Here is a 72089-nt window from a genome sequence, read left to right as displayed (position 1 = left end):
CCCACAAACTGAAAATTTCATCAAATAATTAAGACCTAAAAGGGCCCCTACAGCCATTATTTAAGTATACTATGTGATTGCCTAAAAACCCATTGTAATGACCCAAAACACCACCAGACATTGGCATCTACTTTTGAAGGCATACTATCAGATAATTTAACAATACACCTTACACTATACAGCATTTACTCTTATCTGACAATTATCCTTAACTCCTCTCAGCTCAGACCATGCCCAAGAATTGTCAGATTTGAGGATAGATTTTATCAGTAAGCAAAGACACTCAATCCTGCTTCATAACTATGCCTCAATAAATTCTACAAAACTATGACTTAGAATTCAAGTTGTAAGAGTGGCTCAGTTCTGCTGAACAAAAACAAACTGATCAGAGTGTATTTTTTGATGGTTTATAAACCCATGAATAACTGAATCTGGCAACACTGAACATGTTAACAGTGGGGAGCAATGCACAAAGCACCAATCACACAGAGCTTTGGTAAAATTTTCACTCTACACTGTCTTGCATTCATTTTGTTTCAGAATGGTAGTTTTAATGTTTCTATATGCTATAATTCTGACCAAATGCAATGTTCACAGACTTGAATCATACAAGTACAGTACTGCTTCAAAGAATGTAAGTTGGTTTCTTACCCTTAATTGTTCTGTACTCTGACAGGGGTAACATGAGAGTAACATTTACCATTATTTTTACTGTTGCAGGCCATTTACTCTTCTCATATTCCATTCAGGCAGGCATTACCAACAAACTGCTTTCATTACTGCTTTGACAGTATAAAATATCAGTCTAAATAATATAACTCATCCATAAAAGCACAGAGAAACCACAGTTCATTCTCACTTGTGCATCAAATGTTAACTGTACGCTAAAACTGTACAGTATTTAACAACCATTACCATATATACTGTACATAATATGTCTAAGATAACAATACAGGAATACTTTGTCTAGAGAACCATAATTACCTAACCCTTATTAGCTATAATTTGTATTTATATTCATGACTTTCAATTTTGATTGTGAAGTTCCAATAACGTAGTTCTATATTTTACATTGTTGCAACTCCCAACCTCTGCATCTCAACTCTGCTGCAGTTACTGATTTAACTTCTCATGTTTCTCTCACACACGCAAAACATTCCTTGATACATACTGCAGTCTTTCACATATACTATACTTGGCTCTTGCTCCCTTATTTACATAAACATCCCTCAATTACAGTAAGGCATAATTCCCACATTTTACTTATTCATTCTCCAATTTCTACCCCAAATCTGTTTTTCAAAGCCACATAAGATGGAGAGAAGGAAGCCCAAATTCTACAGTAATTACAATAGATGTCAAATGTCACTGTAAACTTTCTGTAGTCGTTTCACAATATACAGTAAGTACTTATACAGTAAACCTCTGCTATTTGCAAGAATAATCTAAAACATTAGTGCACATGCACACATAAAACTGCCAAATTGTGAATGGCTGCAAACTCTGTGAGAACTGGTGGTTAAGATATCACATTAGAAGTGGAACACAGGGAATGTTTAATTATAAATAGAATAAAGAAGTCATTATCACACACAAATAACAATTTTCTATGACATAAAATCTAAACCTGTTCACTGTTGTGCTTTCCAGCATATAATTTACTCTCATATTTCAACTGTGGACATAGAGAGCAATACTAACACATAATATGAAAACACAACACTTAAACTGCAACAAACTCATCACCTCATGAGTGGCAATAAATTAATTGTGCAGATGCATCAAATCAAACTTGTCTGATCAATCCAGTTATAGACTTTTTGCACTTGATTCACTGACATCACTGGCATCTGACTAAAGGACATAAAAACAAAGGATGTCTATCAACTGTGGTACAGATTCATGTACATACTGTAATCAATGCAAACTCAACAGCCTTCAAACCAAACCTGATCAGTCATTTCAAAATAATTCCTGTGCCTGTGTGGATTTTCATATACTGTACTGGCAATGCTCATATTCTAAATGCAGGACATAATACTGTGCTGCTAATGTACACAGCAGACTGAAAGAATACGAAAGTCAAAAAGCATTTATGAACAGAAGAGCTTTGGGTAGTTCCCAGAAGGTAGCAAGGGCCTGCATATGTGATGATATGACAATAACATAATAACAGCTAAACCAACTGTATTACTAACCATTCTGCTACTGTTAGTACACATGGATACAGTATTTTAGTCAGGCCAACACAAAACAGTCTGATTCAGCTGAGATAAATCCTTGCAGTTAAAGCCTTAAATAATAGCCCTTTCAATACTGATGATGTATGCAGTAATTTATTAAAGAAAGTACCAGACGACTGTGTTTCAGCCACAAGAAACCCTACCAGCAATCTAAAATACATCAAGACCATAACTGCCTCATATAAACAAAATGTAGGACCACAAAATACATTACTGTCAAATGGCCACATTTATGGGGTCCATGCAAGGGAGAGCACTTGGATGATAAAAAAGTTTGGGCTGAGATACACACACACTTACTATCCATTTCCAGTTGTAATTCATAATTTGATCTGAAGGAAGAAGAAGATACATGGGGAGATACCATGCTTTCCTCTTCTTCCTGCAAAACAGGATTACTTACAATTAGTTTTCTCTTGTAACTCATATCTGTTTTTGTAAGAATGAGCCATAGGAAGATTCTGTAATCCTGTCCTTCTTAGGAAAACAGATGATACTGCAGCTATGACTGAGATTTTGTTATAAATTTGTGAGTGAATTTGGACCCTGGTATACACCTTTCCATAATGGTAAAATCAGACAGTCCTCTTTGCAAGGAACATTTTTTTTTTTTTTTTTTTTTTTTTTGTTATTAAGTCCTTAATGGTATAAAGAAAAATTGCCTGGTTAAGTTAAAAACTTACTAGTAAAGTTCCACCTCTACCTGTGATGCTGATCTGCTACTTTTTGCCAATTTACAGTAGCAGTTGTATGTAAAATGATGTGACTGCTAAAACACATCCCTTCTATACAAAAATTACTGGCTGTATCCACTGTTCAGTAAATCCTCATTGTAATAACTGACGTGTAACATAAAGTATCATTTTTCTCAAGACAGATGGTACTATAAGCTGATGGAAGCTGACAGATCAGCCTTACAGGCAGCAACTGAACTTTAATAGGATACTATGAGTTTCACAGCAAAATCAGAATGCAAAAAATGATGACACGCAATAACTACTTCCTGTACAGTTATTCTGACATTTTGATGAACATGCAAAAAAGCAGGGCTTTACTGTAATGTGTTCTCACTCTGATATGACCTCTTCCTGCTTCAAATTCTTTTTATTTACGATGTTCTGGCTGGAGGTTTCTTGATGCTGCTAAACTTTTCTCTCGTTTCTAACATTATCAGTCTTTCTTCTCTTGCTCCACTTTACTCTGCCTAATTCCCAGTCCTTATCCATCTATCTACTGTATCTATCTATCTAGCTATTAACCATATCAGTCTGAAAATGAGTTTTTCATATAATTCTTGCCATCTCTGTACAATAATTCATCTTAGGAAAGACCTCTTGTACTAAAGGGGTTAATGAATGCTATACCTACTGAACTTTGTCAAGGCTTAAAAAGTCTTTCATAAGCTTAATAATATCGGCTTGAGGTAGCAAGATTATATATATAAAAAAAAAGATACTGTACATCACCAGATTCAATGAGCTGACATTTCTCCTGACTTTCTTAACCTCTTCAAGCCTGTGATTTATTATTATATTTTGTTTTTGCCACCATCAAATGATTTAATTCACTTTAAGACAGACCATTAGTATTGAACGGTTTAATGGAGGCTATGGTGCATGTAGTGTTCCAATTGGAAAATTCTCTCCTAAGTTGAATAAAAAATCTCAAGGAAGCAAAATCAAAATGATAAATGTCACTGAAGTGAAATGGTTAAATCCTAATGTTTGTCAGTACCATATAAATCACCTTCTGCATACCATACCAACAGAAATAGGTTACTTCACATATCCTTCCTGACTTCATCAGTTCTCTTCTGATCCCAAAACTTTTTGCAACACAATCAATTATCATGCCTTATTTCTCTTATTTTATTATTAATTCACTTTTACATCAGCATTTTTCCTCATGTAAGTTTGCTACTCCTGCTCTTTAGTACCCAAAATTTCCACAGTCCTATTAATTTTCATTCTTAAGTTACTTTCTCCAAAACCCTCTCACAGTCAGAACAACTCTAGTATTCTATTCCAGCTAACACCAGATGATTTTGTTCAGCTGTGAGTGAATCATAGGTGCCTAAGAGTTAATAACCTACTGTCACCATTAACTCTCTCATGGCTGGAACAACTCCAGCATTCTATTCCAGCTGAAGCCAGATTATTCAACTAAGGATGAGTCAGGAGCCTGAGAGCATTACCTAAACTCCCCTTCACCCTATGAAATCTTAGTTGCAATCTTTGCGGATGACAGCTTGTTCGTGTGGGTCCCCATTCGTGCAGCCTCCCTCTCTGCTTTGCGTCTCATTTTCTCAGCCTTTCTCCTTTCCCTCTCTGCTTGCCGTGTTTCCTTTAGTGCTGCATCAAGATCAGCCTCCTCTTCTGCTTCTCCTTCCCACCCTGCGTCCTCCTCCATCCAATCTCCTAACTCTGATGACTACACAGAAAAATGTCATCAACTTGGAGATAAGCTTAATAAGAATATACAAAAGTTTGTGAAGTGTACAGGCAAACCTCTCACATAAAATACTAGCATAATTTGACCAACACACCTTGCAACATTTAAGTTTTCATGAAGTACCTGTAAAAGAGGATCTGCCAGAGAGAAGGACAGCCTGTTGGACACTTGCTGTTCCTCCTCCGGTCGCTCCAGGATCACCACCTGCGGTTTCTTCTCTATCGTTGGGGCCAAATCCTAAGGAGGAGAAATGTGACTTTATCATGTACTATGTCATTATTTTTATATGATAAAATTCATACTGCTGAAAGTTTAACTGGTGGAAAGCCTGATGGAATACTATTGTTTGTTTAATGGTCATAATTATGACTGGTGGACAAATTATGACACACACATCCAACAGTCACAAAACAAGTGAATGATTATGAAAACATCCAACAATGTCAAAGAACAAGTGGACAATTATCACACAACCAACAAACAGTTATACAACAAGTGGGCATTTATAACACATCAAATAAAGTCATACAAAAAATGGACAATTATGATATCAGTCATACATGTGAACAGTTACAGTCTTATAAATGGTAAATTATGACACATTCAACACAAGTCATATAAAAAGCAGGAAATTCTGACATAACAAACAAACAGTTTAAATTTTTATACAAGCAAACTGTTTGTCACTCAGACTGTTCCTCGCTCCAACAGGGGATCAGTTTAGACCTGTGGTCCTTCTTTACCACTTGACCACCATTTCCCTCTTGCTCACAACAGGTCTGTTAAGCACTAGGTTTGCCATGTCCCTATCCCAATACAAATTAGAAAGGGGGTTTATATTTCCCACTTCACTCCTGTTACCATTTGGAGAGAATACTCATATGTGAGTACTACTGTATCTCTGGTATCCAAGGTTATCCTACACTATCTAAATTTAAGCTTCAGTATATCTATCTATCTACAGCATCAGCACTGCTGTGCCTATAGCCAGATGCCCTAGTCTTGCGGTGGGTGGCCATAAACGAAAAGTCTCCATGTCAACCTATCATCCATCACCAGGAATTCCTTTTCCAGCTCACAGCTCACACCACACTCAACTATATATATATCCACCTCATCCTTGGTCAACCGTTACCTCTCACTGACATTCAGTACAGAGCGTCAACATCACCACTTACCTCAAAATAGTTTGGTTCAGGTTCTGGCTGTGGTTCAGGTTTGCGCATTTTCCTCTGTTGAGTGAGTCTGTACTGGTTAATCTGCTGCTGCATGAGTGACGTGTGGGGAGGCAGCTGTGACGATGAGGAGGCAGTGCGACCATCACTCACCACAGAGGAAGGAACATCCCAAGTGTCCCACCCTCCCATTGTGTCATCGTTTACCTGTGGATAACAATTCTGATTAGGCAAAATTAACAGTGCTTTGGCATGACTGACAGAGCTTCTGGGAAGAGAGTATGTTTTACCCCACCACAGGTCAAATCCAAGAAATGAACATTTTTTGTGTCACCAAAATGCTGCCAAGGACATAGGGTGACCTACGGCTTAAATAATCATGGTTACAATAGTACAATATATCCTTGGGTCCTTCAACACCCTAGGCCCTCTGAGGCCCCCTAAGAGGCAACAAAGGATTGGCTGTTACCTTGTTTCTTAGCTTATCCTTTTATCCTTATATTAGGCTACTATAATTTCAGCTATGAATTTTCCCACTGTACTCATTATCAATGAAAAGATGTTCTGACTGGCACAGTCTTTTATTGCATAACCTGCTGTACATTTTGGTATATGTTCTGTACTATGTTTTGTTCTGCAGCTATGTAGTTTCCCACTCTACTTATTATCAGTGAAAAAATATTCTGCTTGGCCTAGTCTTTTATTGCATGGCCTGCTGTCCATTTTATGTCATCTGTTCTGTACTATGTTTTGGTCTGCTGCGTCTTGTATAAGCTATTACATTCATAACAATAACAATGAGTTGTAGTAGTGGAGTATTATAACTCTTTTACTGAGCATTTAATTTTGGTTGCCCACCATTCGTACCAACCAAAGTCTGAGAATTCAGTACCATTAATCGTGATCAGAACCAGGTAGGTATGGTAGGCCTACAGCAGAATATCCATTAATAAAACTATAATGTGCACAAGTCTGAAGACTGTCCCCTACTATCACTGTGCCCTGTCTTCTGTATATCATATGCCTCCTCAAATTCAGAGATTATACAGTACTTTCTTTTCGTATCCTTTTGTTGTGTGCGTCATACTGCTACCACAGGGAAGTGTCAGTAAACATTTGATTGTGACAACAAAGAGTATACTGTATTTCTATGCTGAGGAGCTTACTGTGTCTGTTGGGTGTGGCTGTATTGAGTAAGAGCCGTCACCAACTGAAACCGCAATAGGAAGGTGGGTTTCTGAATGCCGTCGCCGTCGAAAGCAACAAAAGCAGCGCCTCAGAAGAGTCAACAGGAGCAGCAACAGTGACTTGGCCTTCCTCAGTGCTACCATTACAATCATCCTGCTGGAGACACGTCAGTTTGAAGGAACTGGGCATTTATCCTTAAGTACCATAAGACTGAAAAATAACAGTTCATCATAAGTGGCTTCAGATTCATGTAATTTTCATGGAAATAACCAGAACATATTTTACCACAGTTATTCTGGTTCCACTACAAGACACATGCTATGGTACTGTACTGTTCATACCTGATACCTGTATATAATGTATTTATAATGGCTACATGAGCACATACAATGAAACTGGTGGGTGCTGTTACACTCTTTCCTTTACTCTGTACCTGTTGTTATAAAAGGGGAAAAAAAAAAAAAACTTTTAATATGAACGACAATGTTAGTTAGGGTCCTGATGGACCCAGGTTCGAATCCTGGCTGGGGCAGGGGACAGTTTAAGGATTTGAATTTCATTAAAAGCAGACTTTCCTGATCTACCAGATGACCCGCCGACATGTTGTAAAAATACCCCCGCTAATACCAATACACCAGTCCTGTATGAGACAGCCCTAGCATGTATTCAATATGGACGGTGGGTGTTAGCGCCGAAGTGGTGACATGTGGAGGTGTAGGAGGACTACTGGGCCTTGGGATAGGCTACTGCCCCCAAGATATAGGCCCTGAAGCCTTTGCCCAGAGTCGGACACATAAAAAAAAAAAAAAAAAAAAAAAAAAAAAAAAACTAGTGTTGGTTAAGTGGCAGAACTGCTTAGTGACAATAATCCCTTAAATCCAGTTAGCATTTCCTAATCATCTTCAAAAGATAGCCACAAAAATATAAACAATACAGTACATAATCAGACTGAAATGGTTAGATATTTGCATACTGGTCAGGGACTGTTATTGACCTGCTTTATGGCAGTTTATCTTGGGACAGATGTCTTTTACCATAAATATCAGATCCACTACCTTTCTTCCTGGATCACAGAACATCACTCTTTTGGGTACAAGCTTTACAAATTGCCATTTTCAGAACTGCTGCAAGCATAAATGGGATGGATTGTCTAAGTCACTGAAAAATTTATGAGTAGCCTGAAATGGAAAGAAAGGGCAATATGGGTAGGATGTGGAATTACAGTACTGACTGGATAAAAAGATATATGGTGAGATGGTTTGGATATATGTGTGGAATTACAGTACAGACTGGACAAAAAGAAATATGATGAGATGGTATGGATAAAGAATGAACATCGGCTGAATGCCATGGAAAACTGAAAGTGAGACTGTGGGTAATGTTGGAGAAGGCAGGCCAAATGTGGTGGTGGTAGAAGAGGTAGGGGAGGGTGGGGCAGCATATCAGTGAAAGAGATGGAGGAGAAGTGTTTAAGAGAGTGAAAGAGGTACAGCACGTGAGGACAGAGCAGTCCGATAGCAATTCTGTCATGGCGATCCCCTGTTGGGGAGGTGCAGGTGTTGGAGATGATGATGCTGACAATTTTGAATAAGATGTCATCTTCATCAGTAACAACTACTATGCTATACTTTATGATGATTGCCATGTCTATCCTTCTTTTCCTCAATTTATTTCTCCATCTTCCAAGTGGGATCAGTGCTATTCTGAAGCTGTCTGCATGGGCTTCAAAGCCCATAGTTACGAGGTCTGTTCAGAAAGTATCTGACCTTAGGCTCTAAAAAAATAAATAGCTAACCTGTTGAACTAGGACACTAATCCCTCTCAAAGCACGTCCCTTCTGCCTTGATGCACACATAATCCAGCGTTCTTTCCACTGTCTGAAACAATTTTAAAAGTCAGTTTCCAGTATCTCATGCAGGTGCTTCGTGGCATTCGTCATGATCTCTTCTCTCGGATGAATGTTGCTCAGACTTGCTGAAGACTTATCACTGGAGATGAGATTTGGGTGTATGGGTACAACACAGAAACCAAAGCACAGCCATCCCGGTGGAAGCATGCAGGGTTGCCTCGGCCAAAAAGCGCATGACGGGTCCGCAGCAAGGTGAAATGCACTTGCATGTTGACAGTTTTTTTTTTTTTGTATTACCGTGGTTGTGCAATGTGCATCACAAATATGCACCAGAAGGTCAGACTGTCAACAAACATTACTACCTCAAAGTTATCTGTCGTCTTCATGACACAGTTTGGTGGAAGAGACCAGACCTTTGGAAAGCAGCAAGTTGACAGCTGTACCATGACAATACCCCTGCCCATTCTTCTCAACTGATTTAGAAATTTTCTGCCTGGCACAACATCCTTAATCATCAGACATGGCTCCGTGCGACTTCTGGCTATTCCCCAAGCTCAAAACTCCACTGAAGGGTTCCCGATCTGAGACAAGAGAAGGGATCATGATGAATGCAATGAAACACCAACTGACACTGAAAAATGTTTCAGGCAGTGGAAAGAACTCTGGGCTATGTGTGTCAAGTCAGAAGGGGCCTACTTTGAGGGGGATTAGTGTCCTAGATCAAGGGGTTATCTATTTATTTTTTTAGAGCCTAAGGTCAGATACTTTCTGAACAACCTAATAGTACTACTGAATTTACATGAGCTACTGGTACCCTTGTAAGAATGTGCATTGGCAGTGCATCTCAGCTTTACTGAAAATGGTGCTATGAAACCACGTGCATATTTGAACACCAAAAATTGTGGCTTTACTTCTAATACAACATACTGCATGGCTGACTGATGGAAACTGTCAGCTGCTGGAAGAAGAGATGCACTGATAGCAACACTGCTGGGATACTATACCATAACTGCTGTGTACACTTTCTAGCTCAGAGACAGGTACTGGTATATGTAAAGTACAGGACATGTTGTCTTGTTGGCAGATCTGGTCTGCTATTTACAACAGTTAGGTATGACACCCTCCAAGTGTCAACTGGTGAGAGTGGACGAAGGTACCTTGGGAATGAAACCACATTGGGAGATATCCTGATGTGACTGTTTCTTGACATTCCAATCCAAGACCGTACAAATTCTCGGCCAAATGAAAGCACCCACCAAACCCTCTGATATTTTTGGGCTCAAGTTGCTGCAAGGACCCAAGGACATCCACTAAGATATTCCAACTGCACTGGGAATGAGATACATAAGGAGAGTCTTCTCAGACAGAGTAATCAGTCTCTGGAATGGTTTACCATTTGCAGTCATGTTTTCTCTGTCATGTTTTCTCTGCGATTAGCTGAACATCTAGCCTGGAGATTTTATGAATTCAAACTTGGACAAAAGCTAATTTGGTAAACTTGCTGACCTCTAATTTGTCTGCTTTAAAACCTGCTTGCATTAAGGGCTTGGGTGATGTCCAAACCACAAGATTTGTGTATGCCACAGCAATTATCATCATATGTGCAATAACACACTTTCCAGCAGTTGTTTTATAACTTTTCTTCATGATTAATGTCATACTGCTGATGTGTTGGCATGTTTGGCATTCCCTCAAAGTGGAACCCATCCTGGCAAGCAGACATACCAGTAATGAGGTACTTGATCATCATGTTCACTCAGGCTCCTAGTAAAGGTGACACTGTTTACATTAATATGAGATAAGATCTATGGATGACAGGCCCATGGATGGCAAAAGACAGGGTTGGAAAAAATCAGAGATAAAAAAAAAAAAAAAACAATTTTTTATTTAAATTGGATTTTTTTAATTTAAATAAGATTTTTTTTTTAAATCTGTGATTTTCTTTCCCAACCCTGTTTGTCTATCTATCTATCTATCTATTGCCAGATGCCTCAATCCCATTTGGGGTGGCCACAAACAAATCGCCTCCAAGTCGCCCTGTCCCCCGCCATTTCACTCCCCTGCTCCCAGCTCACACCCCCCTCTCTCATATACCTCTCCACCCCATCCCTCCATCTCATCCTCGGCCTCCCCCTCCCTCTTTCCCCCTCCACCTCACTCACATACACTCTCTTCGTCAGTCTTTCACCCTCCATCCTCTCCACATGGCCAAACCACCTCAGTGTGTTCCTCATAACGCTTCCTATCACATCCACATCAACACCACAACGCTCCTTTATATCCTCATTCGTCAGCCTGTCTCTCCATGTGACTCCACAGGCTCCTCTTAAATAACTCATTTCCACTGCTCTCACTCATGACTTGTGTCCTTCCAACAACGTCCAAGCTTCACTTCCGTACGTTAGAGTTGGTATCACAATACTGTCATGTAGTAACTTTTTCACTTCCATGCTCACTTCCCTGTTTCTTATCACTGCTTTCAAGGAACCAGCAACCTTTCTTCCCTGCTGTACCCTTTCAAGCACTTCACCCTCCAAACCTCCATCCTTACTCATCACACTACCCAAGTACTTAAACGTACTCACACTTTCCAATTCCTCACCATTCAACCTCGCTGTACATTCACTGACTTCACCTCTCTCAAAGACCATCACTTTACTCTTCCCTACATTCACCTTTAGATTCCGTTTCTTACACACTCTCCCAAACTCATCCACCAAGCCTTGCAGCTCTCCTTCGTCTACACTCAACAACACAGTATCATCTGCAAACAACAGTACAGGGAGTTTCCAAACACTATCCTCTCTCACCATGGCCACTCCAACATCCACTACCCTACCTTGTACCTCTTTTATTACCCCATCCATGTACAGATTGAACAACCATGGAGACATGACACATCCCTGTTTCAACCCAACCTTCAAAGAGAAAAATTCACTTAGATCACCATCCACACGCACTGCAGCCTTCGCACCATCGTACATACTCTTCACAGCATTCAACAACTTTCCATCTACTCCATATATTCTTAACACTTTCCACAATCCTTGTCTATCCACCCTGTCATATGCTTTCTCCAAATCCATGAATGCCGCATACAACTTCTTTCCCTTCTCTAGAAACTTTTCCACTAAAGATCTGAGAATGAATATCTGATCTACACAACCTCTTCCCTTCCTAAAGCCTCCCTGTTCTTCTCCAACTAATTTCCCTGTTTGTGCCTTTGGGAATTCTGTCAAAAGAGTACCATACTGGGTCTTTTTTCCTCCTACTTGCTGCAATGCATCCATTAGGCATGATTAAATATCACTGTTCAAATAAACAGACTTACAAAATTGAAAATAATAAAGTGAAAGGGAAGTGAGAGTAAGGCAGTGCACCACAGGCTAGCACTTCTTGGTATGGGGGAAGTTATTCACACAGTCAGATATTGAAGAAAGTTGCCAACTTGTCTTTTATATTTTGTCAAATTAGGATCATAATCATTAGACTGATCATGTTACTGTGTATTCAAAGAAGAGTTTAGTTCATATGTTAACACAGTATAATCACATTTATTGTTATTGTCAAAGCGCCTTTTTACCTCTGTTTTTTAATATTTGCCTTGTAACAAAAAGCAATCACTGGTGCCTGACTTGAGCATGATCAGTACAGGAAGAGGCCAAGCAGACTTGATGTATCTGTACAATACACATCCATCACATTCTCTGTCTTTTCATTTTTACTGTATATATATATATATATATATATATATATATATATATATATATATAAAATCCATTTTTATTTCAATCATGATTTTTTCACTGATTTAAATATGATTTAAATCATAGCCCTGAAGAGGCATCAGACTATTACCGGCTCAGTGCTATATCTACGAGATCATGACCAGTAGGGATCTGCAGAAAACCGACAAGATCCAGTTATGACCGAAGAAGGTCGAAAGGGGCAATGGGAAGTGTCAGGACTCCTAACGAGGTAAGGAACTGACTAACTACAGTAGGTAAGAGATTTGACAGAATCATCTAAAGTATTCTCGCAGATACCGATGTACGGCGGAACCTACAGGACCCAGACAACCAATCCTGGGTTGGAGAAATGAAACAGTAAGGACTAAGTGTTGGAATAAGAAAAAAACAAAGTCGTGTTGACAAGTTACCCACCTCCCTCAGGCTTGGCCTGCTGGCCATGTAAACAATGTTGATGTCCGACTGACAATATCTGATAGTGACCTCTGCTTTGAGGTTTTATGTAAATATTTAAAGAACATAAACTGATGGAGTTATTAATCTCATCGACGGTTAATTAAGTCAAGGCAAACATGTATATATATTAACAATTAGATTTTTTAATTGATAATTCATTCACTTAGATTTTCCATCCTACTTTACATTTTATCATGTTGAGTAGGTGGTATTATAGATTGAACGTAATACGTCGGTTATTTTTTCAGTGCATTTGTAAATAACCCAGCACCAGCTCATAGGCGTTTCCCGCCATCTTTGGAGCTGTGTTGACGTTTTGGTGTTTGTGTTTTGGGGATTGGTTGAGGTGCCTTCGATCGTCGTTATCGTTTGTGGCACTGAGCTCCAACATTTATTTAATATCGGATTGTCAAGTACATAGACGGAGGTATGCCTGGGGCTCGCCAGGAGTCACATAGAACCAGTCCAATTCAGCAGGCAAAACTGGTGAGGCGCCCAGGAAACTTTCAAAAAGTTATACTAAATTATATCCTCCTATATACATATTTCAAGATCGGACGGGTATGCCTTATGCAGACTAATCACAGTTTAGGTTTCTCGTATGATATGAATTCATGTATATCAGAAAACAGGTGTTTTGAACCGGTGAATTATTTTTCCTATTGGGCGACTGTTTGGCCGCAGCAGTATGTAATGAGCGAGGGAGGGAGGAATGGCAGGCTAAATATAATATTTACGATAGTTTTCCTCTTGTGTCTTTCCTAAGCTTGGTGTGTATATTTTCTTTCTCTTTTCCATCCACTAAAACGTGTATATAGGGTCTACCATGGTCTGTGTTAACTTCATCTCAAAATACAGTACTGCTGTAGTACCGTATTTGCTGTTTCTCTAACTTGGGCTGAATGGTGGTTGTGGCAGTGGTAATTGCACAGAATTGTACTTTATGTCTTAAATCATTTTTCTTGTCAGTTTTGGTTTCCTGTTTGCATTATCCAGGTTTTTGTGCAGAAATCTAATAACTACCATAATGGAGATCATTTGTTCCACCCTTATATTATGATAAATAATTTATAATCCATGGGAAGTTGGGGTTTTGAATGGGTGGACACGTAATTTGTGATCAAATTAAGGTGGAACTGACCTACTGTAGATTTCACCTACAAAAACAAGAACCTGACAAAAGGTAATATGAAATACATTGTATCACTTCTTTAGGCAGGAGAAAATCATCTCTGATATCTTACATCCTGTCCCAAAATCCTTCCTACTTTTTATCTTCCCAAAGACATGACAATGCAAGGGTTATATATAAGCTGTTTTATTGGGAGGGTGGAAATTCAAAGTAAAACAATAAAAAAGTTATTACCGGTAGGTAAAAAATTATTAATTTACATGATGTACGGTAGCTCAAATAACCATGATATAGCTAAAATAACCAGTGCAATTTTTTGCAATCTCTTGGTAACATATAGAGGAGAATAAAAAGAAGTGCTGAATGGTTAAAGTTCAAGTTGTTCATGGTAATTTTCCAGAAATGTGATTATTTAGCATATGAAAATAGTAAAGTGGTTTTATATATATATATATATATATATATAAACACCCACTGCAAATTGACTTAGGACCTACACGCAGAATTGCTATGGGAGAGTTGTCTGTCTTTGCTTTGTGTTTCCACCTCTACCAAGTGAATTTTTTGGGCAAGAAGCAACTGGCAACTCCTCTGGTGTTGGCGGGAGGTGGTGAAACACTCAGCACGTCAGTGCTTGCCCAGAAGTAAGTGTGGGAGTATATGTTCCTGTCACTCCAAGCTTGCAGCTCCCTCTTTTTTCGTATGCATTGCTGTTTGCCCTGTTATTTTTCTAGAGTTGAGTTGTCATGCCTGGAAAATACTGCTCTAGGGATGAGAGGGTCCGTATCGTTGCATGGAGGCAGGATAATGTCCCTATCAACATGATTTGTGAACGTACTGGACGCGCAAAGTCGACTGTCATGAAGATTATTGCTGCAGTGTGCAGCCTGCCACCTGATGTCGTACCAGAGCACAACCATGGCGGTGGAAAGAAAAGAATGACTTCTAGAAACACAGTTACACTTCTGAAGAGGGAAGTAATCAAGAATCCTCGACTGACAGCAGCAGAATTGAAGAGAATGCATCCCCAGCTGTTACAAGACGTCTCAATTCGAACTATCCAACACCGCTTGCAGAAGGAGCTGGGTTTGCCAAGCTGCACCGCAGCCAAGAAATCGCTTCTCACTGACCGCATGAAGAAGCAGAGCATTCAGTTTGTCAAGAAGTATGCACACTGGACATCTGATGAGTGGGGAAAAGTTATGTTTTCTGATGAAAGCACATTTCATGTGTTCCAGGTGCGTTCTGCCAAGGTTCGTCGCCCTGCTTCCCGTAGTCGATATGACCCTGCTTACACGGTGCCGACTGTTAAGCACCCATAATCAGTAATGGTATGGGGGTGTTTCTCAGGTGAAATGGGAAGGGGAGGCCTCTACTTTTGTCCTAGAACTTGATGATGAATGGTGGCCGGTACATTCAAGTTGTGAAAGATCATTTGTTAAACTTGTTTGCTATTCATGGGTTTGACTTTTTCATGCACAATTTATCTCCATGTCACAAGTCAAGAAAGGTGACAAAATGGCTTCAGGATAATCAGATTGAGGTCCTCAGCTGGCCTGGCAACAGTTCAGATCTAAATCCGATAGATCTCTGCTGGGCAGAGATGAAGAAAATCATGGCAGAGACGAAGACACCCAATCTGGACAACCTCAAGACTGAACTGACAAATGTTTGGTGCAAAGAAATATCCCTTTTTTACTTTAGAGATCTAAGTGATTCCATGCCAAAATGCATCCAACTTGTCCTGAAAAACAAGGGAAACATGATTTCATATTAATGAATGGCATTTCATGAACAAACATTGTGATATACTATGATTTCTGTGTTTTTTAACACCTTATGGGGGTAGGTCGTAAGTCAATTTGTGGTAGCTATATATATATATATATACCGGTATATATATGTGTGTGTGTGTGTGTGTAGGGTGCCTATACTGTACATCAGTTTATTATATACCATACATACTGGTCTATACAGTATATAAAAATAAATATACATATACCATATATGGTATATAAAATAGTGAAGTGGTTCATATTTGCCTGTATAGCCTACAATAGTAAAGTGGTTAACATATATAAAACAGTAAAGCGGCTGATATACGGTAAATATACCGGTATATGACACTTCAGCAAAGATGTAAACTTACTGCAGTGGTGAGAGTCCAGTTTGGATAGCTACATTTTATAAATTTGCTGACATGTCATATCAGATGTAATCAATCAAATGACACCATGGTACAATTGATGTTTTTTGTGGACATGAAGCAGAGCTAAGTATCAAATCCACCTAATTAGCCACTTTCAGACTTAAAACCACTTTTCACAGATTGCAGCATTAGGCAGTAGACTGGTGTCACTTTCACAATACTGTGAAGGTATGCCATTTGTTGCAGAATTCGCTGGGGAATCTGGATGCATCCTACAAAGAGCTTGATGACGTGTTCAAGAGAACTAAACAGGCCTTTCAAGCCTTCAGGTCGAAGAGTTTCTTTTTACCCGAGCCAGAGTTCATTAAGTCATTTACTGAATCGGTTAAACAGGTAAGTTTATTGTTTGTAAGTTTGTATGTTCATAAGTTTTATGCTGATAAAGAAAGGTGGTATAGTATTACTCCTAGTGAAACGGATTGCAAATACAGGCATTGTTACCAGTGAGATTTTGCATTTGATATTATCAGTTACACTTTTGCACAATTAAATGATCACAACATTCATTAGCTTTGTACTGTACAGCAAGATTTTAACCTGTATTTTGGGTAAAGACTAGAATATTGGGTGTTATTTTGGAATTATATGCCCAAGTACCTACTTCCAGCGACTGAAATTGATAAGTTCATTTAGTTTATCTAATTTTAAGCAATTTCTTTGTTAGAGTAAAACGGGTTATTTTTACCGTGAATGGTGGTTTTTGCTAAGAACAGACCACCACATATGGAATATTGACATTTTTATTGTTTAATCTACACATTATGCCCTGCTAAGATACTTATAATCATTTTTGTAAAAAAAAAAAAAAAAAAGCCCATGCCACAGATTTTTGAAAAGAAAGAAGTCTTGTGACGAAATTACCCTGCCCAGCGGGGTAATTTCGCCGTGCCCTATGAAAAAAAAAATCTTCCTGTCGTTAAACTGAAAAAAGAAATGTTTAATGGCCTTTATTGTTATAATGCCACACTACATGTAATACACAATTGATTAAAACTAGGATTAGGTAGCCTAGGCTACTATACAATAGGGCCTATGCCTTGTATTGGGCGAACTTTATGTCAATGGCATCCATCACTGATGGAGAAGTGGCTGGCACAGGTGGAATTTGGTCGGGGGGTCTCCTTTAGGACACTAATAACGTCCGACATTACTACACTTCACTCATCCACTCTCATTGGCCATTGGAGAGGTCAGCCACCTAAATTACTGGGACTGTCTAAAACACCTTGGCCTACAGCCTAACCTAGGCAACTGACAACAAAGGAGGGAAGAGAGATACACAGTATTATAGGCCAACACATGGAAATTTTTTGAGAAACTTGTAGCCTACCCAACCCCACAAACCAAGAAATCCTCTCCCACACAATTTATTGAACATGTGAAAGAAGAACACTTTCAACCTAAGCACCTGAAAGGATAAAAGCACTCTAACACAAGTAGGCCTGGCTAAAATAATTAGGCTACCATAATGGCAGCAGCAAGGCTGTCCTTGGTGCAGGACTTCACTTTCTTGCAAACATATTTACGCGGCATTTTCTTCTGCTTGCTGGGTGACTCGGGGTAGGCTACCATTCGAATTCACCTCAAAATATCAAATCATTTTTTACTGATTTGAAGCAGAGAGGAGAATGTTAAAATGGCCTGAAACAAGTAAATAATGGGTAACTAGATTTTTTTTTTTTTTTTCCTAGCTTTTATTGATACAATAAATGCTGAAAATTTTTGCTAAACAGTTTCATTTGTCAAACACCAGTTTTTCACACAATGGATCAAAACTTCACATGACCTTGTTAGGTCGGCATTTCTCTAAAACCTAAATCCAACAGAAGCCGAATCTGTGCAATAGTTTCGGAGTATAGGCCTTCTAATTGGAATTACCGGCATCATGGCAAAATTACCCCATTTTACCCTATACTATACATATCCATTGCAAATGCACTTTTTAATACAGTACTGTGTGCTTAGTAAATAAGGAGAGGGTGAGTTGTCCAGCTCATAATTCCTTAAGGATACTTTTTCTTTTTTATGATTAGGCTGCTGTTTCCATTTACTGTACTTAGTCTTATTGGGTCCTACAGGTGGAGGGTAAACTACAGGAGATGGGAAGCATCCTTAGTGCATTTGTGTCCCAGCACCCAGTCAGTACAAGTGTGGATGAAGCAACCCCAGATACAGCTGCTGCCTCTCACATACCAGGAACAGATGGAAAGGGTGAGGGGGAAATCGCATATATAGGTGATCATACACCACAGCAGACAGGTAAAAACAGAGATCATTTTCTTTGTAGACATCTGAATCCTGTGATTGTCCATAGGTAAGCAGTTTAAAAATTCAGTTGTTTTCTGTGTAGAAATCTAAGTCCTGTGGTTGTCCATTGGTGAACAGTGCAAAAACAGAATAGACCATTATCTGTGTTGACATCTGAGTCCCATAGTAGTAAGCAAATCAGAGATCATTTTCTGACTCCTGTGATAATCCTGTGGTAAGTAGTGGATTAATGTGTTCCAGCTGGGGCCTCTTAACCCAGTAGACCATCATTCATCTATCTGTTGATTGCCTTATCACCCAGTCATTGTAAATAGTTTTACAGCTAACTCCTCCATATAAGTGCTATGTTCCATTATTTTCTTTTGTTGTATAGGGGTTTTGTGTGTGTGTGTAGGCAAAAGCTCTGTGTCCTCCACTGAGGAAGATTTGTTGTTAAACAGTGTTTTGCTTGATTTTGTGCATTTAGGAATTAAATATTGTGGAGTATTTATCAGCATAATGAATATATATAGTTTAAAAAGGAAGACAGTAAGAAGATATTCATCCTAGGTAAGGTTTCTCAGACCTCTAGAACTATAGTTTCTTTGGTCCATAACTATGCCATAGTGCATACACTATTGTGCTGTATTTCACATGTACACACCATATATCCGTAGTACATCTCATAACCTATGGGACACACTAGTACACATTTATTACTTGTCGTACCCAGGTATAGTCTAGCAAAATAGGAATATACTGGTGCATATTTTTTCTTACCCATTCGCACCCCTTAATTCGTGCACACTGACACTTCATTGTAAGTGTTAGGCACTAAGGGTGGTTGAACACCACTTCATTGTTTCTTTTTCCTGAAGTAAAAGCATTGTATCCGTACATGCAAGTTTGTTGAGTATGCATGTTTTACAGTCTAACTATCCATCACACATTGGATAACAGCAGAGAGAGAGAAATGGTAGGGCACATCATATATGGATCACTGTGAGTCTGGTTAGCCCTCTCTGCCCAATTAGTGTACATTTGTGATTTTTTTTTCTTATTACCAACAGTTCACCTTATTCAAAATACCAGTATTTCTGGTTATGAAAAGATTAATGAAGGCTATATGTGGTTCCTGTGATTTGAAAAAAATATCCAAACATAAATAGCTAAAATCTTTGGTTTGTAGTAATAATGATATAAAATACATAACCGTAGTAAAGGTGTTGAGGAAGAGTAGGTAAGATGTGTTAGGTTACATATTACCAGCTGTGCATGCAACTCCTCTGTTATCCCATGCCATACACTGTTTTGTCTAGTGTAAAGTTTGCATACAACCCTTCTGTTCTCCCAGGCTTCACACTGTTTTGTCTGCTGAAACATGTAGTTCTGTGTGTGTGTGTGAGAGAGAGAGAGAGAGAGAGAGAGTCTTTGGTTGGTTGGAGAGTGGGATGTTTAGGAGAATTAAGATGGTGTGATGTCTGCATTGTGAAGCAGACTATATGATCTCATGTATTACTGTATAATAATTGCATATTTGTATCCTTGATAATTAGCGGTCAGTTATTGTAAAAAGTAATTAATTTATTGATGAAGCCATGCAGAGTACAAAATAATGTATTATATTTAAAAAAAAATAGGTAAGTAAATAAAGTTTACTACAATTTTTTTTTTTTTTTTTTTTTTTTTTTTTTTTTTTTTTTTTTCCCCAGTGTATTCTGTCATGAGGTCATGATCCTGAGTATACCTGTTGCATATGCTTTTGCATGTCTGTGGCATTTTTCTTTTATTATACAGATGTTGGTGTTCTGACTCTAGTTACCTGGGTGTGAACCTGATGGACTGCACACTGAAGTTGCCTTTCCCCTGCAGTCCTCTAGTTTGGGGAGATAAGATGTTGAAGGATGCTCATATGACTGGGCATCACAGCCTCTTGCAAAATCACTTTCCTCATCTCACCTTTATCACCTCTACAGTCCTGAAGAACAGTGGAGCAATCAGCAGCATCACCCCTCCGGCATCAGAGGCAGGAAATGACGATGATTGCAGCAGTACAGATAATGGATGGGTACGGAGCTCAGGGAATGGGACAGTGCAAGTTGATATAAGGAAACGAGGTAATAGTGGCCTACCATGCCCACCACAACCACAGAAGAGGTCTCGGAGGAATCTAATTGATGACTACCTGAAGAAAGATGTTAGTGAAAAGACAAAATCAGCCAAGGAAGAAGAGGAAGATGAGGAGTTTGAGGTGGAAAGCATTGTTGGTATGAAGAAAACACAGGTTGGTTTTTTTCCTTTCAATTGTGATGTATTTTTTACAGGTACCATTTGACAGGTATCTTAACCCCTTCGTACACGATGACGCATTAGTCGTCATTAGGGTCAGGCTGCCAAAATACGCTTTGACGCTTTTGGCATCATTAAAGCAAAAAAAATCTTCACCAGAAAATAAGTTTTTGGCCGATCTGCGTCATTTTTAGAGGCGTCATAGCTTGCCCAGCACTCGTCAAAAGTAATGAGTTGGCAACTGTGGATCCCGATACCGGTGAGGGAGTGGACAGGTTTTTCAGTACCAAATGAGCTGTGAGTAGGGAAGGTACTGTGCGGTTTTGTCCCTTTAAATTTTCATTCTTACCCCCATCCCGGCCATGCAACATATTTCACTATACCAATAGTGCTTATGTATGGTTTTTGGGCACTGTTGTGATTAGATTTGGTGTTTGCAATAGGAATTTGGTGTTTGTGAAGCATTTCTGGTCGTTATCAGCCGTTGGCCCAACGAAGATAGTGCTACTGTTTCTAATCAAATGTGAGTATTCAACTATAAAAATAGTGATGGTGAATCATGTGACTCTAGTGTACAAGGAATTGGTGAAATACGTGCAGTAGCTTAGAGGGAGGCAGGAAACTGCCCTATAGTCACGACACAGTGTGGGTACACTGTAGTTTTTTGCATTTTCCTTGAAAACTATGAGGCATAGGAGAACCATGGTGGTCTCAATGAAATTCTGCATAGGATGATAAAGTATAAACATAACACTGCTTAGAAAAGTTTTTCACCAGAGCTCTCCAAATAAAAAATCTGTTGTCTGTTGGAAATGGGTTTTATTTTTTTGCTTATTACTCGAACATCATAACTTGTATCAAAATGCAACCTCCCCCATTCAAAAGCTAATAAAATTGTCTTTCCAGTGATGTATAACATGTTGATATTGATTAGTAAACATTCGAGTTATGATGTTGGGAAGTGAGATGTATGTTCCCGAATGTTTATTCACACGGCCCCAATTTACGTATAGTGTGTTTTTGTGTGTGTGTGTGTTTTTTTTTTTTTTTTTTTTTCCCCCCCGTGTAGAACAAACAAAGATGAATAGGAATATGTGGATTTTGTGGCAGAATAATTATGTTTGGGTAGTGAAAATAAGCCGAAGATACACTTTTTTGGAGCATGTGGCAAGCGGGGGGGAGGGGAGAAAAGCTGATGTGTTGTGGAACACAAAATTAACTTACATGCATGCGAAGGGGTTAAATTATTACCAGCATGTGTAGGACCTTATTTCCAGAACTGTTTGTATTTTAGGAGCTACTACCTGTAGATTTAAATCCCACTATTCTCGCCAGATGTCATCAATCTGGATGAATTTTGATATTACATGATCAGTTATTGGAAGCATGGTTGAAAGTCCCAGATATGGTTGTATGCCGTGACAGAATGTTTGTACTGTAGGTTGGAGATGGATGGCTACCTTCAACCCTGGGAGGCAGTACCATGAGAGTGAAATTTAGCAGCAAGTTTTGTAACTAGTCACATAATCATAGGAAGGTTTTGGCGATGTTCAAAATCGGGATATTTTGACTGTCTTGACAGTGCATGTTGATTCTTGGGCTAATGCTGTTTTCATGAGCACTGAACTCAGTATAAAACTGAATCTTGATCAAAATTAATCAGGCTTAATCCCTGTTGCTCCTGAAGTATTTTGACTGATAATGATGATCATGACTTTATACTGACTTCTCCATATTGTAAACACACCAGAGTGTTGGCTTCTACATATGAAATATTACCTCCTGTGGTGAAGTAAAATGGTTCATTGGGCTTTAGCATAATGTTGGTGGTAAGGATGGCAGAGTCAACTTGACTTGATATTGTGAAGTGAAACATGTAACCTTACAATCAGCAAATTTTCCTCTTTTTTTCCTTTTTTTCTCTCCTTCCCCCCCCCCCCAGTACTGTTGTAAGAATTGGTCAAAACTGATCTTGTCTTATAATTCTCTCCAAAACCTGCCTCATCACTCTTAGCAGAAAGTATTTATCCTCTAGTTAATAGTGTTAAGAGTCCAAGCTAAGACTCTCACATTGATACAGATCTTATATAGATGTAGTAGAGAGGAGAGAGTGAACGTAATGGAGATGAGGTGTTTGAGAAGTACATGTGGAGTGACGCTTATGGGTAGAGTGAGAAGAGATGAAGTGTGAAGACGAACTGGAGTTATGCAAGAGATGGCTGATCAAGATGAGCAGAGAGTGTTGCGGTGGTTTGGGCATGTGGAGAAAATGGATGAAGAGAGATTGGTGAAAAAGATAACTGGATCTGATAATAGAGGTGTAAGGCTGAGAGGAAGACCACAAATAGGATGGATGGACAGTGTGAAGAGACCGTTTGATGTGAGAGGGCTGTCTGAAGAGCAAGGAAGAGTGGCTGTGCATGATTGGGATGAATGGAGAGAAACTGTAAAGGCATAAATGGTGATGCGGCCCTGATGGGATGTTCTCCCCCATCTGGTCTGATCAGGTCAGGTGCAGGGAAGGGGATGGGTGTATTATGATGTGGCAGGGGTAAACCAGCTCAGCTGTCAGGCCCTGCTTTGGAATTCACTGGATTGCACTGCACAGTTGACCCTCGTGCAGTGAGGAGCTGTCCCTTCACCCCTTAGAGACTAAGATACGAGTAAATATGCATGTGTGGATGTGTATTTTGGTGAGTGTGTCATCCTGTCTTGGTTACCCCCCTTTAGAGGGGAAACAGCCTAGGTATATAGATGGATTTATTTATTTCTTGTGGTAGGTGGGGGTGCTCACCATCCACTTACTTGATGTAGTGCTGCTTTCAGGTGTCTGCCCTTTCCTTTCTGCCATCCTTCTTTCCTTCCATCCTCTTCTGTCTTTCTTTCCTTCATTCTTTCCTCGTCCTTCTGCCTACAGGTGACGTTCCACTCCCTCTTCTGTCTTTCTTTCCTTCATTCTTTCCTCTTCGTTCTGCCTGTGGGTGACTCTACACTGAATGACAACCCAAATGATTTCCCGTACACCAAGAAACCATTCACTATGCTGGGTGGTAACCATATAACCAGATTTTGGTGCCTGGAGGTTTAGTTGGTAATTATGGTGCTCCAATCAGACTGAGCTGAAGGTTTATATCCAAGGGGTGATTGGGGTTTATTGCTCATGTAATGCCACTCAGGGATGAGTGAGGCTGGTCACTCTCATCTTAACTGTCAGGACCAACTTGCTTAGCCCCGGACTTCTTTGCGTCTCATGGGGCAACGTAGGATTGGATGATGGATGGATGGATTTATTTATTTATTTGTTTATTTTTGTTTATTTGTTATTTTTTTGGAGCTTCCAGCAACTGTTGGAAGTATTCAGTTGGTTTTGGCATTTGGTTTAGTTTTCTGCCCATGGAAAGCATTACCTGCACCATGGCAAACCCCAGTATGGGGAATTTTACGCGAGGAAGCATGGTGTCCTTTTTAAGTACCGGTATTTACTGTTTGTATCTTTTTATGTATTAACCAAAAATACATTAAAGAACTGGTAGGCTGCAGGCCAAGGAGCACTGATCACTTATATATAGCATATGGTACATATGTCTGATATGTATAGATAACTGGAACACCGTAGTTTTGAGATGATAGTGAAAAGTTTGAAAATGTAAGGGATGAGAGTGGAAGAGCACTGACAAATGAAAGAAAATAAGGAGCATATGGAAAGAATATGCAGTAAAAGCTCGATTAACTGCAGTGCATGGGGATTCTTCCATTCCGGATGTAGATTTTTCTGGATAATTGAATGTTACTCTTAGAAATCTTCTGGGAGGTCAAACAAATGAAATAGTACCAAACTTGGGACTTTATTTCATAAAATACATTATTCAGTATTAGATACAGTACAGGTACACTCACTCTCAACAATATCTTCCCAGGGGTGCCCCCTTCCTACCTCAGAATACCCAGGGTAGAGGAGAGGGGGGAATGAAACGAGCTCCACCCGCCACTACCCCAGCTCCCGACCATCCTCCATACCCCTACCCAACCCTCCGCCCCACCCGTCATTCTTAACTAGCAGTTACATCTCAAGCTGATTTCTTGCTTAACACTCCTGGTCCCACTACTAATACAAACAAAGAACATTAAGATATGTTAAAAGAATATAACTATCAACATGTTGCAGCAAGAAATTAATGCAGTATGACATTGACAGTAAAACAAAAACGTTAACAATGGCCACCTCAGACCTCCTGTGTTGGGTGCACTGCTTTGCACACACACACACACACACACACACACTGAAAGACAGACATAAACACACCCAAACACGCAGGCATAGACACGGACGCATGCAAACACCCAACACATGAGGTCAGGGATGGCTGTTGTTAACGTTTTGTTTTATTGTCAACGTTATAATGCATTAATTTCCTGCTGCAGTATGTTCATAGTCATATTATATACTTTTTACATAACATACAGTCGTTCTATTTTATGAAGGCAGTTTGGGTGGTGCGATTTGGGACCTCACACTGTTAGCTCTGTTGTCACATCGCCGCCGACACGTGTAATTATTTGTGTTCACCTCTCTCTCTCTGTCACTCTCCTATTTTAAGCTAGTAACTACTTATAAATGAATTTTAAACACTCTGTATAGATGTAATTCAATAATAAAGCTATAGTATAGTATAAATCTCATTAGACTTGTCAGCGTTACTTTTGCGACGTTGTCAGGTGGTGACATGAGGGATAGCCCTGCGTGAGCGGGTCATACTCGGTCAGTCTCCCGCCATGGAAGCTATTAAAAAAAAAACGCACCTATAGACTTTTACCTTAGGGGTGGTGTTGAAAAAAAGTCGAAAACAAGAGAGAAAATAAAGAAAATAAAATTAGTAAAGTTAATATAAATATGAGAGAGAGAGAGCACGTGTGTGGCGACGATGTGACAACAGAGCTAACAGACTGAGGTCCCAGAGCGCCCCACCCAAACTGCCTTCATAAAATAGAACGACTGTAGTGTTTTATATTTGTGTATTAGTAATGTGACTATAAGTGTAAAGTATGAGGTTAGCTTGAGATGTAACTGCCAGTTAAGAATGATGAGTGGGGGGCTGGGAGGGGTAGGGTTATAGGGGAGGGTTGGGAGCTGGGGTAGAGGCAGGTGAAACTTGTTTCAGCTCCCCCTCCTGTCTTCCCTGGGTACAGTATATGGGAAAAATTTAGCATATGTTACAGGCCAAAATAATTTTGAAAACTTAGCTGTGTACATTACGTTATCCTGTACTGTACAGAACTTATCAAGAACTGTAGGGGGACGACTAGTATCGGGAATATTTTCGACCCCATACCAGATCGAATTTGCGTTCCAGTTATATGGATGTGCCGATGGATCAGATGCCAGTTAATCGAGCTTTTACTGTATTGAGAGGCTGATGAATGGAAATGGAGATATCATAGTGGTAGTAAACATGATTGGTTTTGATGTACCTATTGAGAAGGAAGTTGGTGCCTGGAAATGTGCTTGTTTTTCATAGGTCAATAGAAGCATCATAGATAACCATGATTTTTTTTTTTTTTTTTTTTTTTTTTTTTTAGACAGACAGGCAGACCTGGTAAAACCATAACCACATTCCACCTTCAGTGGCATAGGTAGCAGTACCCCAGAGTTAACTTTTCAGCCTTTTTGTCTATGTGTATAAACATCATTGTCATTGTCCAAATTTCCAAAGTCTCAGGTATAGTCTTACCAAGATTCTTCATTCTTAACCCCTTCAGTATAAGGATGTACTATACTTTGTATTTCAGTGTTGCTAGCTCCAGGCAATTTTGTTTGGCTAAGAAGACCTCATGGGTTAAAGAGGTTTGGTTTAGTCCAAAAAACATGACCCCAGGAACCTAACTTTGAGCATATTTCAGAAATCCAACTTCCACTATTTTTTAAGAACTTTTAGTTTTGTTTCATGTTTCAAGAATGTGACTCTTAGTTTTATTTCAGGATCATAACCTTGTGCATATTTCCAGAACCTAATGTTGAGTGTATTTGCAGGGTCAGGCATGGTACTTAGTTAAGTGGAAGGGATACGAGTCAAAGGAAAACACCTGGGAGCCTCCATCCAACCTAACTGGCTGTGAAGAACTGCTGTTCGAGTTTTACAAGGATAGATTAAAAGAGCGAGAAAACACAGATACCGATGAGTGAGACATTCTCTTTTCAGTTTAGCTTTGAACTAAGGTCTACACTTACACTGGTATCAGTCCTCCACTAAGATCCTTGGAGTGACATACTTTCAAGGACCACATACAAAACATCAAGAGGTGGTGCACCTCCAGACTCAATGCAGTCAGGGCAAATACAGGTTTAGACTTTGGGCAACAAAAAGAAACACTCCACCATATCACACACAAAACATTAGATCAGTGATGTCCTCTGCCTCCATGCTATAGGCTCATATCCTATATAGTACTCACCACAACACTTTGCAAACCATACAGGATGCATCACCACTATGCATCATCACTGGCAACACCAATAGTGCTACACTTTGAAACAAAACCCCTCCCTGTCAGAGACTGCTGTGATATGAGAGGCACACAGTCCAATGTAGCAGCCTGTGCCAGTACACAACTCCCCTGTCATTATGTAACAGAGATGCATCACACCTGGGCATATAAAACAGTCGCCACACAAACATTATCAACCCAGAGCTACAATACATCTACTCCAGACATTCCAGCACAAGCAGTGAAGAAACATCTACCTTCTGTTCTCACTTATGTGCAGGGCAATACAGCACCTCAATCAGAATGCTGTAATACAAGCCCCCCTCCTGTCGTCCACCCACTGAAGGTGTCTTTAAGTACTGTAGATATGATCAAGTACATCTAGCTAGGCTTAGATCAGGACATCACCCAGCCGTCAGTTACCACCTTAAATTTGGGTTAGGTGAAGGCACAGATAACATGTGTCCTGCTTGTAGATTAGGCCCACATAACATACTCATAATAGAGCACTGCACAGCATATGCCATACTAAGATGCAGACACAACATCAACAGTGTAAGGAATCTATGGGAGAACCCCATAGAGGCCGTTGCTTACATGCAGTTACTGGGTCTGCTTGAACAGACAGACCTGGACTGAGCAACAGCAACAAGTACAACAACTGGTATCAGTTTATTAACTTTGTTGATTTACTAAGGTTTTACAGTGCTTACTGGCTGAGTTATCTTACTTGGATAGTTTATTTATCAATAAAAAATTGTAGGCAAATTGTACATGACAAATATGCTCTCCCTCCCCATCTGAATGACAATCATTTCTCATTGTAGTCCAAACAGCCACTTACATTTCATGCTGAACAATCATTATGTCTCATTGTATCCTAAACAGTCACTAACAATTTATTAAAAAAAAAAAAAAAAAAAAAAAAAATCATTGTAGTATTAGTAGCTAAATACTTGCCAGCTTGAACAAATGCATTTTCATATTACAGCATGAACAACCAAGCACTACCCATTGACCATGAAAATAAAGACATACTTTATCGTGCCTTCCACGTCCACACCACACCCACAGAGGAGGAGATGAATACAGGTGTTGGCCATTTGGTGTCTGCCAAACCACCGCCATTGAAGACAGGGAAGGAGGTGGAGGAATTGATTGAGAAGGCTTTGGTTACAAGAAAAGTAAGTACCTGGGAATTGTTGATACTAAGTCCTGGTTTGTTCCCACAGTTCATAATTTAATCAGTGAGGATACAGTGAAAAACTGTCAGTTGAAGATAATTAATGTTATTGTCTCCTGTCCCTGTGAATAGTATGTAATTTTCCACTGTTCTAGGGGTACTAGAAACAACGGTACCCACATATTGGTGGTGACTTTAATGTATGAATACTGCCTTGTCATGATGAGGCATGATTTGTTTCTGTGACAGCCCGCTGGCATAATAATCAGACTGCAAACCTCCTGGGCAAACATGTTTGGTTGGCTGTCTTGAAATTTAAATGGAGAAGGAAATACCAAACAAACAGGGACTTTTTCATCCCCAACTTTCTCGTTGCTCATTCCGTCACCTGTGTGGGCATGCTGTCAGATGCATTTTCCCAGTTTACAAAAATTAGGTGGCATTCTCTATATCTATGAAACATCTGTGCTTGCCTGGGTATATAAATAGCCTGTGTGGTGCCCTTAATCAGCGTATATCCAAGTTGTATCTCATCAGCACTCTTTCTCCATTTCATGCTCCCTCATATCCCCTCAAAAATTTCCTTCTTTGGTTGCAAAATTTTAGACCTCTTTAGTTGCCATGCTCAAGTGCATAGTCAGTGCTGTGTGTTATAGGAAGATGAGGGAGGAGATGATTGAGGCCGCAGAGGAAGTAAGTGATAAGAGAGAATATAAATTCTATCCATCATTCAATCCTGTGTCGCCCCATAAGGAATATAGGAACCCGGGGCTAGACAAGTTAGTCCTGACATTTAAGATGAACGTGACCAGCCTCACTCATCCCTGAGTGGCATTACGTGAGCAATAAACTCCAACCATCCCTTGAATATAAACCCACACAGGCTCAATCCGATTAGAGCACCTTAATTACCCACAAACCACTAGGTGCCATAATTTGGTTATATGGTTACCACCAAGCATAGTAAATGGTTTCCTGGTGTACAGGAAACCATTTGGCTCGTCACTCATTGTAGAGTTACCCATAGGCAGAAGGAAGAGGAAAGAGTGAAGGAAAGAAGACAGAAGAGGGAGTGTAAAGTCACTCATAGGCAGAAGAAAGAGGAAAGAGTGAAGGAAAGAAAGACAGAAGAGGAAGGATGGAAGGGAGGAAAGGGCAGACATCCAAAGCAGCACTACATAAGCCTCTACTTAGTTGAGCTGGGGTGTTAGACTTATATATAATCCCAGTAAAAATGAAAGAAAAGCATTTGGGAGGCAAATGCTAATTGCCTGCCAAAATATGCTGTCAGCCAAGCCCATGATTTTGGCCATATCTTGATACCCGGAAGGTTTCATGTTGATAGCACATTTCATTCATGAGGTATAATGGTGCTGAAGGCGGGCAATAAAAACTAATTGACTTTTTGCAGCCATTTTGGTGACCTTGACCCCCAGTGCCTATTTTCGAACTCAGTCAAGATTTCAGCCGTATCTTGATACCTGGAAGGTTTCATGTTGCTAGCTCAAGCCGTTCATGAGCTACAGCCATGCTAAAAGGCGGGTGGTAAAAGTTAGTTGACCTTTGGCAGCCATTTGTATGACCTTGACCTTAACCCTGAGTGCTCATTTTCAAACTCGGCGAAGATTTTGGCCATATTTTGATGCCCTGGAGGTTTCATGTTGATAGTTCAACTACTTCATGAGATATAATGGGAACACACACATGCACAGAGGTGGGCAAAAACATTATCGCTTCGCCTTGTAAAGGCAGGCAATAATAAAGGTTCTACTTAGTTGAGCTGAGATGTTCAGCTTATTATTGGAGAAAGATGTCTTTGAAAGAAAATGCTGTTGAGAAATATATTTAGGATGGTTAGAATATAAAGAAGTAAGGAATATATAGGTGCAGAGAAAAAGTCAAAAGGACTAAGAGGGAGAGAGAGAGAGAGAGAGATTTTGTGAAGGAACCTGTGGTGAGGATGTAAATTATAGGCAGCATTTATGATAATCTGATAGAGAGGAATACTGAAGTGGGAATTTAGGAAAATTTTGAAATGTGACTGGAGAAGTGATAGATGAGGATTAAGAGAAGTTTAAGATGGAGGGGATACTTTAGTTAAAGAAGAAGAAGAAATAGAAATAGGATAAAGCCACTGAAAGAAATACCCTCGGTAGGTATAAAGAATCCAAAACTAGTTGAGCCAACTGGAGAATAATAGGAGTGATAGGAATGAAGAAATGGTAAAGTTCTTGGACAAGTTATGCCCATGTAACTGAAAATGGCAGAAGCAGATTATGCATCAGAACTCACTGTAGTGCAGTAGATCTTCCATGTATGTGGGTAAAATGTTAACCAAGGGATCAGCACACTTGAAATACGTGTGCTTAGAGATCTGTAACTCGTTTATAAGAGTCTAATGTGTTAACCAGTCCTCGGGCCAGACCCCAGTTTCCTTATTGAAAATCTTCTCTGACCCTGCTTTAGTACAGATATGCTTTCTAACGGCATAGATTATTGTATCAAGGCAAAGCAAACAAAAGACAATGACATTAAAGGTTTGAGAGATTAAAAATTGGGAAAAAACTAACCACATGGGTGGTTTCAGCAATCAGGGACAGTATGTGAGTGGCAAGGCACACTTCCCCCCCCCCCCACGCATGCATGTGGCATCCCTAGTACTGCTTTTTTTGTCTGTGCACTGGGAGTTTGTGTGTCATGATAGATCTCTCCTAAGCTTAAAAAAATTTATCTGGCAGTATCTGGTAGTCAGTGGTACCCATCATCATCTCACTTGATGTAATGCTGTCTACTTCTTCCTTCATCTTTATCATTCTTTTCCTTTGTCTGCCCTCTTCTCTTCCTATTTCATCCATCTTTCCTGTCACTTTTTTTTTTTTTTTTTTTTTTTTTTTTTTTTTTTTTCATGTGGCTTTACATTGAATGACAAGCTAATTGGTTTCCTGTAAACCAGGAAACCATTTGCAGTGCTGGGTGGTAACCTTATAACCAACTCATACGTGTTCCCTACGTGTCAGCATGTGGATTAGTGGAGGGCAAGTGTCCTTCCCTGTAAAACAACTAACTCAGTGTCAAACGGTCACCCCATAAGGGAGTATGGCATCTGTCTATAGATAGATAGATAGATAGTATCTGTCTATAGTCAAATGCCATAATCCCGTAAGGGGTGACTGTTTGTCTTTGAATTAGCTGTTTTACAGGGAGGGGCACTAACCATTCACCAACCCACTTGTTGACATGTAGGGAGCATGTCTGGGTTGGTTATATGGTTACTAACCCAGCGTTGTAAATGGTTTCCCAGCATACAGGATAGGGTTGCCGAGTTGGAGTCAGAGTCATGGAGTCGTCCGTTTTTGGTTGGAGTCAGTAATATTCCCACGTCTCCAACTCCGTGCTTTTTGGTTCTGAAGTGGTATCAATCATATCTTTTCAGAACTATATTCCGTTTGTTATACAACTATGTATAATGGTGTATTTGTTATTATGCAGGCACTATAAGTAGAGAATTTAAAATGAAGATTTAAGAATTGCATCTATCAAAATTCATGAATATCAGTGGTAGGTGGAGGTTGCTCACCATCCACCCACTTGATGTAGTGCTGCTCTTGGGTGACTGCCCTTTCCTCTCTTCCTTCCTTCATTCCTTCCATCCTCTTCTGTCTTTTTTCCTTCTTTTTTTCTTCATCTTTATGCCTACGGGTGACTCCACATTCCTTTTTCTGTCTTTGTTTCTTTCATTCTTTCTTCTTCCTTCTGCCTGTGGGTGGCTCTACACTGAGTGACAAGGCAAGTGGTTTCCTGTACACCAGGAAACCATTTACTCTGCTGGGTAGTAACCATACAACCAAATTATTATGCCTGGTGGTTGAGTGGGTAATTAAGGCGCTCTAGTTGCATTGAGCTTGTGCAGATTTATATCCAAGGGGTGGTTGGGGTTTATTGCCCACATAATGCCATGCAGGGATGAGTGAGGCTGGTTTTAAATGTCAGAACCAACTTGCCTAGCCTTGGGCTCCTAAACTCCTCGTGGGGCAACACAGGATTAGATGATGATGATGATGATGATGATGATGATATTCATTTAACTCCATCAAGTCCTTGTGCGATATTATTAGTAGAGTACAATACTTTTACACAGTGAACAGGTTTATGGGTGATGGACGAGTTTGTTTACTGTGAATTTGTTTACTGTGAACAACATATCTCATGAGAAAAATAGCATATGGGCGGCACTGCTCCCTCAGAGTCCACTTTTTGAGCCATAGAGATGTACTAAAGGGCACATTTCAAACACCTACAGTACAGTGTGTCTAGGCATCTTGAAATTATCTAACCTTGAATTTGGCTGTCTGTTGTATTGTTTGTTTTTTTTGTGGAGAGAACAGTTTGCAGTCTCCTGGCCTTTGATTTATTCTTCCTTGCATTAAAAAAAAAATTAAAAAAAAACAAAAAAACAAATACATGGTTATTTACCTTAAATGGAGCAGATGGTAGTTCTGATTGGCTTGAATACAGGTGGTTTGGAGAAAGGGAGATATACTTAGGGTGTCCCCGCCACATCACCTTCCACTCCTTCATTCCCATCACCAGTCACCCTCATCACTTGACCGAACCACCTCCCCACGTGCCTTTGCCTCATTCACCTCTCCCATAAAACCTTCAAAGTACAAAGATGACACCACTGACATCACATCATCATTGTCTTCCCTAGGAAGTGTAGCAGGCGATGTAGAGGCAACTGGCTCCTGTCATTCCTGAGTTCAGTAGTAGCATGTGAAGAGTGTTTGTCTTCTTCTGTTGACTTGCATATTATGCCTTTCAGTGTAATACCAAAAAGTGGTTTCTACCCCACTGAGATGCATATCTTCTTTCTTTGTGGTGGAGCTATTGTACAGGTATGAGACAGGCAGGGGACCTTGAAAATCACCATGTTCACAGTAAACAACTGCTAGCAGCAGAGAACGACTGTGGGTGGGAAGAGAGAAGACTGGTACCCAAATAATGTAGATGACCGGCCAGGAGCTTCTGCGGTTCCTGTGTCATGGCTGATGTTATGGAGGTGCTCTACTGAGGGGGAGGGGGTTCTTCAACATGGGAGAAGGCAGTTATGGCCTACTCTTTCCCCTGATTTCGTTCACTCGGGGTTTAATTCATTCATTGTGGTTTTATGTACCTGATTACCCCCTGCTTGTTCACTAGGCAAATCGTTTACTCTGAATACGTTCACTGTATATTCTTAAGTTAGAGGCAGAGCCATACATGTAAAATTTCTGGAGTCAGAGTCGGAAAATATTATAACTGACTCCACAACCCTGATACAGGAAACCATTTGGCTTTTCACTCAATGTAAAGCCACCTGAAAAGGAAAGAACAGTAATAAAAAGTGACAGGAAAGATGGGGAGAAATTAGAAGAGAGGAAAGCATACATAAACAGTGGTAAAGGTGAAGGAAGAAATAAGTAGCACTACATCAAGTGTGGATGATAGTCGACACCACCTACCAGTACCAAGACTAAGAAATTTAAAGCTGCTGAAAGAGTTACTGGAGATTGTTTTTAATCTCTTCATTGTTAGGAATCTCTGTTAAGCTGACGATTTTTCTGGCAATAGAAAGACTAAAATAAAAGCTCCTCAAACTGCAGAGGTTAGCATAAGACGATGTACAGATACTGCATATTTCTTCCTCTTTAATAATTTTCATTGTCTGTTTCAGAAAAACAAGTACCACGAAGTGTTGAGGGTTATTATGAACGACCGTGTAATGAAAGAGGCAAGTGAACAGCGGAAAGTTCAGCTGGCTATGCTGCGCACATGGGAACGTCACATAAACTCCATTTGTTCTGATTCCGCTCGGCTGGTGGTGGAGAACAATGCAGACCTTGCCTTTCCACCCTCAGATTTTCAGTACATTAACATGAGTCTTGTATGTATTGGTTTAATTTTTATCTGTTGAACCAGACAAGAGCTTGGTAGACTAGTGCAAAGTTTTGTAGATGTCTGTGAGCCTTGTGCCTTGAAAGTAAATGTAGAAAAGAGTAAAGTGATGGTTATTGAGAGAGAAGGTGACTATCAGAGTGATGTTACAGTGAATGGAGAGAGACTGGAATAGGTGAGAGTTCAAATACCTGGGTATGGTGGTAGGAAAGAGAGGAAAATGTGCAAAAGAAGTGGAAAGTAGAGTGACGCAATGAAGGAATGTAGCTGGTGCTATGAAGGCCTTGATAAAAAACAGGCTTGAGTGTTGCAGCTGCACGAGGCTTCCATGAAGGAGTGTTAGTGTCGGCTTTAACATTTGGGTGTGAGACTATGGTATGGCATGAAAATGAAAAGTCAAGAGTGAGAGCAGTGGAGATAGGACTGCTGAGGAATGTATGTGGAGTCCAGAGAGTGGATAGAAATGGAATAATGTGATTCGTGAAAGATGTGGAGTGAGGAAGTCAGTGAATACCAGAATCGGAGAGTGTACTGAGATGGTTTGGTTATGTGGAGAGAATGAATGACAGCAGAGTGGTGAAAAAGGTATATCTGAGTGAATTTGAAGGAAGGAGGAGGCGAGGTAGGCCAAGACAAAGGTGGAGGAGTGTGGTTTGAGAGTAAATGTGGATAAAACAAAATTGATGATATCTAAAGCTGGTGGAGGTACTGTCAAAGCAGAGGGGGTGTGGCCATGTGTAGTTTGCCACAAATTTGTGGGAAGTAGCTCCATCATCTGGAGTGTTTGTGATAAGTGGATGCCTAAGAGATAGAACGATGTTAGAATTAGACTGCAAGGTAATGTTGATTTTGTGTGTGCAGCTTGTCGGGTAGGGTATACATTAAAGATTGTCAGGTGTGAAAGTAGTGATCTTGCTGGCAAGTCACTAGAGTGTGTGGGAGGGTTTTGTTATTTGGGGGACATGTTATGTGCTGGAGGTGGGGCTGGAGCTAGCTTTGCGGCAGGAGTGAGGAGTGATTGGAAGAAGTTCAGGGAGCTGTTGCCTCTCCTGACATTGAGAAGGCTCTCCCTCCATGCTAAGGGATTTTTGTTTGAAGCATGTGTTAGGAGTTTATGGTAGTGAGACCTGGGGAGTAAAGAAAGAAGGTATTTATAGGCTTAAACATACAGAAATGACAATGATTAGATGGATGTGTAGTGCATCCTTGAATGCGAGGCCCGGGGGGGCTAGGATTATGACTGAAGAATTGAGACAAAGGATGGGATTAGAGTGTATTGGTGTTGTGATGAAGAGGGGTAGATTGTAGATTGAGATTTAGGCATGTTTAGAGGATGGGGATGACAGTAGGGTGCGGAATGTGAGAAGTGTGAACGTCTGGCATAGGGTTGTGAGAGGCAAACCGAGAAAGACCTGGGACGAGGTCATAGATTGTGACTTAGGGGATAAGGGACTTAATAGGGAGGCTGCCAGAGATCGAGCAATGTGGAGAGCCACCATTAGGTGACCAAGGCCGACACAAGGAAGCATGTTGGAGCCTTTATAAATAATACAAAATGATACAAATGTCACCCTTGCATATGTATGCCAGTGATTGGCAACCAGAATGGGTGAGTGTGCTGTACGTGTGACTTTCCCCATCTCACTGGGCTGCATGCTTGAATTCTAGTATGTACGGTTGTGAATGATATCATTATATTATTTAATTAAACCTGAATCTCTTGAAGAATACATTTATTCTGAAACAAAGAAGGAGGGGACTCCAAGGATCACATCACTATTTGCTCACTGTTTTATTATTTATTGTTGTGAAGTGGATCGATATTCATGTCTGCAAGTGTGCATTTACTGATTGGCAGTGCATGATAAATTATAATCATTTTTCAAGTGAAATGAGTTCCAGTAGCTTAAGCTATTGAAGTAGTCAATCAGATCAGTGAAAATTTATCAATGCATCCATTTATAAGAGTTGACCATGATACAGTTGAAGATTTTTCATATGGAAGTTTTACCAAATACCAAAGTTATCTGACCACTGTACTCTATTTTGGGGGAGGGGGGGGGGATTGCTTTGAGATAAGATTTGTAATGAAATAGAAATCTATGTGTGGGCTTTTTTTGCTTTTAGCTGAGTTCCCTGCCTAAGAGTGATCATGCTGGTAGTTATTATAATATTGGCACATTTAACTTTGTAGGTGATACAATGAATTCCAGAGTTGGTAGTTGCTTCCCACCTGTTGAAAAGAGATCAAGGAGCAATTCTTGGCAGTGCAAGACAGTAATAAGTTTTCACATGTTAAATTATTATTAAGACCATTGTAAATGTGGATTAGTTATTCGGTGTGTCAATACTAGAATAGAAAAAAGATTCCTCTTACAGCTTCATCTTCACTAAGATTTAACTCCTTCACTATGTTGACTGTTATTTAATCCTCTTGTGACCAAATAATTTATTGCAGCTTAACAGAGTTCCTCATTAGTGAAGGGATTAATGAAGGTTCTTCTACTAAGTTTGGAAATCTCATGAGCTGAATAAGATCATCTGGGAACAGAAAGAAAAAAGTTTTAATACAGAAGGAGTTAAATGTGTATGTTTCAGTCAAGCACTTTAATTGAAAAAGTGAAATTTATACAGGCAGGTGAAGGTGTGACCATACCCACGGATCCAGTGGTGGGATGTGAGTGCACAGACTGCAGCAGCAGCAAGTCTTGCTGTCCTGACCAAATGAACACCCATGTTGCATACAACAAATATGGCAGACTCAGAGTAAGTTATTTTGTAGCTAGAAATGCAATTTTTTTTTTTTTTCTCCTCCATAAGTTTGCCAGATGTATACTGATCCAGCTCCTGTACCATTGTCTAACTGGATGTTATGAATAATTGCTGTTTTTGTTCTTTATTTTTTGTTCTAATCGTAAGTTATAGTTATAGTAGACAGCCAGGATATGGTACTTAGACATATATGGTGTATAGGTATTACTGTATTTTCCTTGTTAATAAGAAGGTAGTATTTGAAACAAGTTGTGCACTTATTTGCCTCATTGTTAATTGCATCCCATTAATGTTATTCATAGAGCAAGAGTAGGTGCTGTTTGGTGGGATATGGAGGTTAAAAGAGCAGTGGAAGAGAAGAGAAAGAAGTTATTAGAATGGATATAAGAAAGGAGTTTGTATGAAAATAATGTCTATCTATCTGTCCATCTATTGCCAGACGCCATAATCCCGTAAGAGGTGGCCATTTGACTTAGAGCTGTTTGTTTTACGGGGAGGGGCACTAACCCTCCACCAACCCACTTGTTGACACGTAGGGAGCACATATGGTTTGATTATATGGTTACCACCCAGCACTGTAAATAGTTTCTTGGCTTACAGGAAACCATTTGGCTTGTCACTCAATGTAAAGCCACCTGTAAAGGAAAGAAAAACAAAAAGAAGTGACAGGAAAGATGAGAGAAAGAGGAAGAGAGGAGGACAGGCACAGAAACAGAATGATAAAGGCTAAGGAAAAAGTAGGCAGCACTACATCAAGTGAGTGGATGATGGTCGCCACCACCTACCACCTAAAATGAATGTGCGAAGAGTAAATAAAGAAAAAAAAAGTAAATCGTAATATTCAGAATAATATGAATGTAAGCTACTCTGAAAACAAGAAACTGTTTGGAAAAGGGGTGCAAGAATGTAGAAATGAGGTCGATATACTGTAAGTGTGAAATGTGAGGGAGGAGAGTGGAATAATTGAAGTGAAGTGAGGAGCTGATGGAAAAAGGAAGTTGGAAGCTTGATGAATGGGAAGGATGAGGGGAGAACAAAGAAGGAATTTGGTGCCTGAAAATGTGATATTGGAAGAAATGGAGAATGGAAAGATGCAGTAAACTCTCAATTATCCAGAGTAATTCAGCCAAGCCCTATGCCGGTTAAACGAACATGTTGGATATTGCATAGTACCCCCCATTGGCACAATATTCGGCATTGAGCTGGATATTGCGTTACTGTCTGTCTCGAACCTCTGTCTTAAAAACTTTCCCAAAAGTAAAAGATGAAAAGTAAACATGAAATACAATAAAATAATGATACAGTACAGTAATACAGCACCAGCTGGCAACAGTTTATGAGTCAGTTGATACACCTCAACACCGGATATCGCATAGAACTGCCAGTTATGTCTTATTTTGGCGCCAGATGTTGCATAATTTCACGGGATATTGCTTTACTAGAGCCGAGCCAGCGGCACCAGATATTGTGACGACAGATAACTGATAGTTTACTGTACGTGTATATGTATACAGTAGACATATACATATACAGTGTGTATATAGATATATATATATATATATATATATATATATATATATATATATATAATATATATATATATATCTCTCTCTCTCTCTCTCTCTCTCTCTTCCAATCCTACGTTGCCCCATGAGGAGCGTAGGAGCCCAGGGCTAGGCAAGTTGGTCCTGACATTTAAGATGAGAGTGACCAGCCTCACTCATCCCTGAGTGGTATTACATTAGCAAATATATATATACAGGTATATATTTTTTAAGCAGTTTGAATATATTGACCGACCTTTTGTTGTACCAAGAATAGCTGACCTAACTAACTTCTGTGTGTGCAGGTATCATTGGGAACCCCCGTCTATGAGTGCAACAGCCGATGCACATGTGGTCCAACTTGCTTCAACCGTGTGGTGCAGAAGGGGAGAAGTGTAGGACTTTGCATATTCCGCACTGAAAACGGCCGAGGGTGGGGTGTCAAGGCCATGGAGAATATAAAAAAAGATTCCCTAGTGACAGAATATGTAGGGGAGATAATTACATCAGAAGAAGCAGAACGTAGGGGAAAGATTTATGGTAAGTTAATATGATTTTTGTTAACACCATTAGGAACATGCAGTGTCAACATGGCACCTAGTGTAAAATTTAAAAGAAATATGCTGAATGTTGGTGATCAGCACCTTAATAGCCTTCAGCTCCACCTTTTATGATAATCTTCCTTATCTCCTCTGTCAGCTCATGTGCCGCATGCCAGTAACACTTTTAAGTTTTAGCTTTAAAAAGGGCAGGAGGAGACTTGTTAGCCAGCACAGGTAAGTGACAGGGCCGGATTAACCCTGCTGTGGCCTGGTAGGCAATGCAGACGGTTAGCCTGCAACATACAGATCTTTTTTTTCCGTTATTTCCAGTGTGGCATGACCTATAATGGCCTTTTTTGATGGCCTGATGGGTAATGGTCCTTATTTAGACGCCTAAATTGTATATTTATTGCGCTTTGGAAATCTGGATGGCCTGTGACAGGCGTTGGCCTGGTAGGCAGTTGCCCATTTTGCCTATGCCTGGTAATCTGGCCCTGGTAAGTGAGGCACTTTGACAATGTGAAATGTGTTGCAAAAAATTCTCTTAACTTGTGTAATTGACATTGATTTTCACAGGCAGTTACAGTTAGGTGTAATTGCCAGAGTTCTTCACGTGGTCCCAGGCTCATTTTAACCTGAAAATTATGGACTGAAGGCTGAAGTTGTCCCTCGTGCTCTTCATCACCCTGTTTTGAGGGGATAAGGAGGGAGTTGAGGGACATTTGTATAATGGGTAACAGAGCCACATGGTTATATTGGTACCACCACATTGAACTGTCCCTCATCAACTTGCTTCACTTATAAAGGTTCCAGTATGCATTTTTGCCTTGTTAACCTAATGGTGGCTTTTCACACTGCATGATCCTGATCAGTGATCTGTAGCATCAGTTTGATGCCCAACTTGCAGGTGGAGATTTTTCTGTGATAATGACACCTGGGCCATTGGCTAGTCAGACAACACATTAGCCAGTGGTTCTGGACTGTGCCAGCTTAGCCTAATGCTTTAACACCTCACATGAATTAATATGGGACTGGCTGTTACTGTTACTGTAATTTCTCTTCAGTTGAGCTTGACAAGTTTTTTCTGGGCAGATGGTTAGAAATAAATATGGGCTTTTCTCTGGGCATATTTTTGGTTGCTTTCTCGTTTTTGTGCTATCTCTTTCCTTGTTTTATGAACTCTATCTCACTCCATTTTAAGGTCAAGATGATGGTGATAATGTGGCTTTATTTTTCCACAGATGCCCAGGGGTGTACATATCTGTTTGACCTGGACTACAACAGGGGAGACCAGAACCCCTACACCATAGATGCTGCCAAGTGTGGAAATGTTTCACACTTCATCAACCATTCTGTGAGTTCAGCTGAATCATTGGACTTGTCTGTTTCTTTCTTACTATCTGCTGATATTCTCTGGATGCTTATTCACTTCACAGTGATAATGTATTGTCACGTCATTTTCTTCCTTCCTCCAAATGATAATATTAAATTTGGGGATACCTTTAGCAGTGAAAGGTTTGGAAGGTGTCTCCATTCAGTTTTACCATGAATGCCATCCCCAAAGCTTAATTAAATATACCATACTGAAATGGTAGCAAGAATACAGTCACATCTCATTATGTAATGGTTTGTGGTAGGTGGGGGCACTCACCATCCAACCACTCGATGTAGTGCTACTATGGGTGTCTGTCCTTTCCTCTCTTCCTTCCTTCCTCTTCTGTCTTTCTTTCCTTTATTCATTCCTCTTTCTTCTGCCTACGGGTGACTTTACACTCCCTCTTCTCTCTTTCTTTCCTTTATTCTTTCTTCTTCCTTCTGCCTATGGGTGACTCTGTGCTGAGTGACAAGCCAAATGGCTTCCTGTACACCAGGCTACCATTTGGTACATTGGGTGGTAACCATATAACCAAATTATGGCTCCTGGTGGTTTAGTGGGTAATTAAGGCACTCCAGTTGGATTGAGCCTGTGTAGGTTTATGTGCAAGGGGTGGTTAGGGTTTATTGCTAACGTAATGCCACTCAGGAATGAATGAAGCTGGTCACTCTCATCTTAAATGTCACAACCAACTTGCCTAGCCCCAGGGATCTATGCTTCTCATGGGGCAACATAGGATTGGATGATGGATGGATTGATGATAACTCATTGTCTGACAGTTTATCATACACCGATGCCAGTATAACCTGGGTTCATTTGGGGTTATGCTGGGAGTCAAGAGCCACTTAACCCAAAATCTCAACCAAAAAAAAAAAAATGGGGGGGGGGGGGGGGGCTTGCCATCAGTAGCACCGTGCTTTCCACTCTGGGTGGGGGTGGGGATATGCCCTCTGCATCCTCAGTAGCACCATGCTGCCCACTATGGGTGGGTGGGGGGTTTGGCCTCTGCACCCTCAGTAGCTCCATTTTTTTCTAGTAGGGGTAGCATCCTTGCTAGACATGATTTCCAAGTCAAAAGTTTCAGTTTCACACACAAGAAGGTATCCATCTATCATCCAGTCTTATGTTGCACCATGAGGAGCATAGGAGTCCAGGGCTAGACAAGTTGTTCCTGACATTATAAGATAAAAGTGACCAGCCTCATTCATCCCTGAGTGGCATTATGTGTGCAATAAACCCCAATCACCCCTTGGATATAAACTTACACAGGCTTAATCCAGTTGGAGTGCCTTAATTACCCACTAAACCACCAGGTGCCATAATTTGATTATATGGTTACCACCCAGCATACTAAATGGTTTCATGATGTACAGGAAACCATTTGGCTTGTTACTCAGTTTAGAGCCACCCATAGGCAGAAGGAAGAGGAAAGAATGAAGGAAAGAAAAACAGAGGAGGGAGTGCAAAGGCACCCAAGAGGAAAGAATGAAGGAAAGACAGAAGAGGAAGAATGAAAGAGAGGAAAGGGCAGACAACCAAAGCAAATTAGTGCATGCAAGGCCATTGAAACACCACTGCTATTGCCAAATAACAGTGCAACTGCACAGCAGAATGTGCAGTGTGGAATATTAAGTGGTGATACCTTCTTGTACTTAAAAGAAGGTATCTATCTATCTATCTATCTATTGCCAGACGCCTCAATCCCGTTTGGGGTGGCCACAAACAAATCGCCTCCAAGTCGCCCTGTCCCCCGCCATTTCACTCCCCTGCTCCCAACTCACACCCCCCTCTCTCATATACCTCTCCACCCCATCTCTCCATCTCATCCTCGGCCTCCCCCTCCCTCTTTCCCCCTCCACCTCACTCACATACACTCTTTTCTTCAGTCTTTCACCCTCCATCCTCTCCACATGGCCAAACCACCTCAGTGTGTTCCTGATAACGCTTCCTATCACATCCACATCAACACCACAACGCTCCTTTATATCCTCATTCGTCAGCCTGTCTCTCCATGTGACTCCACAGGCTCCTCTTAAATAACTCATTTCCACGGCTCTCACTCTTGACTTGTGTCCTTCCAACAACGTCCAAGCTTCACTTCCGTACGTTAGAGTTGGTATCACAATACTGTCATGTATCAACTTTTTCACTTCCATGCTCACTTCCCTGTTTCTTATCACTGCTTTCAAAGAACCGGCAACCTTTCTTCCCTGCTGTACCCTTTCAAGCACTTCACCCTCCAAACCTCCATCCTTACTCATCACACTACCCAAGTACTTAAACGTACTCACATTTTCCAATTCCTCACCATCCAACCTCGCTGTACATTCACTGACTTCACCTCTCTCAAAGACCATCACTTTACTCTTCCCTACATTCACCTTTAGATTCCGTTTCTTACACACTCTCTCAAACTCATCCACCAAGCCTTGCAGCTCCCCTTCGTCTTCACTCAACAACACAGTATCATCTGCAAACAACAGTACAGGGAGTTTCCAAACACTATCCTCTCTCACCAGGGCCACTCCAACATCCACTACCCTGCCTTGTACCTCTTTTATTACCCCATCCATGTACAGATTGAACAACCATGGAGACATGACACATCCCTGTTTCAAACCAACTTTCAAAGAGAAAAATTCACTTAGTTCACCATCCACACGCACTGCAGCCTTCGCACCATCGTACATACTCTTCACAGCATTCAACAACTTCCCATCTACTCCATATATTCTTAACACTTTCCACAATCCTAGTCTATCCACCCTGTCATATGCTTTCTCCAAATCCATGAAAGCCGCATACAACTTCTTTCCCTTCTCTAGAAACTTTTCCACTAAAGATCTGAGAATGAATATCTGATCTACACAACCTCTTCCCTTCCTAAAGCCTCCCTGTTCTTCTCCAACTAATTTCTCTGTTCTTTCTCTAACTCTGTCAATAAGTATCCTACCATACACTTTTCCTATTATACTAAGAAGACAAATGCCCCTATGATTACCACACACTTCTTTTTCCCCTTTTCCTTTGTACAAGGGCATAATTATACCTGACTTCCAATCCTCCGGGACTCTACCTTCCTCCCAGGCCAATTTGCACATCTTCCACATCCATTCTACTACTATCTCTCCCCCATGCTTCAGCATTTCACCACACACTCCATCAATTCCTGGGGCTTTCCCTGATTTAACTTTCTTCATTGCTTCCACAACTTCTATCCTACTGATTTCTTCCTGTCTTCTCACCTCCCTTCTTCTCCCAGCCATTCCCCAGCCACTTATACTCGCATTACTTCCATCCTCCACGTTCAACAATTCCTTAAAGTGTTCTATCCATCTGCTCACTTTTTCTCCCTTCTCCACTAGTAATCTACCATTTTTATCTTTCACTCCCCTGCTAACTTCACTTCCACCCTGTCTTACTCTTTTCACCTCTTTCCAGAACATTTTCTTACAGTCACTCCACTTTACACTCAAATTCCTTCCAAATTCCTCATCCACTCTCTTCTTACTCTCTCTTACTAATCTTTTCACCTCTCTCTTTCTTTCTACATATAACTCTCTCTTCCGCCTCTCAACTTCTTCCAAGCCCCTATTTCTCATCCATTCATTGTATGCTTTCTTCTTTTGTGCCACAGCCCGTTTCACCTCTTCAGTCCACCACGCTGTTCCTTGCACCCCCCTCCGTCTTCTCTTCCTACCACACACCACATCACATGCTGCACATATTTCTTCTGTAAATATTCTACACACACCTTCCACGTCCCCCATCTGCTCCAATTCATATTTGCCCAATCGTTCCTCCACTTCTCTCTTATACTCTGCCTTTTTCTCATCCTCTTGTAACCTTTCCACTCTCCTTGCAACTACTCCTTCCTCTCGTCTTTCCCTTCTTCTATTCCTCCATCTTACTTGAACTTTAATTCTGGCCACCACCAAGTAGTGGTCAGAAAGTCCACTCCCCCAACCTCTATAAACTCTTGCATCCAATATACATCTTCGCATCCTTTCATCCACACACACATAATCAATCATTGCCTTCCTTTCACTCAGTTCACCACCCACCCTTCTCATCACTCGCCATGTATACCTGTGGATCATTTTATGCCTGAAGATCACCAACCCCCTCCCAGCACAAATGTCCGCTAACGCACTCCCATTCTCATCTACCTCAGCAGGCACACCCCACTCACCAACTATTCCATCCACCTTCACATTCCCAACTTTACCATTCATATCACCAATCAAAAACACTCTCTCATTCCTTCCAAACTTTTCCATGCACACTTCTACATTTGTCCAGAACTCTTCTCTCACTCTTCTAGCACGATCTTGCGTTGGCGCATACACACACACAGTCGCCCACATTTGTATTCCAACTTTCAACTTTACCCACACAATCCTTGATCCAACTGATCCATACTGTCTTATGCTCCTCTTCCATCTTTTACTCACAACTATACATACTCCTTCCTTTGCCCTCTCATTCTCACCTACTCCTGCACATATACCACTTAATATTTCACACTGCACTATTTGTTGTGCAGTTGCACTGTTATTTGGCAATAGCAGTGGTGTTTCAGTGGCCTTATGTGCATTAAACGAAATGAGAGGGAGACAATCAAAGCAAATGTAAGCTTTGTCTGTCGGCACTGCATGGGAGGCACTGTGTACACACAGGATTGTCATACATGGCCACCACAATTATCTGATAAGCTAATTTTGCCATCATTATCACAGAAGTGGTTGAAACTTGTAGTTCGTCATTCTGTCGATTTATCACATACCAGACTGGCCTATACTAAGGCCGGACTACAGTATATAGCAAATAAAAAGACATCTCTTGGGCTAAATAGGTTAAATAAGTATTATGGTATATCTTGTGGTTGTGACTTTAATGTCTTCAAACTTCTCTGTTATGTCATCATCAGCCCTCCTGCAAACCTAAGCCTTCCATCACTAATGGAACTACAGTACTTGGTGCAGTTTGACAGTCATTTTATACAGAAGAATTACACTGCAGTTTTAAAAAATGTTCCATAGCTATTTATTTTGCACATTACACCCAACTTTCTCTTGTACACTACTTATATTGTTTTAATGTCAGCATACTTTGGCTCAGTAATAGGCAAGAGAATATTTAGGCATTATGTACAAAAAAAAATTGCTTAAAAATTGTGTTATGAAATCTCTAAAGCCACTTGGAATATAATACTAATTTGTTTGCCTACCCAGTGTGACCCAAACCTTATGGTTTTCAATGTTTGGGTGAACTGCCTGGACCCAGACCTGCCCCGCCTGGCCCTTTTTGCCACACGGGACATCAAGAAGGGGGAGGAGCTGACGTTTGACTACAATTCTGGCCTCAAGAGGGAGGATATGACAGGTAAATCATAGTATTGTAGAGGTTGACAGGTTAATTTTGTTTACATCTTCATTTGTTTCTGGATCCTACCTCACCCCATTCTTAGGTGATGATGACTATGAGGAGGAGGATTTGATTAGTTTGAATGCATAAATAATGAAGGATTGGTTAACAGAAGGTATGTTAGGCAAGTTAAATTGATGTGAGAATGAGGAGAAGGGGACGAGGAATAGGTGGAATTGTATCATCACGGAGTTGGAAGAGTTGTAGACAGTCCTCGTTATGCATCAGGGATGCATTTGGAAATATCACCTTTTTTTTTTTTTTTTTTTTTTTTTTTTTTTTTTTTCCCCAACTTGTACTATAGGTTGGGGGAATTTGGTAAATTGTCAAAAAGAGTAGCAATAAACTTTAACCTGTGGATTGCGAGCCACAGCTCAGGCTGGGTAGCGTCGCGTTGTGAGCCACGGCACAAGCTGTGCTGGCTGTGCATCACTGCTAACTACTCCACCCCTACACAAACTTATGCATGGCACTATGCAAAGATGGAGAGAGAGAGAGAGAGAGAGAGATGTTTTCCTTTCACCAGATGATGTCCTGGATGTTTATCTTCAAGTCTATAATACACAAAAACTCCCCCCCCCCCCACTACTCCTCTACGTAAACTTAGGCATGGCACTACGCAAAGACGTAGAGAGAGATTATTATATATATTTTTTTTTTTTTTTTTTCACCAGATGATGCCCTGGATGTTTATCTTCAAGTTTATAATAAACAAAAAGTTAAAAAAAAAAAAATCATTTTGTGCAACATGGGAAAGGATAAAAAAGGCATGGTAATTGCACAATCCATGGGATAATGTGTCATTTTTCTGTACCTTACTGTGGAAATAGTAACAGTAAAAATGATAAAAAGATAACTTACAACAAGAACTTACTGTTTGTCAGGTTGAATTTTATTATTTTTGTGCCTAGAGAATGAAAAGTTAGTTAGAAAAAAAGGTGTGTTCACCCTTCACTCCAGTGACTTAATATTGATTGTATTCTTGGAACTTTTGGACCTCAGTATTTTGATCACTTTAGGGGGACTCTGAATTTGTGGGTTTGATACAGATGATGATGATGATGATGATACAGACTTCATTAACGAGCAGTCTTTCCTTAGTTGATTAAAATTTTCTGTAGGTATGAGTTAAATAAATGGGGTAGCTTGGGTCTGTCATGTCCCACCCACCAATACTTATGTTACAAGCACTTGACGTCTCATTTTGCCTCTCATTTTTGTCCATAGGATTACCCTCCCCCCCCCTTGAATAGTTTCATATTAGCTTGATGCATGATATGGAATGTTAAGCATATGTCATTGAGCTTGTTTATAATAGTTCTCCCACTCTAGTACCTCCTCATTCCTCATTTTCTGGATCCTGTCTCACACCATCCATAAATGAGAAAAGAGGTTCGAATGATGGTGATGGTGTCACTGAGCATGTTTTTAGTAGTTCTCCCACTCAAGTACCTCCTCTTTCCTCGTTTTCTGGATCCTATCTCACACCATCCATAGATGTGAGAAGAGGTTTTGATGATGGTGGCGATGATTACTTTTAGGCCTGCTTATTGTAGGAGATAGTGGAAAGTGAATATTGCTGATAGATTATGTGAGATCAAATATCATTTTTCATAATATTTGTAAGATATTCCTTATTAGCATTCCTTTTCCCTTATGGTACAGGTGAAACAGTAGATATTATCCTGACCCCAGAGAAGGGTGAACAACAAATGTCCTCTGAGATGATACTGAAGACTCCCAAGGGCAACCGAGGCCTGCAGTACGGCAAGACTGAGTGTCGCTGTGGGGCCGCCAACTGCCGCAAATACTTTTTCTAGTGGAGGGAGAAGTGACGTGTATTTCACTGTAGTTCTCCCATTTCATGCTTTCTTTTCTTGCTTCAGTACTTTGTCTAGTGGAGGCAGAATTAGCTGGTGTGAGTCACTGGGTATGCTGTCGATTGCACTCCATTTTTCATGCTTTATTGTTCCTTGTTTTATGGATCTTGTCTCATCCCATCCATAGGCAGGGAAGAAAGCTGAGGATAATGATAATTGGCAGATGTATCTTACTGGGTATGCTATTCATAGTTTTTTGTCTCTTCATTATTTTCTTGTTTGGGAGAGCATATCTCACCCCATTCTAAGGTGGGAAAAAAAGGTCAGGATGATGATAATTGGCATATGCATGTTACTCAGTACACAGTTGATAGTTCTCCCTCATTAAAGCATCCTCATTCCCTGTTTCCTATCCTAGATCCTGTATCACACAATTATTTAGCCAGGAAGGAAGGTTAGAATGATGGTGTAGTAATTGACAAGTTTATGCCACTCAGTATATGGCTAATAGTCTCTCTCTCTCTCTCTCTCTCTCTCTCTCTCTCTCTCTCTCTCTCTCTCTCTCTCTCTCATTTTCTGGGTCCTACTTCACCATATCCTTCGGTAGGGAAAAAGGTAAGGATGGTGATGAATTCTTGACAGCATAGGATAGAATAGTCTATAAGGGAATACTAGAAGTATCAAGATTAAATGACAAAGTTAGTTTTTAGAAAGAGTAGGTAAACGAGAGTCTAGAAGGAAGGTGTGAACCAAGTATGATGTAACTGCTACTTAATAAGGTGTTACTAGAGAACTGTGGTCAAACACTGTGGGATATTTTGGATTTGTCAGTTTGGCTTTTTAATTCATATTTATTTTTTTACCGATTTTAACCCGAAAATGGTGACGGCTGATGACGTGTTTTTCCATGGCTGACACTAGACAGTTTTACTCACCACAGGGAAACTCCTGTCATCCAAGGGTTAGTAACTTTTATTCAGGACATTAACTTTATATATCTTGTCTGTCACGAAGAAATATAGGCAGCATTGTCTGTTACAGATCTGTGTAGTGTTATACAGTACAATATGGATAATCATTTCCAATAAATATTTTTACCAGTAAGTGTTGTTACTCCAAGTTCATTGTTTGCACCGGTGGTAAATTATGTGAAAGGTTAATAAATTATAACATACAGAACTGAATGTTATTTTAAGCTTAATGTGTAACTTGTGTTATTTTACCCTTAATTTATAGTGCATCCATCCATCATCCAATCCTACATTGCCCCATGAGGAGTATAGGAGTCCGGGGCTAAGCAGTTGGTCCCGACATTTAAGATGAGAGTGAATATATTATTTAAAAAAAAATTTTGGTTATGGGATTGGAGTCGAATTTTGAAGCCTTAAATGTTGGGTGAATGGAGGTAGTCTTCATTCAAGGAAGAGTAGGTGGTGAATACATTCCAGCTGGCTCCCAGCAGCAGAAAAAGAAGAAAAGACACATCCTGAGAGTGATATAGACAAAGTGGGAGTCCAGTTGTAACGCAGTCGTGCCTCACGTGAGGAACGAAGACCCAGTTCCCTTGTGGATTCCCTGCTCAGATACAAATAAATGCAGGCCATACTAGCAACTAAGATGTTCCCAGTTGTACGCTAAATGGTACCAGTCAACAATGATTATGGACCAAAGTGGTGCCAGCTGAACTTTACCCCCTGAGGGGGATAAGGATGATAAGGACTGAGGGATCGTATATGAGGTTCTCCCCTCTGTGAACCAGAAGGTGATGACGGAGGTACCTGCCGAAGGACACCACCCAAAAACACTGAAGTTTCTTTATGGATGCACCACCAAGAGTGATGGAGATGTTACCACTGAAACCAACTGGGACCATTGGAGTGGTCTGCTCAAACACTGAATATGAGGTCCATCCAAGAACAGGTCAGGCAACAAGAGCTTGGACCCAGGAAATTATTTGTCTTGTCAGACAGGCACATGCATGTGGTGTTGTGAGTTGTATTCACACATGATCTGATCTTAATTCAAATGGGGAGCGGAGAGAAAATGGAGAGGCAAGGACCGTCTGTAATTCTTGGGGAAAGGTGAGGGAGTGTGAGACAGGTGTCATCTCATGCTAGGTGTACACACACACACATACATTCCAGATATTTCCATCTCCCCTTGTCTCTTAAATGTGAAATTCCTTCCCCCTCAACACACAGACATCAAGTAATCCTCCCAGTTTATTTGGTTATTGCAAATGGATGGAATATTTCTGCTGTAACCAACTTAATGGCTGATGTGACTCAAATTTGATTGGAAGTAAGCAGGAGCTGCTTTAACTGTAGTAACAAACCCAAAGAAAAGGGAATACCGTACAGTAACATTAAGATATCAATAGACCCATACTTGGCATCCCTTGGTAGAGAGTATGGAATGAGAAACGTGTAAGGTTAGAAGAAAAATTTTTGTAAGGAGATGATAGCATGATGGTTAGCTGATGTGTGAGTTGAACAGCCAATTTTCTAGTCAAATGACACCATGTTCACTCCCCACATAATGGTGGGGACTGGGATGGGTTTCAGTTTGTCAAGCTCAACAAAGGGCAACAGTCTATCTATCTATAGCCCGACTCCCTAATCCCGCAAAGGGTGGCCGCAGACAAAACGCCTCCAAGTCGCTCTGTTACCCACCATTTGACTACCCTCCCTCCAACTCACCCCCCCCCTCCCTCATATACCTCTCAACTCCATCCCTCCACCTCATCCTCGGTCTACCTCTCCCTCTCCCTCCCTCCACCTCACCTACATACACCCTCTTAGTCAGTCTTTCATTCTCCATTCTCTTCACATGTCCAAACCACCTCAGTGTATTTCTCCTAATCTTCTCAATCACATCCACATCCACCCCACAGCGTTCCTTCACTTCTTCATTCGTCAACCTGTCCCTCCATGTCACTCCACATGCTCCTCTTAAGTAACTCATTTCCACTGCTCTCACTCTTGACTTGTTCCCCTCTTGCAAGGTCCATGCCTCGCTTCCATATGTCAGGGTAGGGATCACAGTACTATCATGCAGTGACTTCTTAACTTCCATACTCACCTCCCTATTTCTCATCACTGCTTTCGGTGTACCAATGACCTTCCTTCCCTGCTGTACCCTTTCACGCACTTCATCCCCCAGAGTTCCATCCTTACTCATCACACTACCCAAGTACTTGAATGCACTCACGTTCTCCATATCCTCACCATCCAACCTCACTGCACACTCTGTGACTTCATTCCTCTCAAACACCACAACTTTGCTTTTGTTTACATTAACTTTCAGCTTCCTCCTCCTACACACTGTCCCAAATTCATTCACCAAACCTTGGAACTCCCATTCATCTTCACTCAACAGTACTGTATCATCAGCAAACAGCAACACCGGAAGCTTCCAAATCTCACCCTCATTCATTAGAGCCACCCCCACATCCACTGCCCTACCCTGCACCTCCTTTACAACCCCATCCATGTATATATTAAACAGCCATGGAGACATCACACAACCCTGTTTCAGTCCCACATTGAGATAAAAAAACTCACTCAGCTCACCATCCACTTGCACCGTAACCCTAGCTCCCTCATACATACTCTTCACAGCACTCAGCAATTTCCCCTCCACTCCATATATTCTTAATACCTTCCACATACCTTGCCTATCTATTCTGTCATAAGCTTTCTCCAAGTCCATGACGGCAGCATACACTTTCCTTCCCTTCTCTAGATACTTCTCCACTAAACATCTTAGAACAAATATCTGTTCTACACACCCTTTTCCCTTCCTAAATCCCCCTTGTTCTTCTCCAACTAGCTCCTCTGTCATATGCCTAACCCCATCAATGAGTATTCTACCATATATTTTACCAGTCACACTAAGTAGGCAAATACCCCTATGGTTACCACATACTTCTCTCTCTCCTTTTCCTTTGTATAAAGGAACAATTATACCTGATTTCCAGTCCTCTGGAACCCTTCCCTCTTCCCAAGCCAATCTACACAACTTCCATATCCACTCCACAACAATCTCACCCCCATACCTAAGCATTTCACCACACACTCCATCAATTCCTAGGGCCTTTCCCAACTTAATATTCTTCATCACTTCCACTACTTCCGCCCTACTGATCTCTTCCTCCCTCCTCTCATCTCTTCTTCTCCCAGCCATTCCCCAACCACTTATTCTCGCACTGCTCTCACTCTCCACATTCAACAAATCCTCAAAGTGCTCCTTCCATCTCTTCAGTTTCTCTCTCTTCTCCACCAACAATCTATTATTCCTATCTTTCACTCCCCTACTATTTCCCCTTTCACACTGCCTTACTTTCTTTACCTCTTTCCAAAACAATTTCTTACTCTCCCTCCATTTCACACTCAGATTCCTCCCAAACTCCTCATCCACTTTCTTTTTACTCTCCTTCACCAGTCTCTTAACCTCCCTTCTCCTGCTCACATATACTGTACCACTCTCTTCTCTCTTTCATCTTCTCCCCTAACTCTACTCGCTAACCATTCACTATATGTCTTCTTCTTTTGTTCCACAGCTCGTTTCACCTCATCATTCCACCACGCTGTCCCTTGCACACCCTTGCATCTCCTCCTCACTCCACAAACCGCCTCACACGCTGCGCCTATCTCTTCCGTGAATATCTTACATACGTCTTCCACTCCTTCCATCTGCTCTAGCTCATACCTTCCCAGTCTTTCTTCCACTATGCTCTTATACTCTGTCATTTTCTCACTATCTTGCAATTTCTCCACTCTTCTCACAGGAGTTGCTTCCTCCTGTCTTCCCCTTCGTCTCCTCAACCACTTTCTTTGCAGCTCTACCTTGGCCATCACTAAGTGATGGTCCGAGACTCCATTCCCCCACCCTCTCCACACTCTTGCATCCAACACTTGTCTTCTCATTCGCTCATCCACACACACGTAGTCTGTCATTGCCTTTCGTTCAACAAGTTCACCATCCATCCTCCTCATTACTCTCCATGTATACCGGTGGATCATCTTATGCCGAAAGTAGGTGTTGGCTATTGCCAACCCCTTACCAGCACAGATGTCCACCAAAGCGCTTCCATTCCCATCTCCGTCAGCTGGCACACCCCACTGACCAACCACTTCATCCACTCGTACATTCCCAACTTTGCCATTCATGTCTCCAATCAACAGCACTCTCTCGCTCCTCTCAAACTTGTCCATACACGCTTCTACACTCGCCCAAAACTCATCTTTCACTCTTGCCACTCGATCCTCTGTCGGGGCATACACACATATCGCCCACGCTTGTATACCTACTTTCATCCTCACCCATACAATCCTTGCACCCACTGTTCCATACTCTCTTATATTCTCCTTCCACTTCTTGCTTATCATCAGACATACTCCCTCTCTTGCCCTCTCATTTTCATTGACTCCCGCAACAGAATAATTTAAATATACACCATGAAGTGGCAGTTCTTTTAGTGTTTTAAGAATTTCTATGTGCAAAAGCCAGGGTTTCAAGGGGATTCTACATCAGCGTCTTCTGCAAAAATCTGGCAGTGTGTCATTCGTTCACAAAGGTAATAGGAAGTGCTTGCGTTACTAATAAGAGATAACCAAACTGCTTTAGACCGGTTGTGGCATACACGACAGCTGTCAGGAAGCAAGAACATATTGTTATAACCGAAATGAAAACATTAATCACTGGTCTGGCCTGCGATTCTATCCCCGAGCCATGCTTTCCACATGCGCGCACGTCACCATTTAGCCAAACAGAGCATCCCCATTTTGATAATGGGCAACCTGGGCATTTATAGACCCCGTTACAATATGGAAGTAAGGAAAAAATGCAAAGAAAAGGGCTAGTCTTGCGTGGAGATTAGACACTGGATTTCCTGAAACTGGCCAGTTTTGGTGGATACTGTATCTTTTTTTTTTTTTTTTTTTTTTTTTGGGGGGGGGGGTGGATTTTAAGGGAATTAATCATTCCTGAGCTAGACAACTATGGCCATATGGCCCCGCTAAGTTATGGGAGTGCGCTACTGCTCCCTGCAAGTGACCCGTGAGAGGCTTGAACTCGCAACCTCGCGATTACAAGTCAGGCACTGTACCTCTGAACCACCGCGCCCCCCAAAAAGTTTGGGGGGTGGGGTTACAAAGTACTTTACATCCCTTGGATCGCATGAGGTGGGAATGGCCCTAAACTTTTCATCCCAGTTAGCATTTCACCACTACTACCCTTTTAATTCATATGAACCAAATCAAGACAGTTTATTGTCAGTGGCTTGTATGAGCTCAATTAAGGTTACAGAATTATTGTTAAGGGAGGGTTCTTGTTTCCCAGACTAAAACCTGTAGCCTATTTCCTTTGGGTAAGGAAGCTCCTTACAACACCCCTTCCTTAGCAAAGTTAGCAATTTATTTTTGGATCTGACTGGTTAATATCCTTTTGTACATTGCCAGTGCAGAGTATAATGATGTTTGAAGGATTTATATAAGACAGTTCGGTGAAATAAAAATGAATTGCTTAGGAAAAGGTGTTAGGGACATTCCCTACCCTAAGAGAATACGAGCCTAAGTCCCAGATTCATCGCAATGAGTGATATACTTATCACACAACAGTATGGTATATTAGTAAAATGCCGGCTGTGGCAACCCAGGTCACCCACACCCCCAGGAGACCACAGAGGGCTAGACGGCGCCAGGAATGTGTCCAGTCAATACGGACATAGGTTCAATCGGGCCGTGCACCCCTATTCCCTGGAGCTCAACCGCCGCCACCACCCTAGTCAAAGTACACTACCTCCCGGGTGAGCTAGCCACCGACAGGATCGGGGTGGAGCTGACCTATTAGCTCCGAGCAGCACCCCAGCGACGGCCAGTAGCTGCACATACCAAGAGACGGCCTGTAATCACAATGACCAAAGGGCCACGGCCTGTAGCCAGGCCCCAGTGATGGCCTGTAGCTGCACACAAAAAAGGGCATGGCCTGTTGCCGGGCCGCCAATTAGGAGATGGCTTGTAACCACTCCGTCAGGTGCTGCTCACACCCCCTGCAGAAACCAGCAATGGCCAGTAGCTGTGCCGAGGAGAGACAGGTATGCCCCCTTTCCTTCTGCAGTTGCCTTGGAGGGCACAACACTGGCGACGGCCTGTAGCCGCGCCAGTAGGCAGGAGACGGCCTGTAGCCGCTCCTCATCTGTACGTCGCCCTCCTTGCAGGACTTCGGCAACGGCCTGTAGCTGCGCCGATAGGCAAGCGATGACCGGTAGCCACGCTTCATCTGCATACCCGTCAGGGGGTCGGGCCCCGGTGACAGCCTGTAGCCGCACCGACAGGGAAGGGACGGCCTGTTGCCACTCTTTATCTGTTGCCCAAGGGAACCCAGCAACGGCCGGTAACCACACCAGGGAGAGACGCCAAAGTCCCTTGCCCCCTGTGACTCTGCAACGAGAGGGCGATCTGTGATCAGTCCTGCCCACCAGTGGGAGTGCAGACGGCTCCTCTGTCCACCCAGACCAAGGCAACCTCCAGGAGGAGGACTGGTGGGGGGACCCCATACTATCCCCAGGATTATTCTCCATCTGGCTGGACGAGGAGGACACCAACCTGACAAACTCCGGCAGGGAACGACGCCACAACCCAACCCTGACTGCGGCGCTGCCAGTAGGAGACCGCAGCTGACAGACCTCTGAGGACACCCCCAGGACCCCGGGGCGAGACCTCTCCCTTCCCTGACGAAGACGACGCCCGTCCTCCACCAGGCGCCTGAGCGAGTGCCTGCGGAATCTATTTTTGGCCCCAGCCTTAAGGACCAGACCCGTCTCCAGTCCTGATAGTGAGGGGCCCTTTGTCGCACATAGCCCGAGCCCCCGACAAGAGACAACGCCCCTGAGCTGGTCCCGTGGCCGCGGGACCAAGGGACTCCTGAAGGGACTCCGCCTACCCCAGGGCGACGACTGTGAGTCCCCGGATCTCCCCTTTGCCCTACCAGTGACATAAGAGTGAGCGCAAAGACAGTGCATTACAAGTGAACAGTGAGGCCGGAAAGAAGGAAAAGACATCCGAGGCAGTGCATATTCATTCAGGGGAGATAAGAGGCAAGGCTTAGTATAGTGCCATTAATTCAGTGGTAATGTGTATTCTCTTTGTGTAAATTCAGAAATAGAGTTCAGTGACACCACCCCTGTGGCCATCATAAGCCAAGTGCCAGAGTGAAAGACCTTTTGTGAGACTCGTGTTACTGTCTCCTCGCTGAGAACGAGCCTTCTGTGCAAAGACAGTGCAGTAGTGCTTTGCCCTCCTGACCCAGACCCAGACACCTGTACATCCAGTATCCTGTGTGATATTCGATTGCCAAATACCAGCCTGTGTATTAATTTTGTCTAGCATATTGTGTAAGACCATCTGCCTGTTCCACAGTAACGAATTTGTCAGTATACGTGTAAGGTCGTTGCCCTGTGTTTTTATGCCGTGTTCCTTTCTTATTTGCTTGAGCTCCAGTCTAGAAAGGGAACCCAGCTACGCACAAGGCGTTCTAGGGACGGGAAGCCGCCCGTCCGCCCCTAAAACGCATGGTTGTGTTCGGCGCAGGGGTGCTGAAGTCTAAACAGATCCTCAGTTAAGTTCCACAGATTTCCCAAGGACCCTGAAAGATGGATGATATAAGCAATAAGGCTCAAAAGTAAAAACTGTTCAAGGTCCTGTAGCGATCACCGACGAATACGCCATTAAGTCCGGTATGCAGAAGCTGAAAAAGTAATGTCAGTCACATGAATATTAGCCATCGGTAAAAAAAAAAAAAAATTGTGACAAGCACATTTTCCTAATGATTACCAATATGCCCATCAACACATAGCAATAACTACTTGTGTATTACTGGTCAGTCAAATGAAAATATAGTTTAATAAATAAATAAATAAAATTGGAGATTGTACCCGAATAACTATGAAGAGTAGCCAGCTAACCCTCATTTCCTTAATTTTTATCATCTTTCGAAATTTATTTACCTCATTACCTTACTGCCTTTTGTTTTGTCGACATCAGCACAGAAAGATAGTAATTTCATAGCCTACTGTGTAATGTCTAATAATAATATGCCGTAATAAAGCGTAATATCAAGTCCAATCAATTTTTTAAAGCTGTCACCTAGCAAACGTCACATACCCCGTACTTGTTATGGTGAAGCGATTGTGCGTAAAGACACTAAATTAACCAGAATTCGCTGCTCAGTACCCACAATTCCTTCAGTACCTGGGTGGTAAGTAAAGCATTACATACAGTATTTAGGTATGCAGTGGAGAGATCGTAGATTTTGTACCAAATGCAAAATATATTGTTTAAAATGGTGGTTGTAAATATGTTGGGGCAGGCCACGTAACACCCCGTCTCAAAGTCTAATGATGAAATAGCATGGAAAAATTGGCCTCTCATTGTACATATAGTTATATTTTTAAAAGCCAAATATGACCTGGTTATAAAAATAATTAGTGTAGAAATTTGCAAGTTTTCCTCGCACTAGTTTGTTTACATCGGACAATGCAAGCTTGTTGGGCTGTACCATGATTCATTGTTTATATCGGGCCGTGCTAGAGTCGCTGTATCTACTTATATTTGAGGAACATCTAAACTTTAAACGGATTCGCTAGTATTGGAAGATCATAAATATCTCATGGTTAACGAAAATGTGTTACAACTGTGATGGAGATTTACTGGTCGTCTCCTGCCACCCCCGAAAATGCTCTCTCCTTCGTCATACAGCAAATATTTGATCCACTCGACCACTGCGTCTCGTAAAGCTACTCTGCCACTCGCTCCCAGGACATTCTGATTTGTCTTTTACTTTATAATTATCTTCCATATACCTTTTTCACATCCCTCAGATTTACCCACGATAATTACTGTATTTTCTGGTATTTCTGTAGCATCTTTTATTTGCCTAAATATTATAAACGAGTAGATTGACGTAGCCACTTCATACTTGGCCACATCATCATCATCATCCTAACTTCATTATCATCTTGCTCGTTCAAGGTAAAACAAAAAAATACATAATAAAAACGGAAAGGAGCAACAAGTGAGGAGTTTTCTTTTTTCCATCCATCCTAACACACACACACACACACACACACACACACCATCTCATTCCCTCTTTATTTGTGCGTGGTGTTATAGGTATCCATTTGCCCGTCGCATATCCTGTCTGTATCCTTGCTGTGTCTTCTACGTACCATCCAACCTGCTTGACATTTACCTACCTACTTATTTCTGTACCTAGTATATTTGTACCTGCCTATCTACGTTCCTACCTTTCAACATACCTACCTACCAATCTGCTTACCATCCCACCTTCCTACTTATTTCTGTACCTAGTATACTTGTACCTGCCAATTTACTTTCCGGCCTACCAGCATACCTACCTGTCTAACTGCTTATCAACCCACCTACCTACCTACATGCGTACCTGCCTACGTACACCTGCCTCTGTGCTTACTAGCATAAATATGTTCCTTACTTACCTGCCGATCTACCTTCCTCCCCACTTTTTTTTGCTTCTACCTACATACTTGCTTTTCTTTCCTCCTACCTACCTGCCTACTAGCCTGCCTTCGGTTCCTACGCACTTTCCGTCAGCATACCTACCACCGTTTCTTCCTTGTACCTACGTACCTGTTTTTTTTTTTTTTTCTTCCTACCAACATCCCATTCTTCCTTCTACTCACCTATCTGTTTTACTTTACTTCTGCCTCCCTGCCTACTTTTCTTTCCTCCTACATGCTTACCTGTCTACCTGTTTTCTTACCTACCTACATACCTACCTACCCACCCATCTGCCTCATGTTCTTCTACCTAGCAACTTTTCTTTCCTTCTGCCTACCTACTTTTCTTTCCTTCCACCTATCTACCTACTTTTCTCTCCTCCTATCTGCCTATCTACATGCCTGGTCTTCTTTCCTTCTACCTATTTTTCTTGCTACTACATGCCTACCGGTACTTATCTGTCGTACTTACCTACCCACTTCCCTCTCCACCTGCTACCCACCTACCTGCTTTTCATTCCACCTACCTAGCCTACCTGACCTGCCTACTTTTCTCTCCGCCTACCTACCTGCTTTTCTCTCCTATCTAACCACCTACTCCCTCCCTACCTGCTACCTACCTTGCTCTCTCCCTCCCTCCCCTTATGGGCTCATAAGCGTAAAAAACAAAACTACCTCGAAACCTCCAAATTTTACCCCGACGTGAATGACCATACCAGTCTTTTATTTTCGCGATCAAGACATTCCATCCTTGCCTCATACGCACATACCCGACGCGTGTATGTTCGTATGGCGGACAGGAGGCGTGTATTTGTGTATATTCCTCTTTTTTTTTTTTTTTTATTACGGTTTTTACTGCCCAGGAACCGAAGTTCGCGGGGAAGTTATGATTTTCTTGCATATCCGTTTCGCAACCCAGACCTATGATGGCGTGCAGTGTAAACATTGATGGCTGATGGGTGGAGGAGGCTATGTATATGCTCTCTCTCTCTCTCTCTCTCTCTCTCTCTCTCTCTCTCTCTCTCTCAGACTCTTTAATCTCGAAAGAAGTGGCCACAAACTAACCAACTCCTTGTCATTCTGTAGTACGTCGTCACTCATCAGGCTCCCCTGTGTCCATCACACACACTGTCTTCACACTCTACCCCATCCCTCATCTCAACCTCGGTCTACCCCGGTAAATAAAACTCACATTTGCAGACAAATGGTGTAATTTTACGGCCACTGATGATCACGTCAGGGTGATTCTTCCAGCCACACTCGGTGTACCCCATACATCCGGAACTAATCTCACGGTCGGAAGTCATCTCAGGGCTGGAACTAATCTCACAACTGATACCAGTCTCACAAACATTTCATCTCACGTTCGGAACTAATCTCACAATTAGATATTCGCGCAGTCAGAATAATATTAATCTCTTGGATGCAAATGTCCATAAACTCGCCTCGTATCCCCCTGAGGAAGGACAGTTTCAGCCGGCAGTCCCCCGGGTTCACGCCCATATGAACGTGGGAGAAAAAACAAAAAAACATGAACAGCAACAAGGATTTAGAACAACTGAGCCTCCTTTACCCCTCCCCCCTCCTCACTCTTACCTCAGTATCCCTTCCCCCTCCCCCTCTCACACCGTCCTCCCTCCTCCTTCCCCATTCTCCCCTCCTCACCCTCATTTCCTTTCACCACCAACCTCCCTCCTCCTCTCACCCCCAACCCCTCTACCCCCTCTCACCCCAGTCCCCTCCCCTCTCTCACCTCAACCCCTCCCCTCTAGTCCCAAACCCCCCTCCCCCTCTCACCCCAGTTCCCCTATCCTCTCCCTACCCAACCCCCCTCCCCTCCCCCCCACCACCTGTACCAATATATTCATGTCTCGTTCAACTTTAAGAATTTTTGATGAGATTACGTGAAAGTTGGTCGGCATTATCAAGTTTATTTGCCCTTGATAATTGGCTGTTATTTTGGCGAGAGGGAGGTCTGGATCAGAGTGCCATGGCTGCCTGTTTGGGGGAGGGGGACTGGTTAATTTTAGGATTCAGGTACTACGAATATAAAGGTGAATTAATGCATGGGGTGGTTAATTTTAGGCTTTAGGTACTACGAATATAAAGGTGAACTGATGCCTGGGGTGGTTAATTTTAGGCTTTACCTTCGTGGGATTTAAGGGCGAATAGGTCGTGAGGTTAATTTTGAGCATTGGGTACTAGGAATATGAAGGTGAATTAATGTGGGTTAATAATGATCTTTATATATTGGGACTGTAAGGGTGAATGGGTCGTGGGTTAATTTTGGTTGTTATGTGCAGGGGACTTAAGAGTGATTATTATTGATCTTGAAGGGTAAGGCATATTTGGAATTATATATATTCATTTTTGAGCCTTATGTACAGGGGATATAAGGGTGAATGTGTTGATTTTAAGGCCTGTGTACTAGGGTGTGAGGGTGGAAACGGAGGTGGTGGATTTAGGGTGTGAAAGGGCTGGGTGTTATTATGGATGGGACATAAATCACTTGGTTATTTATCTCCCCCCCCCCACGTCTCTCTCTCTCTCTCTCTCTCTCTCTCTCTCTCTCTCTCTCTCTCTCTCTCCCTGTCTGTCTCTGTGTCTGTCTGTCTGTCTCTCTCTCTCTCTCTCTCTCTCTCTCTCTCTCTCTCTCTCTTCCCCACCACACCCCTCCCCCTCGTAACTCCCCATTTTACCCCTCCACCTCGTTCTGTTGTGATGTATCAAAAAATACACAGTTAATCAAGAGCAATGACATTTTTCTTTTCAGTAGCAAATGGTAACAATAATAAGAAAAATTTAATAAAAATGTCTTTCCACTTAGATTAGGTTCAAACCCTCTGAATAGAATTTCCCTCAGCTGAAGGAAATCGTCTGTTTTTGGTCGGAATAAAGATGCTATAGAGTTCAAAGCAAAGAAGAAAATGGCCTTCACTTCCCAACGGAGGCTACTTTCTCTTCTAGTTAAATTAGACGATTTTATTCAGCATAAGAGAGAGTTTTGGAATTGGAGGGGTTAGATATACAGTAGCTGTTATTAATCCCTTCGCCTCTGAGTAGCTTTATAACAGAAGAGGAAAAATACTCAATAGGTGTGGTACCATGAGTGCTGTAAAATGGGGTGTCGCTAAAGTCTACGGGAGTGAAGCACCTTACGTCAAAGAGAGAGAGAGAGAGAGAGAGAGAAGAAAACTTGAGGTGTGACTGACTGAGTTGGCCGCTACAAGGTCTGCTCCTGCATCAAAAACTCTCCTGGCTCTCCGGAAGCTTGTCTCGTTTTGTATTATCAGTGGTGGATGAAATTATATATGCAGAATATAATGTATAGTACAGTATCTAGTAAACTGTTTATAGATTAGCAGCTGCTCTGGATCGGTGGTTAACGTTCCAGACAATCATTCTTCGCCATCATAGGGAAGGGTTTATTTTGGCTGTTACTCTCCCTCTAAGAAGGTCCATTCCTGCAGTAGACCAAAGATGGATTGCTACAGACCCAGACACAGTATAAGCCCTAGCTCTTCACATTCTTGTAGTGTAAAAAGCCGCTGTCAAATAACGGTAAATCCATCCATCCATCATCCAATCCTACGTTGCCCCATAAGGAGCGTAGGAGCCCGGGGCTAGGCAATTTGGCCCTGACATTTAAAATGAGAGTGAACAGCCTCACTCATCCCTGAGTGGCATTACGTGAACAGTAACCCCAACCTCCCCTTGGATATAAACCTTCACCGGCTTAGTCCGAATGGAACGCCATAAATACCCACTAAACCACCAGACGCCAAAATTTGATTATATGGTTACCACTCAGCGTAGTAAATGTTTTCCTGGTGAACTGGAAACCATTCGGCCTGTCACTCAGTGTTGAGTCACCCACAGGCAGAAGGAAAAGGAAAGAATGAAGGACAGAAAGACAAAAGAGGGTGTGTAAAGTCATCCGGCGGCAGAAGGACGTGGAAAGAATGAAAGAAAAACAGAAGAGGAAGGAAGGAATGGAGGGAGGAGAGGAAAGGGCAGACGCCCGAGAACAGCACTACATCGAGTGAGTGGATGATGAGCACCCCCACCTACCACACTGAGTAAAATATAAGCCAAGTGGCGAGAGTGGAGAATGTGACTGACAGTGAGAAGGGGTAGCCTGGTTAACTTTCTGTGTCCCTGTATTAACACGTATTAACATCCAGGATGATGATGATGATATTGATGATGATGATGATGAGGAGGAGGAGGAGGAGGAGGAGAAGGAGTATGACAATGATGATGATGATGATGAACACCCAGAAGCCCATGACGTACCCACAGCTGAATAAAACAACCCTACCTTGGCTGGATGACTAACTTTATTTCACATAGTAACGTCATATTTATTTTGTATTCTAGCTACTGTACTTACTTTTTTCCCCCGCCTTAGTAGACTCTTTTCAAACTGGTGGGTTAGACCCGGCCCTCATTAACCCCTTCACAACGAAAGGCGGTCATTAAGCTGAGGAAAATCGTCTGGAGGTAGCAAGAATGAAAGAAAAGTATAAATAAATCGTTTGTTTACTTCCTATTTGCGATTTCGGCAGTAGGGAAAATTTCGGAGCCCAGAAGATAAATCGTCTGAAGATGGAGCGAAATAAAAATGCATAAAAATCGTCTGGTCGTAGCAAAATCTATGTAAGAAATATTAATTAAATCGTCTGTTTATTCCGGCAGCGATATTGGCAGTAGAGAAAATTTCGAATCCCAGAAGAATGAAAAGAGGAGAAAAATTGCCACAGGTCTGATTACGTCCATGGGAGGCGAATGAAAGGTGAGAGAGAGAGAGAGAGAGAGAGAGAGAGAGAGACCTTGGGATATCTGCATATCCATTTATCGGTGTATCTATCCATCTAGCAGTTAATCTACTCGATCAGCCAGTCAGTCTATCCAATTATCCATGTCTGTGTGTGTGTGTGTGTGTATGTATTTCTCCATAATTTATCTATCTGTCTATCAATCGATCTCTGTATTTCTAAGTATATTTCTGTTCTGCCAGTCTTTTTGTATGCCTGCCTCTCTGTCTGCCTGTATGTCTGTCCATCCGTCTGGCTGTTTGTGTCCGTATTTATCTGTCTGTTTATCTGTCTATCTCATCCTAATCTATCTGTCTACCTACCAAGCCATCCATTCATCCATCCATCCAACCATCCACCCACCTCTGACCTTCCTCATCACTCTCATTCACTCGCTTTTCGTTCCAGTCATTAGGCTTGTTTCAGACGTTCTCAGTTTTTACCGTTTAGGAAGCGGATGTCGGAGGCTGAATCATTCTGAAAAACATGCAACATTTAAGTAATGAGTGACAGGGTAATTATAAAAGCATATCGTTAATTATGAGGGAATATCTATCTATCTATCTGTCTATTGCCAGACGCCATAATCCCATACGGGGTGGCCATTTGACTCTGAGTTATATGTTTTACAGGGAGGGGCACTAACCCTCCACCAACCCACTTGACACGTAGGACGTATGGTTTGGTTATATGGTTACCACCCAGCGTTGTAAATGGTTTCTTGGCTTACAGGAAACCATTTGGCTTGTCACTCAATGTAAAGCCACCTGTAACGGAAAGAAAAGCATTAAGTAGTGACAGGAAAGATGGGAGAAATAGGAAGAGAGGAGGGCAGGCACAGAAAAAGCATGATAAAGGCTAAGGTCCTGAGAGTTAATGCTGAGAGACTAACACGATCACTCATGGACGGGGCAGATCTATTATTCTATTCCAGACGATTTTGTTCAGCTGATAGTGAGTCATAGGAGCCCGAAGGAATTAATTTTGGTATCGACAACACTTCCAAGGAGGGATGACTCCAGAATTCTGTTGCTGCTGCCAGGCGATTTTATTTTATTTTATTTTTTTCTTTTTCCGACTGGGTATAGGCTTCACTTCGCTGTCCCAAGACCCAGTATATAGTCCGCCTATGTAGCCTAGCCTACACCTCCACATGTCACCACTTCGGCGCTAACACTCACCGTCCTTATTGAATACATGCTAGGACTGTCTCATACAGGATTGGTGTATTGGTATTAGTGGGGTTATTTTTACGACCTGTTGGAGGGTCTTCTGGTAAATTAGTAATGTCTCCTTTAGTGAAACTCAAATCCCCAGCTGCGATTCGAACCGGGGTCCCTTCGGATTTCGGGCCACCTCTATACCGATTTGTCCGGCGCCCCTCGTTGCTGCAGTTAGACGGTATTATTCAGCCTAAGGAAGGATTTATAAACTGGAGGGGTTAGATGTAGCCTTCCTGAACCCCATCACTACTATAAGTCTGCCCTAAGCTGAATAAGATCGTCTGGAAACAGTAAGAATGGAAAAAAATAAAAAAAGCGTCACCGGATTGAGAGTTACAAACTGCACACTCCTACCCTACCAACTGTAACAGATTGACGCGTAGGTTTACATGAAGGCCTAAGACATAACGCCATTCATTTTTACTGTCAAGAGTTATCCCAAGACTTAGAGGAGATTCTTATGCGAGAAATGGGTGATAAAAATTCGTGTTCGCCGTTCATGATTGTCATCCTTATCAAACTACTAATGCCATGTTACCGTACAGGCCGTCTCACAATTACCGTTTTTCCTCCAGTTATCGTACCAGTGGAAGAGAATATTAATGAATTGTACTGTACAACGTCATTGTTAAAATCGTTTCACTGTTGCCGCAAGTTCTAGGGAGTTGCAGACATACAGAAGCAGTGATTGCAGTAGTAGTATAGAAGTGGTGGTGGTTGTGGTGGTAGTAATAGTAGTAGCTGCAACCCCAGGCGGATCTGAACGCAAACCCCATGACCTGATGACTGAAAGTTTCCTTCTCTTGCAGTTCGCCATCCTCCTTTTGGGTGAAAAGGGAGAAAATGGAGGGACAAAATTTAATGTATAACCAAGCAGCGGAGCCACAAAGTCTTACTGATGCTACCACGTGAAGGCGTCCCTCTCCAGCTCTGCACACACACACACACACACACACACACACACACACACACACACACACACACACACACACACACACACAAATAACATTCCCATTATATTTCTCACGATACATTTTTCTCTTGATCGCCTTCCATGTTTTAATTTCGCTTCCACTCTTCTTCATGACCTCGAGTGACCTTTCTCTGTTGACCTCATGAAAGAATGCATTTACAGCGTAGCATGCTGCTTTGGAAGACACCGAAAAAAGCCATGTAATTATATTTTTTACACTTTTTGCCTATTTTTTTTTTTTTTTTTTTACCGTCTCTCTCTCTCTCTCTCTCTCTCTCTCTCTCTCTCTCTCTCTCTCTCTGATGTGATTGTATTTCCAGCTAAACTGTTTGTATGCGAATTTTTGCGTGCGTGAGTGGCAAAACGAGACGGAAGGAGTGTGAGGGTAAGAGTGGGTGCGAGTGAATGTTAATGTGTGTGTTTGCGTGTGTGTGTGTGTGCGTGCGTGTGTGTGTGTGTGTGTGTGTGTGTGTGTGTGTGTGTATGTGTGTGTGTGTGTGTGTGAATCAAGGTTAGCTGATGCTCGTGGGGAAGGGGAGGGGAGGATGGAGCGAGATGGGAAAGGGAGAAGTATAAAGTGAAGTTGGGAAATGGGGGAGGCAGAGGGGGTAAGGAGGGATGAGTCAGGGTAGGTGTGGGTGAGGGCAGGGGACTAGCGGGGAGGTGGGGGTGGTTGTGTTTGGGGGAGGGGGGAGAAAATATGATGGGAGGGGAGTAGCGATCGTGGATGGAGGATGAGGAAGGGGAGATAGTGTAGGAGGAGAAAGTTGGGAGAGGAATGAGTGAAGGTGAAGGGATGCTTAGGGGGGTACGGGGAAGTGGACGGTAGGGAACGGAGGGGTAAGGTGTGGTAGAAAAAACACACGTTGTGGTAGAAAAAAATACACACACACACACACACACACACACACACACACACACACACACACACACACACACACACACACACACACACAAGGCTTGAGATTGGAGGTTTGGGAAAGCAAAGTACTAATCTAGCAAAACAAGAACCTTATATTACCCGCGAGAAAGAAAAATAAAATGAAAATACATAAACAGAAGCTAAAACAATAAAACACACACACACACACACACACACACACACACACACACACACACACACACACCCTATTCAGCGCCGCACATTGACATCAACATTCACCACGCCCTTTTCAAGAACACACAACACACGCTCCGTATTTAAAGCCGACATATTGAAACACCGCGCACTTCGCAAAATACAAAGAAAACAGGCTAACATATTTGAAAATCGGAGGGGGGGGGGGACATCAGCCATTCCACTGTGCGACGGCAATGAACAATGGCATGTTAAAAGTTGGGGATGTAAATATTTTTCCCTTTTTTTCCCGAAATGAATTTAAATCCGACAACCTGCATTTTTGTGATAGAAAATGCAATGTTAACAACGATGACACACAAACTCGGCATGGAAGAGTAAAATTTTTGTGAAGGCTGGAAAATGTGTATAAATGTAGCTATGGTTGGTGAATGTAGGTTGTATACGTGGGGTGGAAATGTATGTGTATGCTGATTTGTAAATGATGAAAATGTGTATAACGTTGACGATTAATATCTTTATAAATGTTTAAATGCTGGGAGGTATTAATTAACCTGTATATATATAAATTTGTAAACGCTGGAAGATACAGATGAATATAATTTCTCTCATCGATCCTCTTTTGTCCTATCCGGATCGCAAGGGCCCGGGGATAGGCTGCTTTATCCCATTCAAGGCAAAGGTGACCAGCCGCTACCTCTGAGCAGTAGAATTTGAGAGTGGTGCAAGTGACAGCCAGTGTGTGTGTGTGTGTGTGTGTGTGTGTGTGTGTGTGTATTTTCCAAACGTTGTTCAGTCTTTGGTGTGACTTTAATCCATTTGATCATTTTTATTTAGTGCGCTCAAGCTTTCCTACACTTTACGTAGAGCATCACACTTCACACTTCCATAGAGCATCACACTTCACACTTCCATAGAGCATCACACTTTACACTTCCATAGAGCATCACACTTCACACTTCCATAGAGCATCACACTTCACACTTCCATAGAGCATCACACTTCACACTTCCATAGAGCTTCACACTTCACACTTCCATAGAGCATCACACTTCTCACACACAAAGCATAAAGCCCAGCCAGACCCATTGGTTGTCCTGTAGCCCAGTAAAATCGTCTGGCTGCCTGAATGAAATAGTAATAATGTGTGTGTGTGTGTGTGTGTGTGTGAGAGAGAGAGAGAGAGAGAGAGAGAGAGAGAGAGACTTTTGACTGATTAAAACTGTCATTGTCTGTCCCTCTTTTAACAATATAATTTCAGATTCTGTGCGTATGTAAACACACACACACACACACACACACACACACACACACACACACACACACACACACACACACACAGTCTTTTCATCTTTTATATATGTACACCCACACACATTTATATAATATACCAAGCATGTACGTTTCATTCTTTCACACACACACACACACACACACACACACACACACACACCTCATCAAAAGCATCCCCCCCTGCAACTAAACACCAGGTATTCCTATAAACCCCCACATTATCAGCCTAACTATCCTGCCATCAGTCCCTTCCAGCAACCTAACACTGTACTGTATATACACACACCGCTTTGCTCAGTATGGCTTTTATTGGTACTGTGTGGGTTAATTTGTGTGGGTTGGTGATGGTAGTGATGATGATGATTTTGATGATAATGGTGCTGGTGGTATGATGTTTTGATGATGATGCTGGTGCTGCTGCTGCTGATTGTGATAATGATGGCGTGATGATGTTGATAAGGATAATAATGATGGTGGTGGTGGTTGTGGTGGTGGTTGTGATGATGGTGGTGGTGGTGGTGGTGGTGGTGGTGGTTTCTCTTTAGGTACTGGGGTAGTGAGTTAGTCGGAGGGTTTGGTGGGTGTGGAGGAGCTAAATACTAATAGGAAAGGAGAGGGATATTGACATTTTTCGCGGTTCGTTGGAGGGTAGGGTGGGTGTGAAAGAGTAAGGAGGAGGAGGGGAGGAAGAGGAGGGGAGTGAAGGAAGAACGGGGTAATGGGAGAGGAAAAAGTGGTTATTTGATTGGCAGATAGATACAAAGGTAGATAGATTTTGGTGCATAGATGAAGGTAGACAGACAGATAGATACTAGATAGATATAAATAGGTAAATTGATACATAGGGAGATGGGTCGATAAGTACTGTAGATAGATTCATTAATACATTTTATAAACAAATTGAGAGAGAGAGAGAGAGAGGGAGAGAGAGAGAGAGTTACTGTGTTTCATCATTCAGCCACTCAGATAGTCAGTTGCGTGCATGATTGGGCGGTCGGTCAGTCAGTCAGTTATTTAGTCAGCTAGTGAGTGAGTGAGTGAATGAGTGAGTGAGTGAATGACTGAGCGAATGATTGAATGAGTGAGTGAATGACTGAGTGCGTGAGTGGATGATTGAATGAATGATTGAGCTTGTAAATGGGTCAGTCTTAGTCAGTCATTCAGTTATTTTGTAAGTGGGAGAGTGCGTGAGTGGACGAGTGAGCAAGGCAGTAAGTGTGCAGTTTGTGAGTGTGGGTGACCCAGCGAGTGAGTAACCAAGTGAGTGAGTGACTTAGTCCTTCAATCACTGGGTGAGATAGTGAAATGTTTTTATTGAATTCCCACATACAAGACAATTTTTCAGAGATTCCTATTGGAGAGAGAGAGAGAGAGAGAGAGAGAGAGAGAGAGAGAGAGAGAGAGAGAGAGAGAGAGAGAGAGAGACCAACACACATACAAGATATCAGCTCGAACGAAAAACGACGAAGTTATACCTATGTTTCCTACGTTTTCTGTCACCCATTTTTTTTCTTTTTTCGTAAATTGAATTCAAATTGCATGGAACACTTAACAGCAACACCCAAACTCCATCAGCGCTACAGGCAAGAGCATAGATATGTGTATTTATTTTTATTTATTGATTTATTTTATCGATGGGTTGATAAAGAATTGGGAAAAAAATACGCGATAAATGGAAATAAATTGGTACCACTTCCTTCACGTGCTTTTATTTATTCTTATTTATTTATTTATTCGTGCGATAGTTACCGCTTGATATTCGTGTTATCATTATTGCAGGAGAGGGACACCTTCACGGGATGGCACCGATATAGCCGAGCAAATCCACTGCCTGGTTGTACACTCACCTCATCTGCTTCCCTATCCCCTGAATGGAGGATGGTGGACTGCAGGAGGAGGATAGCACATGCAAGCAGTCCACCGGGTTTGCGTTTCAAGAATAACTATTTTTCTTTAGGCCATGGTCTTTTTATTTCATGCATTACGGAGGTAGCGAGCGAGGGTAACTATCCACTCACTTGATGTAGTGCTTTCTTCTGGTGATTCAACTCAAGTGGTTCATTGTAGCCAAGGATATAATTTACTACGTTGGGTGGTAACCATATACTTAAATGGACGCCTGTTGGTGTAGTGGGTTAAGGCATTCCAGCTGGATGTTACACAAAGGTTTACATCCAGGGGTTGGTTTGGGTTCCTTGCTCACACAATGCCGCTCAGGGATTTACAATTGGTCACTCCACTGTCAGGAGTCTAATCTAGCCTCGGGACCCTACGCTCCTGTTGGGTTGATAAACGATAGATAGATAGATAGATAAATGGAAATTTTGTCCCTATTACAGCTTAGTTATATCGTTTGTGTGTGTGTGTGTGTGTGTGTGTGTGTGTGTGTGTGAGAGAGAGAGAGAGAGAGAGAGAGAGAGAGAGACATGTAAGTAGCAGTTAATCAAGAGGTGCAATTTAAGTTAATGAAAAGGCAATGAAAAATAATGAAAGAGGAGTAATGAGGCGAGAGGTACAGGGGGGCAAAAAAGTTAGTGTACTGCTCCACGGTGTCTCCTTTATGCTTGGGGCTTGTCCGCTGATTTCCTCCGTGTGTGTGTGTGTGTGTGTGAGAGAGAGAGAGAGAGAGAGAGAGAGAGAGAGAGAGAGAGAGAGAGAGAGAGAGAGATGTATATACTAAGCCTCTCAGAAAAACAACAATAATACCAGATGCGGGAGTTTCAGGGTCCTTTGGTTAATGCTCTTGGTGTGGTGTGGTGTGGTAAGGTTTGCGAGGGTGGTGTGATATAGTATTTGGTGTGGTGTGGTGTGGTGTATGAGAGATTGATTTCCTTTGACTTGGTGTAGGAGGGTGGTATCATGGGTGGTGTGGTATTGTTCGCTACGTCGCTGAACCAGCTCACGTCCGATAATCATTGGTGAGAGACAGGTGGACAGAGCTGTTTCTAGAGATGTTCCCGCATGTCAAAAAATATCCATCAGAGGAAAGTAACAAGATTAGATGAAAACATTACCTAAACTTTTGTCCCCACCTGTGCATTGCTCCCCCACCTCTCTTCTCCTCCTCCTCCTCCTCTTCCTCTTCCTTACACTCCATCTCTTTAATCCTTCTCGTTCGTTATCCCTTTATCACCATTTATCATTAGTTGGTGTAACTCCTTTGTTCGGTAAATGTTGATAATCTCGAGTGTTATTAAGGTTTATTGTGCCGAGGAGGAGGAGAGAGAGACCGAGAACGTGGTGAGGGAAAGTGGAGATGTGTATTATACTGTATATATATATATATATATATATATATATATATATATATATATATATATATATATATATATATATATATATATATATGAGAGAGAGAGAGAGACTAAATTGGGACAAAATAACTGATGGTAGTATGGCCTTTTTTAACTCCTCTGTCCTGATTTTTTATTGTACGTTATTCTTTTTGCTGCTTAAGGACGATTTCCTTCAGCTTTGGGGAGGCTTACCGAAGTGGTTCAACAGGCGTCAGTCATGCCCTCACTACTAGAGATCTCCCTGACTTTAATGCAATCGAAGTAGTTAACCCTTTCCCTCGCTAGAATCTCACTTGAACACACTCGTCTGATGTTCTGTATTGTTCTGTATGTCTTTATCGTTATCCAGTCGTTTCCTGCCCCATCAGAGCCGCAGGTGCCCGGGGCTAGGCTACACAGTCCTACCACCACTCCCTCAGGCCACTTTAAAAAAAGGAAAAGCATCACTCACACACACACACACACACACACACACACACACAGAAAGGAAATAAAAGACATTCAAAATAAAACATTTTTCGATGCCAGTCATCAACCAGGGCGTGTCAGGAAAGCGCGCGAGCCTATCCAGTTGTGTTTAGAGATTCAGAGGTCCGCCATGTTGGTATGGGGCTGGGTTGTCACATATTTATTTACCGCGCAACATTTCCCCGTGCTTTGTTGATTTTCTGTATTCGTTTTTATGTTTAATTGTTGGTGTTTGTTATTCACACGAAGAATTCAATTTTTATAGTGTTTTTTTTATCTTTTTTTTTATGTATAGCTTAGTTTTATTTTAATGTGATGCATTTCAAATTGGTTTTT

General features: G+C 41.6%; 2 protein-coding genes across 2 annotated transcripts; one reads left to right on the top strand and one right to left on the bottom strand.

The window, feature by feature from the left end:
- Positions 1-4367: 4367 nt before the first annotated feature.
- LOC145417378 (uncharacterized) lies at positions 4368-7209 on the bottom strand. The gene is made up of 4 exons (XM_080286055.1): positions 7036-7209; positions 5873-6076; positions 4818-4931; positions 4368-4673 (listed from the first exon to the last, which is right to left on the bottom strand). Exons 1-4 carry the CDS (start codon positions 7207-7209, stop codon positions 4455-4457), a joined length of 711 nt encoding a protein of 236 aa, XP_080142181.1. The 3' UTR covers positions 4368-4454.
- Positions 7210-13455: 6246 nt separating this feature from the next.
- Positions 13456-49199, top strand: Su(var)3-9 (Suppressor of variegation 3-9). Its single transcript, XM_080286199.1, has 12 exons — positions 13456-13597; positions 16639-16785; positions 18531-18663; positions 20676-20983; positions 27017-27165; positions 28463-28655; positions 34368-34577; positions 37223-37354; positions 39210-39444; positions 40688-40800; positions 46056-46206; positions 47914-49199. The coding sequence occupies exons 1-12, from the start codon at positions 13541-13543 to the stop codon at positions 48066-48068; spliced, it is 1983 nt and encodes a 660-aa protein (XP_080142325.1). The 5' UTR covers positions 13456-13540; the 3' UTR covers positions 48069-49199.
- The last annotated feature ends 22890 nt before the right edge of the window (positions 49200-72089 follow it).

Source organism: Coenobita brevimanus, chromosome 110 (genome assembly GCF_032717465.1).
Source record: "Coenobita brevimanus isolate Jiangsu-jjx chromosome 110, ASM3271746v2, whole genome shotgun sequence".
In the NCBI taxonomy this organism is placed as follows: domain Eukaryota; kingdom Metazoa; phylum Arthropoda; class Malacostraca; order Decapoda; family Coenobitidae; genus Coenobita; species Coenobita brevimanus.
Note: the sequence above shows the minus strand (reverse complement) of the source record. Positions and strands in the feature narration are given on the sequence as shown.

What these genes read in the sequence shown, in the direction of transcription:
- LOC145417378 (XM_080286055.1), bottom strand. Translation starts at nt 7,209, where the DNA reads ATGATTGTAATGGTAGCACTGAGGAAGGCCAAGTCACTGTTGCTGCTC. An exon ending in AGCCACACCCAACAGACACA is followed by an intron (nt 6,077 to 7,035) that starts GTAAGCTCCTCA and finishes TGTTATCCACAG; the next exon opens with GTAAACGATGACACAATGGG. An exon ending in CTGAACCAAACTATTTTGAG is followed by an intron (nt 4,932 to 5,872) that starts GTAAGTGGTGAT and finishes TCTCCTCCTTAG; the next exon opens with GATTTGGCCCCAACGATAGA.